This window comes from Musa acuminata, chromosome BXJ3-7, assembly GCF_036884655.1.
Source record: "Musa acuminata AAA Group cultivar baxijiao chromosome BXJ3-7, Cavendish_Baxijiao_AAA, whole genome shotgun sequence".
In the NCBI taxonomy this organism is placed as follows: Eukaryota; Viridiplantae; Streptophyta; class Magnoliopsida; order Zingiberales; family Musaceae; genus Musa; species Musa acuminata.
The window spans coordinates 16211071-16283159 of NC_088355.1; the positions used below are offsets into that span (position 1 = coordinate 16211071).

The following is a 72089-nucleotide window of genomic DNA, read 5'->3' on the forward strand; positions in this document are numbered from 1 at the left end:
GAGAGGGACATTCTGTTAGGACTCTAGCTAGGAGGGTCCTAATTGTGAGGGGCATTCATGTATGAGGTTTTTTCTTAGAGAAGAATTAGGAGTTGTAAGGGAATAGGAGTCTTGAGTAGGAATTCTATTAGGAGTTGGTTAGAAGTAAGAGTCTTAAGTAGGAGTCCTATTAGGAGTTAGGGTTTAGAAGCCCTATAAATAGCCATGTATTCCTTCTCTTTTCTTAAGCAATAGATGAATCTTTTCTGCAGCCTTTGAGCAGCAACTTGGAGGGAGGAACCCCTATAGAGTTCCAAGGAGGCCGATCCCCTAAAGAGATCAACCCCAAGTTTAGAATCTGCAAGGGTTCTATCACCTGGTATCAGAGCAACGTTCTTGGCGTCTCGCTGCCCTTCCACAGCCATCCATCAACCCTCTACAACCATCAAAAGCAATTCCCACAATTGCTTAAAAGATCGTCACCGAATTTCGCCATCATCTCCACCACCGCGGATCATCCTTTGATCTCCCCGTGAATTGCAACAGGTTCTAGTTTCCTACCTTACTGCTGCTGCAATTTAGTTATCCTTATTCGAAAATCCAAAAAAAAAAAAAAAAATTGTTCCTATATTGCTGCATAAACTTTTCGTCACAAAGTTTTCATCTCTACGACGAAAGATACATTGCAGAATTCCAGCCGCATAGCACCATCTGTTTGATCTTGCTACTGTGCTTTTTCTATCCAAATTTCTATGAAATTTTTATGACATCTTTGACACTTCTTAATAGTGGATTTTCCTTTGGTTTCATCAAAAAATTCTCAATATAAACTACTGATCTTTTATGTCCAATCTGCTGCACTTGAATTGCAGAATTCAAGCCGCATAGCACCATCTGTTTGATCTTGCTACTGTGCTTTTTCTATACAAATTTCTACGAAATTTTTATGACATCTTTGAAACTTCCTAACAGTAGATTTCCCTTTGGTTTCATCGAAAAATTCTCAATATAAACTACTGATCTTTTATGTCCAATCTGCTGCACTTGAAAATCTATGCTGCAGAAAATTTCAGCTGCATATCGTTGCCTTAACCCATCTATTTGCAATCTTTTTGAATAAAATTTCTTATACACTTCATAGATCATCTTGGCTTCCATCTAAGATTTATCTATTAAGAAATTCATCTCTAAAAACGATTTTATGTTGCTGCAAATTTTCATCGTAACCCGCTGAAATTTTTCGACGATAATTCTGTAATTGCAACTTGCACCAATTTCCTTGCTATTATACTGCCGAAATTTTCTTGATTAAATTAGATATCCTTGCTGTCATATAAACTGTAATTTTTCTATCAATTCCCTCCTCAATTCTCTCAAGTTTTTGGTGGAAATTACGTCGAGAAACCGTTGTTTCTTCGACGACAATTCTACTCTTACAAGACAGCACATACTTGCTGCAACTTCCACGGATTTCTGTCAAACCTTTGCTACCATCTACCACAGATCCAAAACTTTCATCCACAGCCCTAAAACTCTACCAAACCACACCCTCAAACTGCACCCAAAACAGCCACAAAACAAGCCTAAACCGCAGCCTACATCCACCAATCCACCAACACTTTCGACCATCACTTCAATCAATCTATACATGCCTTTAACCCAACAGCAAAAGAGAGATCTTAACATCATTGATTTGGGGCCATATACTATGGTATCTAAGGAGGCAATCAATGCTAAATTCGAAGCTTTGGAGGCGCGAATGGAGGATAAGATTCTGATGCTCTTTACCGAACTCAGATTGGGCCGACCACTAAGCCCGAAGAAATCATATCAAGGAGAGAGCTTTGCCCAATCACACCAAGCCCGAAGAGATGACTTCCAAGGGAGAGTAGGCTCTATGACCGACCCCAACTATCCATGCATGAGAGTGGACTTCCCTAGATGGGAAGAAGGAGACCCGATTGGTTGGATCTCGCGCGCGGAGCGATATTTTCGGTACCACAAAACTGCGGATGTATCTATGATGAAAATTGCAGCTATACATCTTGAAGGGATGCTATACAGTGGTTTGACTGGTTTGAACATACTTATGGAGTCCTTTCATGGCGACAATTCAAAGAAGGACTATTGATTCGCTTCAGACCAACCGATTACGAGAATATTGACGAACAACTAGCAAAGATCCAACAAACCTCCACCATTCAGGAGTACCAAACCAGGTTTGAAAGGTTATCTAATCAAACTCATGATTGGTCTCAAAAACAGCTATTGTGGACCTTCATTGAGGGCTTGAAGCCAGAGATCCGAGGAGAAGTTAAAGCGCGACAACCGTATACGCTTATGGCAGCTATCTCTTTCGCACGACATCAAGAGGAGCAATTGAACCATGAAGCTCGGAGGACTAGGGTCTCTCCTCAACCAGTAATATTGAAGCCCTTAGCCCCCCCTATTGTCGACCAAGTCCCTACACTAAAGAGGTTAACAAGAGAAGAGCTTCGGGAGCGATATGCGAAGGGGTTTTGTTGGCATTGTGACGAGCCGTGGAGCCGTGAGCATCGCTGTAGTAAAGGGGGACTTCTTATGATTGAACCGATAGAAGAAGAGGTCATTGAACTGTTGAATCTCGTATTTGGATGATGAAACCACTTGATATATGTTTATGATTTAATCTGCGTTTTGAGTGACGCAGGATGCTTCGATCAGGATGAGACAATTAAAGCAGGATAATCATGTTGTGCCGAAGGAACATGTCAGAAGATTGGACGTCGGGCCGGTGGATCGGTCGACGTATCGACAGAAGGCTTCGGGCCGTGAACTCGGGCATTCGGCCAAGAAGAGCGGGTATTGTGCCAAGGATATCGGAGTTGCGGAGTCAACTGGCCGATTGGGCAATAGGCTGCAGGAGAGGACGATGCGCCGAAGAATCGGACGAAGCGTCGAGAGACCAATGACATGTCGGACAACTTGGTTAATTGCTTAGGATTAATTGTCTCGATCGAAGTTTTGATTTGTTGTGCAGGATTAACTACGATAAGAGTAAGACAAGCAGCAGGTGTTGCGCCGGAGTCAAGATCATGATCACGTTGGGAGTTCGAGAGTTCGACGGAAGTTCGGACGGTCGTCGGAGGTTCAGCGAGAACAGATCCGAGAAGTCCAGAAGCTTGCCAAGCGAAGCTCATCGGAACTCGCCAGGTGGATCGTCGCAAAGTCCAGGAGTATGCCGGATGTCCGCAGAAGGATCACCGAGGGTTTATCGGATGATCGACGGAAGTTGGCTGGAAACTCGCCGGAAGAAGCGATTGACGCATCGGAGCAAAGCTGCAGAAGGTGTCTTAGAGTTAATCGTAGTTAGCATGATGATTAAGCATGAAAATGGGAGGTGATCCCATTAGCTTAATCTTGGGGCAATTGGGCCCCTGAAAAGATTCAAATTGGGCCGAATGGAGCGAACCATTCGGACCCTGATTGCACCAGGAGGTGCAACCGCCCCAGCCAGGAGGTGCAACCGCCAGGGCTGTGAGGTTGGGAGGTGCAACCGCCCCAGCCAGGAGGTGCAACCGCCAGGGCTGCGAGGCTGGGAGGTGCAACCGCCCCAGCCAAGAGGTGCAACCGCCCAGAGCACAGTCTTCGAGCTAGACTGGGCGGTGCAACCTCCTCTGTCAAGAGGTTGCACCGCCAGAGCTCAAGTTTCGAGCTCTACCAGGCGATGCAACCACCGAGCTCAGTCTTCGAGCTCTGGCAGAGAGGTGCATCAGCCTGAGCTCAGTCTCGAGCTCTGCCAGGTGATGCAATCACCGAGCTCAGTCTTCGAGCTCTGGCAGAGAGGTGCATCAGCCAGTTTCGAGCTCTGCCAGGTGATGCAACCACCGAGCTCAGACTTCGAGCTCTGCCAGGCGGTGCAACCACCGAGCTCAGTCTTCGAGCTCTGCCAGGTGATGCAACCATCGAGCTCAGTCTTCGAGCTCTGGCAGAGAGGAGCAATCGCCTGAGCTCAGTCTTCGAGCTCTGCCAGGCGGTGCCACCTCTCCAGTCAAGAGGTGCAACCGCCTGATCCCAGAATTCTGGGATTTGATCGATTTGATCGTTTTGAGCTCAAATTTTGAATTGGGTTGGGGCCTATAAATACCCCACCCATTCAGCACTGAAAAGATACAGATCCACACCGAATTCTTGATCTTTTCAGTGATTCTAAGAGCTCAAATTTGTGTAAAGTCCTAAAGTTCTCCTCCTTCTGTTCTTCAAGTCTTGAGTTGTAAAGAGAGGAGAGAAAGGATCTGTAAAGGTTGTCTCCTAAGCCTGTCAAAAGGAGAGAAACTGTAAAAGGGCAGTTAGCCTTCGCCCATTGAAGGAAGGCAGCTAGTTGACGTCGGTGACCTCGTCGGAGGAGGAAGCCAAAAGTGGAGTAGGTCAAGACTGACCGAACCACTCTAAATCTCTGGTTTGCTTTTACCTTGAGCACTTTATCATTACTGCAAACCTCCTACATTGCTACTGCCCTCTGCGCCTTTACGAACGGGTTTCTAAGCTCTGATCTTTCAGAATCTGCATTCAAACGTAAATCGTGTTTTCGTACGATCTTCACACTGCAGTTTACGCTTACATTCGGATTCCATTTATAACTGCAAACTGCTTTCTACGTAAAACGCTTTTCAAGGTTCAAAACTGCTTTTAGACGCAAAACTACATTTAGACGTAAAGTTACGTTTAGACGTAAAACTGCGTTTAGACGCAAAACTGTGTTTAGACGTAAAACTGCGTTTAGACGTAAAACTGCGTTTAGACGTAAAATTGCGTTTAGACGTAAAACTGCGTTTAGACGTAAAACTACGTTTAGACGCAAAACTGCGTTTAGACGTAAAACTGCGTTTAGACGTAAAACTACGTTTGGACGTAAAACTGAGTTTAGACGCAAACTACGCTTAGACGCAAACTGCGCTTAGACGCAAACTGTGCGTAGACACAAACTGTGCTTAGACGCAAACTGTGCTTAGACGCAAAACTGCGCTTAGACGCAAACTGCACTGTGATTCTGCTTTTATATCGAAATCGTTTTTTTATCGGACGAACGCAGCTTGTGTTTTTAAATTACTGTAAGATTTCCGCTGCACTAATTCACCTCCCCCCCCTCTTAGTGCTCTCGATCCTAACATGAACATCCAAAAGAGAGCCTTGAACATGAAGAAGAAGATGCAGAAGAAGAGCCACAATCGACCGAAGTTACGGTACATACACTAGCTAGCTACTCAAACCCGCAAACGATGAAAATTGGAGGCCTTCTCAAACAACAACCAATCACTGTTCTCATCGACACGGGCAGTACTACTAACTTCCTAAATAGTAAGCTTGCTGTTCGGATATCATTACCTATCGAGAATCGCTGCAGGTTTGATGTTAAGGTCACCGACGGACGGATTTTGAATTGTGATCATAGGCACTTGCAGGAGAAACTATTGCTGCAGGACCAAGAGATAATTGCAGATTTCTTCCTTCTCCCTCTTAACAATCATGAGGCCATGCTTAGAATTAAATGGTTGACGACATTAGGTGATATTTCTTGGAATTTTATGAAACTAATTATGAAATTTTACAGTAAGGAGAAACAGGTGACATTGCACGGGAAACATGGGGGCGACATAACAACGATTTGCACACAACAAATGGAGAATGTTTTGCATAAAGCATGCAGTGACTTTTTGGTACAACTTGAGCAGCAAACTAAGGGAGAGCCAATAGAATTTGAAGATCCAAATCTACTTCCTTTGCTTACTGAATTTTCAAATATATTTGACGAACCGCGCAACCTACCTCTTACCTGTCGGCATGATCATTGTATAATGATTCTTCTAGGCAAATCTTCAGCAAATGCTCAGCCATATCAGTATCCACATCTCCAGAAGGATGAAATAGAAAGGATTATAAAAGAGATGCTCGAAACAGGAGTTATTCGGCCAAGTTGCAACCTCTACTCTTCGCCGGTGCTACTTGTACGCAAGAAGGACGGAACAAGGCGAATATGTGTTGATTACCGAGCTCTCAATGGCATAATCATCAAGGACAAATACTTTATTCCAATAGTAGATGAATTGCTAGATGAAAGGGAGCACAAATCTTTACAAAGCTGGACCTTTGATCCGGGTATCATCAAATACGAGCATGCGAAGAAGACATACGGAAAACCACCTTTTGAACACACAACAACCACGAATTTTTGCTTTCTTCAACAAAAGGTGGAATATCTTGGGCATATCATATCAGAGGAAGGTGTGGCAGTGGACCCCTTCAAAATTGGAGTAATGCAAAACTGGCCGACCTCGAGAAACATAAAATTGCTACATGGCTTTCTGGATTTAACAGGCTACTACCGCAAGTTCGTGAAAATCTATGGAAAGATCAGTACACCACTTACTTCCTTACTAGAAAAAGATGTCTTCCAATGGTTGGACAGAGCCTCCGCTGTCTTCGATAAACTTAAGGTAGCCATGATGACAACGCCGGTGCTAACACTACCAGATTTCAACCGACCCTTCATTATTGAGGCCAACACATCTCGAGTCAGAATTGGAGCCATTCTCATTCAAGATGGTCAACAACTCGCATACACTAACAAGGCATTATCTCCCTCCGATCAAAATATGTCAACATATGATAAGGAGATGCTCGCCATTATGCGCGCAGCAACGAGGTGGAGATTGTACTTGATCAGGCGATACTTTCAAATCAAGACCGACCATAAAAGCCTAAAATATCTCTTGGAGCAGAAGATATCTTCCCCCGAGCAGCAAAAATGGGTAACAAAACTTCTTGGATTTGATTTTGAAATAACTTACAAAAAGGGGAAAGAGAATGTTCTTGCAGATGCGCTTTCGCAGCTACCCGAGCAAGTTGAAGTTTCGACCGTTTCACTTCCGACCAGCGACTTCCTTGAGGATATTAAGATGGAATGGCAGGAAGATTCAGATACTAGTAAGATTATAAAAAAATTGGAGGAAGCACCAAGCCCCATGGCTCATTACAATTGGGACTCAAAAGAATTACACTATAAGGGACGCATTGTGCTTGTGACAAATTCTACTTGCATCTTCAATAGCAGATTTTGGACAAAGTTATTCTATATGCAGGGTACTAAATTGAAAAGGAGTACGACATATCACCCACAAACCAACAGCCAACCGGAAGTTTTAAACAGGTGCTTGGAGACAGCCCAAAGCCACCCACCAAATATGACTACCCAAAGAGAACTCCAAACCCAGCCAAGTGCCATTATTGATCGACAGATCATGACTCGACGACGACGACCCACTAATGAAGTGCTAATACAGTGGGCGAACCTACCAAAAGAAGATGCCACTTGGGAGAACTATGATGACTTGAAGATCAAATTCCCAGAATTCATGAATCATCAGCCTCGAGGACAAGGCTGATTTGAAGAGGGCGGGTCTGTTAGGACTCTAGCTTGGAGAGTCCTAATTGAGAGGGACATTCATGTAAAAATGTTAGGACTCTAGCTAGGAGAGTCCTAATTGAGAGGGACATTCTGTTAGGACTCTAGCTAGGAGGGTCCTAATTGTGAGGGGCATTCATGTAGGAGGTTTTTTCTTAGAGAAGAATTAGGAGTTGTAAGGGAATAGGAGTCTTGAGTAGGAATTCTATTAGGAGTTGGTTAGAAGTAAGAGTCTTAAGTAGGAGTCCTATTAGGAGTTAGGGTTTAGAAGCCCTATAAATAGCCATGTATTCCTTCTCTTTTCTTAAGCAATAGATGAATCTTTTCTGCAGCCTTTGAGCAGCAACTTGGAGGGAGGAACCCCTATAGAGTTCCAAGGAGGCCGATCCCCTAAAGAGATCAACCCCAAGTTTAGAATCTGCAAGGGTTCTAACAAATCTCTCCGTACGTTGAAAATCGATTCTGACGTAAAAGTCGTTTCGTAAAGATAATAACTTTGAAAGTGTATTCGTAAAGATAGCTTGAAGGTAGTAAGCACTTAAAGAGGTTTGCAATAAGGAAATAGCAAGAATAAAATGCAAACTGAGATTTAGAGTGGTTCGGTCAATCTTGACCTACGTCCAATTTCGGCTTCCCCCTCCAACGAGGTCACCGGCATCCACTAGAGGCCTTCCTTCAATGGGCGATGGCCAATCACCTTTTACACCCCTCTTCTCCTTTTACCGGGTTTAGGAGATAACCCATACAAGCACTCACACTCCTCTCTTACAGATTTCTAACACTTAGAGTTGAGGAGAGAAATCTAGAGATTGCAATAGCGTTTCTCTACTTTTAAACTCTCTATGCTTATGTTCTTCAACCAGGGATGGGAGGGGTATTTATAGGCTTCAAGTTGATTCAAACTTGGAGCCTAAATCTTTCCCATCCCGGGTTCCCCGAGTACGGGCGGTACCACCGCCTACGTTGGGCGGTACTATCGCCTAGTGTCAGTTTGACAGACACTGCCCTAGGCAGTACCACCACCCAGGTCTAGCGGTACCACCGCCTAGGGGCCGATGTTGGGTGGTACCACCGCCCAGACTACCGGTACCATCGCCGGCACCCTGCCAGCGGTGGTACAACTGCTTAGACTAGCGGTACCACCGCTTGACATAGTCTCGAAGATTGTGCCACGATGGTGAGTCTTCTTGGGGAACTGTTTGGGCCTCTTATTGGGCCCAACATAGTTCTTACATGGGCCTAGCTGGCTCCTAATTGGGTTGGCCTAAATTCAATCCCAATTACGTGCTATCTACGATTCCTAAGATATATTCTAAGCTAAACATCCCTATGTCAATTCTTCCAGTGGGCTTCCGGCGATCTTCCGACGAACCTCTAACGAACTCTTAGCAATGTTTCGGCGGACCCCTAGCAAACTCCTGGACTTCACGATGATCTTCTTGGTGAGTTTCAATGAGCTTCTCTAGCAAGCTCCGCGACTTCTCGGTTGGTTCCCGCAGAACTTCCAATAAACGTCCGGACTTCTGACGAACTCTTGATCTCCTAACGTGATCTCGATCTTTACTCTAGGACTTCATTTTGCTTCATGTCTTGCTATCGTAGTTAATCCTACATATGTAAAACACACTTCAATCTAGACAATTAATCCTAAGCATCTAATCAAGTTGTCCAGCATGTCATTGGTCCCTTGACGCTTCGTCCGATTCTTCGGCACATCGTCCTCTCTTACGGCCTATTGCCCAATCGGCCAGTTGACTCCACAACTCTGATATCCTTGGCATAATCTCCGCTCTTCTTGGCCTAATGCTCGAATCCACGGCCCAAAGCCTTCTCTCGATACGTCGACTGTTCCTCCGGCCCGACGTCCAATCTTCTGACATGTTTTCCCCCGGCACAACATGATTTTCCTGCTTTAATTGTCACATCCTGATCGAAGCATCCTGTGTCACTCAAAACACAAATTAAAACATAAACACATATCAAGTGGTTTCATCATCAAAATATAAGATTCAACAGGTAGTTGATCTTTGCCCATTGAAAGAAGATCGGTAGTGGAAGTCGGTAGCCTCGAGTGAAGAGGAATCGAGAATGGATGTAGGTCACGATGACTGAACCACTATAAATCTGGTTTGCATTTACTTTAAGCTTTTCATCTTCATATTGCAAACTGATTTACTTGCTTATTGCTTTCACTACGCTTCCGTACACTTTCAAGTTAAACATTGTCGAAACTATTTTATCGTACAAAGATTTTCTACTCGACGTGAATTTTATCGCTGCACTAATTCACCCCCCCTCCCCCCCTCTTAGTGCCGACTCGATCCTAATAGAGATATCATTAAACATCCAACAATAAACTCATTCTCCAATGAGCACCTACACTATATCCCTAGTGTCCCCACATGAGCAGCTATGAGACCAATCGCCTCCATCATATAGACGAGTATACAACACACTAGTCTGTTCGGTTATCTCGATATCCCTCTCGAGTAACCTATGACCGGGATTATTTAGGGATTGTGTTTAAAGGTAAATCAGTCTCATTATCGTGATTTCATCATGATCCGATTCATATTGCACAAATCCATGGATATCACAATATATACAACATGCAATATAAAGTGAGAAAATACCAATAAATAATAATAAGCAAAAGGACTACGTAGTGTGTCACACATGTCATCACTCACGTGATTGGCTTATAGGGCACCTATGACTAGTAATCGCCCACTTGACCAAAAGCCAATTACTTATGTGTCTGATCCCCATTAGACCCCTGTGACGTTCAAAATAATTTGAGGCAATGGCTTCGTTAGTGGATCTGCGATGTTATTTTCGTATGAAACTCTTTCCGCTACTACATTACCACGGGCCATGACATCTCTAATCAAGTGGAACCTCCTTAGAACATGCTTTGACTTTTGATAAGAATTAGGTTCCCTCACTTAAGCAATCACTTTGTTGTTGTCGCAATATACGGAATCAGCTCCTCGTTGCCCAACACGACTCCTAGATCTGTGATAAACTTCTTCCTCTAAACTCTCTCCTTTGCTACTTCTACTGCAGTAATATACTCCACCTTTGTGGTCGAGTCAATAGTAGTATCTTACTTGGAACTCTTGCAGCATACTGATCCTCCATTCAGGATGAACATATACCTTGAGTTATACTTGCTATCATCGACATCAGACTGGAAACTCAAGTTCGTGTAGCCCTCTATCATGAGTCTACTTCCTCCATATACTAGTAAAAAATCCTTAGTCCTTAAATACTTAAGGATACACTTTATTGCCTTCTAGTGTTTTAAACATGGATCTGCTTGATATCTGCTCGTAACACTTAAAGCATGCACTATATTAGGCCTGGTACATAGCACAATATACATGATAGTATAGGGAAACCTAAGGCAGCATCACATGCATAGTGGAAGAACAGAAAATAAAAATCTCATATTTCCTACAAAAAAAGGTTTCTCATTGTCGTGCGAAGATTGGTGTGCAAAATCCCGCAAAACCAAAAAACTACACGTATATAAAAGATGTGTTACTTAGGGAGATCATACATCCTTGTAAACCAACAAATCTGTAGAAGAGGATGAAGGAGGTCAACTGTCCTCCTCTCTAGCGGTGACCCACATGGTAGATGCGACGAAGACACTCCTTAAATCGCTGTACAATCCTTCTTTCCATGCACACCATATGATCAAGAAGGGGCCGACCCTTCTTACTGTCTATATGCCCCAAACTAGGGCTATCAATTAAGGAGGAGAGGGAGAGAGGAGTAGAGGAAGTGGCAGCTAAAAATGGTCTAGCATATGGCCCCTTTAGTTCCCTCCTATTTATAGAGATCCTTATCAACTTAACCGTAATGGATCCTGCCCTATTGGATACTGGATCTCTATCCAACTACCCAAGCCTCTTATGAATTTCTATCCAATAATCTCTCATTGACTCTTATCCACAAGATCCAATAATTCAACGGCTTACTGGATATCCAATAAGATAGAGGCTCTAGAGGATATCTCATATCCGAACCTCTACTCGTCGCAACACCTACTATATGTATATGACCCTCTAGGCCCAATATCGAGCTAGTTGTGAGTCATACCTATAAAACTCCTTCTGACTTAGTGAATTATTATCTCCATAATAATTCACTTGACTCATCGATTATAGACGTACTAGGCTACTACGTCGCAATCTCTAGATAATATAGGCAATTCAATCCATTGGATATGTCTATCCTCAGTTACCATATATCTATAGTCCCTCATCCATCTAATATCCAAGAGACCATATACCGAGCATGGTGTTGTCAAGCACATACGGTTTCTACTCGAGTCTCACTCTAATCGGATTCTTTTGGAGAACTCTTTCTCTTTCAATCTGAATGACCCTGGCTAGAGATTTGCTTAAGCAAGAACACAGAATATTCCTCTCATGACACCGAGAGCGAATGATCCTTTATCGACACTTAATTACCCTCGTAAGTTTGGCTGTCACTCCCAATGACCGGTTGTGCTAGATTTAGAACTTTCTTACACATATGTCTGGTATCAAAGAGTAGAGTACTCATATATGACATATTTAGTGTCTCAAGTCTAAGGACTAGATATAAAATTGGGACGATAGAATCGTTGTATAACAATGAGGTATCATCAACCATCCAGCATTGCGTAAGCGGATCAATCAGTTAACTCATTCTCTAATGAGCACCTGCATTATATCCCTAGTGTCCCCACACGAGCAGCTATGAGACCAGCCACTTCTATCATATGGACGGGCATACAACGTACCAGTCTATCTGGTTATCTCGATGTCCCTCTCGAGTAACCTACAATCGGGATTATTTAGGGTTTGTGTTTAAAGACGAATCAGTCTCATTATTGTGTTCTCATCACGATCTGATTCTCATTATACAGATCCATGTACATCACAATATATGCAACAGCCAACATAAAGTGAGAAAAATACTAATAATAATAAGAAAAAAGAGTGTGTACTGTGTCACACATGTCATCACTCATGTGATTGACTTGCAAGGAACCTATGACTAGCATTGAGGAGGTTCTATTTGATTAAAGATATCATGGCCCATGGTGATATAGTAGTGGAAAGAGTTTCATCCTCTCTAGCGGTGATCCACACGGTAGATGCGATGAAGACGCTCCTCAAATCACTGTACAATCTTCCTTTTCATGCATACCACGTGATCAAGAAGGGGCCGACCCTTCTTGTTATCCACACGCCTCAAACTAGGGCTGTCGGTTAAGAAGGAGAGGGAGGAAGAAGAATATGATGTAGCAACCAAAAAGGGTCTAGCCTATGCTCCTTTGGTTCCCTCTTGTTTATAGAGGTCCCTATCAACTTAACCCTAATGGATCCTACCCTATTAGGTACTAGATCTCTATCCAACTACCCAAGCCTCTTGGATTAATGGATCTCTACCCAATAATCTCTCATTAGCTCTTATTTGGATCTTATCCACAAGATCTAATAATTCAAAGACTTATTTGATATCCGATAAGTTAAGAGCTATAGCGGATATTTAATATTTAAATCTCTACTCGTCGTAACGCTTACCATATATGTGTGCCCCTCTAGGCCCAATATCGAGCTGGCTATGAGTCATACCTATCAGAACTCTTTCTGACTCAGTGAATTATCATCTCTTATAATAATTCACTTAACTCATTGATTACGGATGTACTAGGCCACGATGCAATCTCTAAACGATACAAGGGAATCCAATCTATTGGACATGTTTGTCCTTAATTATTGTGTATATATAGTTCATCATCCATCTAATATCCTAGAGACCATATATCGAGCATGGTGCTATCAGGCCCATACAAAATCTACTCGAGTCTCGCTCTAATCGAATTCTCCCAAAGAATTATTTCTCTCTCAATCTGAATGACTTTGGCCAAGGATTTGCTTGAGCAAGAATACATGTGATATTTCTCTTATGACATCAAGAGCGGATGGTTCTCTATCGACACTCAATTGCCCTCGTAAGATTGACTACCACTCCTAATAATCGATTATGCTAGATTTGGAACCTCTACACCTATAAGTCCGGTATCAAAGAGCGGAGTATTCATACATGACATCCTTAGTGTCTTAAGTCTAAGGACTAGATACACAACTGAGACCATAAAATCATTGTCTTACAATGAGATATTATTAACCATCTAACATTCAGTGAGCGGATTAATCAATAAACTCATTCTCCAATAAGCACCTGCACTGTATCCCTTGTGTCCCCGCATGAGCAGTTATAAGACTAGTCACTTCCATCGTATGGATGGGTATATAACACAGTAGTTTGTCCAATTATCTCGATGTCCCTCTCAAGCAACCTATGACCGGGATTATTTAGGGTCTGTGTTTAAGGGCGAATCTATCTCATTGTCATGATCTCATCACGATTTGATTCTCATTGCACAGATCCATGGATATCACAATATATGCAATATATAATATAAAGTGAAAAAATATCAATAAATAATAATAAGCAAAAAGATTACGTAATATGTCACACGTGTCATCACTCACGTGATTGGCTTGCAGGGCGCCTCTGACTAGCAAAATCCACTACGGTAGAGGTGCAAGGCAAATGCACCCGAGATGTGTGAATCCGAAAAACTTGACCCATGCCAAGATGAATCCACTATGGCAGAAGCGCAAGGCCAAATGCGCTCATGATGCATAAGTCAGCAAAACCTTGCCCGCATAAAGAAAAATCTGCAACGATGATGGCGCAAAGTCAAATATGCCCGAGACACATGAGTCAGGAAAATCCGATTGACGCTAAGATAAATCCGCTACGGTGGAGGCGCAAGGTCAAATGCGCTCGAAATGCGTGAGTCTAGAAAACCTAACCCATGTTAAGAGATCCACTACAGTAGAGGTGCAAGGCCAAATGCGCCCAAGATGTATGAATTGTGAAAACCTAACCCGTGCCAAGAGAACGTGACTCGCAAGACGAGATTTTGAACGTTCCTAAGTCGGACAAACTAAATGATTAGCTTCGAACTCTTCTCACAAGAGACCCAAAGCATGCCTTTGGGGGGGGGGACAAATGATAGGAAATCTATTATCAGCTGACACGTTGTTGTCATGTGAGATCCAAGTCACCCTTCACTCATTTGCCTACATGGATGAAGATTCAAAGCAAGGAAACGCAAGCTTCCTTCTCATCTATTATAATAAAGAAGATAATCACAAACTTATTTCTCATCCATTATGACAAGGAAAGTAATTTCAAACTTCCTTCTTGACAAGAAAGACAACCATATGCTTTCTTCTTATCCATTATGATAAGGCAGATAATAATAAATTTTCTTCTCATCCTCTAAGATATAAAAAGACGTCTTAAACCTAACAAAAGAGATTTTTTTTTAACTACTCGAATCCACATTTGTGGATCTCAAATTAGTAACTTGAGCATCAAAGGGATTAGGTTGGGAAACCTCTTTCGATTTTAGTCTTCATACAAGTGGCACCTTAGGAGCACAATGTTCCACCTCAGGAGCACGTCATTCCACCTTGGGAGCACAATGCTTTTACCTTGAGAGCACAATACTTCTACCTCAAGAGCACAATACTTTCACCTCGGAAATACCTCGAACATTCTTCTATACACAAGTCTGGATCACGTTGGACTGACTATTTACATTTGGGACTTTTAGTGGTTTTTTATTCTTAATAATCTTAAAAGATTTAGGATTTTCATTTTTTTTGAAATCCTGATAATCAACGGAGCAGCCTTTTGAAATCTTTATATTTAGACAATTTTTATTTTTTTCCTAATAATCAACCATCTAGTAGAATAATTCAAATTTTCCTTTTTCTGTTCATGCATTGGTTTGGACGGATCAGTCCATGCTTCACTGATATGAATCAAGGGAGCAGCCTCTTGAAATCTTTGCATTTTAAGCGATTCAAGAGTCCTCGCATATTTCCATTTCCATTTGAATTAATATTCATCTAATCACAATCTTATAACGCATTACCACCGGGTGGTAGTTGATTCGTTGCTGCAGATCTGTTTTTTAGTTGGGCTATTAAAACTTAAGTAAAAGACTAAGCTCAGAGTGTTCTTAAGTTGTTTTGATTCAGAAATGAAGTAGACTTAAATAATGATCGGCTTAAACAATCAAACATGTAGCCAGAACATGACAATTTTGTTTCACACACTTCAGCTTCTAAATGTATATTAATTATCTCCCTTGTCGAGAGTAAGGAATTTTGGGCCAAAGATAGTAAGCATTATTCCTTGTTCAATTTATCAATGCATTCCATATCAATGATGTTAGGTATCCGACAAAATGTTTGCTCCTTGCATATCAGTTATACAGCTGAAAATTAGAGGAAAAAAAGGGTGCCTAGACTTAGAGTTTCCATCCAAATTTAGGTTCAGCTAATTCTAATCTTTGACAACCAAAAGTTCAACATTATGGTAGGAGTCAGGTCTTTTCATAATTTTCCAATTTCTCTTTTCTTCTTCCTAGAAGTATAATAAATCTTTACATTTGTTTCCATAACATCAGTATATGCTTACATAATCTTTTGACAGTCAACAAAAATTTTCCACAAGTTCTATCTTGATAAGATAATTCTGTATTATACAAACAACCATAAACACATTTTATTTATTCTTGCAAAGCAGAAGAGTGCTAAGTTTCAAATTTAGAACATTTTCAATCTCACTGATCATCTATAGGACCAAATATTCACACCTTCAAAATTCCCTTAATCACAAAACCATTTTTCATACCAGAGATACAGCATGGTGTTGAATCAATTCAAAATGGCAAACTCTTGTTGCTTGCATAATGCCTCGTGCTTTAACTGTTGAGAAGGTCTAAATTGCCCGTAGCAATTAGGCAGCAAAGTGAAAAGTGATGTGAAGCAATGGCTACCTTCCATCACCAATAACTTCTAGCATCGGTAGTGTGGGTGAAGCTGAGCTTCCTATGTTATGCACCATGCTTGTGCTTGATACTGTGCTGAACCTCTCATTCTGAGATCCTGAGATGACGGGTTCAGAAAGTCCACAACTGGCGAAGTTGCTGCTCAAGTCGTTGTATTGCCAATCCGTCAGGTAACCAGGTCTTGACTTCACTTCACTTACCTCAATATCCCCTGTTAACATGGCCACAATTCTCGACATCGATGGGCGTAACATTGGTGAGGCTTGGGTGCACAACAAAGCTACATTGATAACGCGGATTGCTTGTGCTTCATCAAATGTTAATAATTTTGGGTCCACCAATTCCAGTTCACACTGTTTCTCGCGTAGATTCCAGGCCTACAGAAAATGAACACCAAAACGAATCAGAATATGTAACATTATAGTGCCAATTGATAATGGGAATGTTTTACCTTTTTATTTGACAAAGAAAGATGGATTCAATGATTGTCCTAATCTTTCCATTGAACAGTGGATCCACATCCACTTTGTCAAGTTCCAGTACATTCAACAAAAAATGTGGTCATAGAGTGATATATTTTTTCAGACATAATTGATGGGATTGTGATGGGAATACAATATAATCACATCAAAGGGAATGAATTGAAATAGAGAGTGTATTCAATCACACAAATGATAGGCATTTGACTAGGTGTTTGACAAAGTGAGTGTGAAAGGCAATTTCTCATGGTCTTGTAAATTATTTCATGGATGCATACAGAGTTAATCGACATATCATCAACTTACCATTATCTGATATATTCATCAGCGTGTCATGGTATTTACATTGTGAAAGAGCCAAGCAAGAAATTGCCTTCAAATGGATGTTATTAAACCCTACAAAACTGACATGTTTTCTAAGCCAATATCTGATAAACTGGAGAACCTACCCATTCAAGAAGATAAACTTTCTCATTTTTAAGGGTCTGATCTGCATTGGACCTTCCAGAAAGAACCTCCAGAGCTACAACTCCAAATGCAAAAACATCAGCTTTTTCTGTGAGATGCCCTCTCATGGCATATTCCGGTGCAAGATATCCTCTGGGAAAGTACAGTAAAATTATTGTTATATCCCAATAAAGTACACAAACCAGCAAACCCTAATGGTGCAATTGAAGAAAGAAACAAACTGATATCATGGGTAAAGCCTGATAGAATAAAGAATGCAAGGAAAAATGGTGTTGGCCTTTCTTACATTGTACCAGCAACTCTAGTGCTGATGTGTGTTTTATTATCATCATAAAGCTTCGCCAGCCCGAAATCTGATATTTTAGGGTTTAAATTGGCATCAAGGAGAATGTTGCTAGCTTTGACATCTCTGTGTACGATTCGCACTCTTGATTCCTCATGAAGATACGCTAGAGCTCTTGCAATCCCCAAACATATCTCAAAGCGAATGGGCCAATCAAGGTGCAAATTGTTCTTACCTGCAATGCATTCATTATACATAGTCATATGCACAACTAAGTTTAAAGATGCTGTTCATAAAATTTGCAAAACATGTAGGATACATAATTAAAAAAATGAAAGCTCCTATTGATGTTTTCTTTCTTTTTTGAGATGGTATTAAATGATACCAAAGATTGCCTGATCTAGGCTCTTGTTTTCCAGGTACTCGTAGACCACAAGTCGCTTGCCTCCCTCAACACAACAACCATATAGTTTCACCAGATTTCTATGCTGAACAGCAGATATAATTGCAATTTCTGTCATGAACTGACGCTTTCCCTGATTGGATGCTGCTGAAAGTTGCTTCACGGCCACAGTCCTTCCATCAAAAAGTTTACCCTATGTATAAAAATAACAAAACACAAAATTGATGTTAATATTAATATACACCTTACATAACAAAGTATAATATGTCCACTGGGAACCTAGAAAAAGCTTCATTGCATTATTGCATCCTTTGCAGGTTAATGTGACTAATAAGATCAGTGGATTTTGATTAGTTCTTAGTTTGGCACTGTGGCTAGCTTCAGTATTCATATGCTTTGTTTGAGTTTGACATGTGTTCCAAGCGAGGATGGGTGGTAAGCACTGGTCATTCTGGGATACTTTGGTAGGTGGGTTTGCAATGTCAGTATGTTTCTCTCTGGATATTTATTATTTTCTAGGTCATTATTCAGTTGGTTTTGTTTGCAAACTTATAACCAGTTTCTTAATGATTTCTTCTTGTTTTTAGTTTACATGATGGAATAGGTGAATTTTCTTCTTGTTTTCTTTGTAAACTCTTCCCAATATGCATATTTATTTTGTCATATGATTGCCTATTTTTCTTTTTCCAAAAACTGAAAGACAATAAGTGAAACAAGATGCATCAATTCTTCCAGCAAAGGCAAAACAAACTGATGGCAAGCAAGTTGTAAAATTAAGAAAAGAACAGAAAATTCTTATTAGCTTAGTCCAACGAAGAATTGTATTTAAAAAATAAATAGATTTAATTAATTAAAATAGAAGAGGATGAGGCCTGGTACATCGGTAAAGTTGCTCATTTATGATTTGGATCACTAAGGTTCAAGATATGGAAATAATTTCTCTATTTGTAGGGTAAGAGTACGTAAAATATTCTTTCCAGATTCTGCATTGGCAGGAGAGCGAGTTTGTCAAACCATTTTTATGTACAGCACTTTATTTTATTTGAATAAAATGTTGCTTTCTTTGCACAAAAACGTAAAAAATGCATGAGGAGCATGCATCAATACTCTATATTCAATGAACTGTCTATGCCACATGGATTAATAGATTGGGGATTGAATTTACTATCATTACAAAGAACCCACTAGAAGATAATTAAAGAACAAATAAAAGACACATCTATCGAGGAAAATATTTTTATCATGATAATCCATAGAGTACCAATAATTAATGGCTACAAAACAAACATTTCAAACTGATGGATTTTGATCCTAACAAACCAGATAATGAAAGATGAACAGCAGATTAATTGACACAAACTCTGTCTTTAAGGTAGCTAATATGCAAATTGGCACCAGGTAAAACATATTTAAGTAGTCTGCAAGCATTGTAGACAAACTTATATGGTAAGTCACATGATAATTCTGTTTACATACATCTAGGAACTTGCACAGATTCTCACCATATATACAGGACCAAATCCTCCCTCTCCTAGCTTATTGGCAGAGTTAAAGTCTTCAGTCGCAGTTTTCAGTTCAGAGTACGTGAAAGTGTCTGGCCTAGCAATCATTTCTATCAATTCTGCATTAAATGATTTGAACATGTAAAAAAAGAACAGAAACACTTGTTAACTTCTGATGGACTGTAGATTTTTAAAGATGTTTAGTGGAAAGGTGTACCATCATCCTCCTCCTTGTTGAGTCTTTTCTTGTGCCAATATATCAAAATCCCAAATATTAAGAGTAGACCTAAAGCTACAACACCAGCTGTTGTGCCTGCAATAATACTTGTCTTCTTCTTACTTGTTGACGTAGTAGATGGTGGCTTATTACTAACAGTTGGAGTGAAATCTGAAGAATAGAAAAGAAAATAAGATGCTGGTACAATAACATGCTAAACAAAAAGCAAGATATTCACTTAGTGTTGCTTTACCATAAGGATATACACTAATGGCTGAAACGGATCCTCCATAATAACCTTGAGTAGGCACACAGCAAGTACCCTTTCCAGCCCAAAAGAAATGAATTTCAAGGAAGTTGTCTGTTACTGGAGCTACATACTCCTTGATGACAGCTGCAAGGGATTTCTCTCCGGCTTCCTTTCTTATATCAAAATCCTTCTCTCTAAGATTTCCCTGAAAAAAAATAGATAAGCTTGGCAAATTTCGACAAAGTCAAAATAATTCAGAAAGAATAAGAGGTGAAGATACCAAATATTGATTTGTACCTTTGCTCAGCTTAAACACTTCTAGATTTATTCTTATTTTAGAATAGATATTCATAAATATTAAAATATTGGTGTTTACCATTGATAGTAAGGTTATTTCTGTTACAAATATCTAACTTATTATTCAAAGTAATAATTTTTCTCTTTCCAACAATGTTTCAGCTTGACTAAAAATTCTTTTGTACAATCAGTCACGCTTCAAAGAAAAGAAACAAGAGATAAAAGTTATGGTCATTTTTTCCACAAAAGTTAACCACAATAGTTCATTAATTCAGAAAGAATCAGAGGTGAAGATACCATATATTGATTTGTGCCATTTCTCAGCTGAAACACTTCTAGATTTATTCTTATTTTAGAATAGATATTCATAAATATTAAAATATTGGTGTTTACCGTTGTTAGTTGAGCTATTTCTGTTACAAATATCTAACTTATTATTCAAAGTAATAATTTTGCTCTTTCCAACAATGTTTCAGCTAGACTAAAAATTCTCTTGTACTATCAGTCACACTTCAAAGAAAAGAACCAAGAGATAAAAAGTTATGGTCATTTTTCCACAATAGTTCATTAAAGATGTAAGTTAAAAAAATCGAAAGAGATATATTTATGATTCTCTTTTAGAAAATGATTGTTGTTCCTATGAATTATCGAAGTCAATGATTCATTTTGCATTTTTACCACGTTAACTAAAAGCATATATCATATTTTACGTTTCCTACATATATTAAAGCCTACTTGTCAGGACTCGAGCTTGATGGGCTGCCTTATCAACTTCGTTAGGCCCAGATCACTGGCAAAAATACATAGATTGAAATTAATAATAGTACACTCATCAAACCCTTATAAGTCAATCATAATCTTGCTCACTTTCGATGTGGGACTAATTTGGGTGTTCCACTACTTATTTGATTTTTCTCTACTACAATACTCTTAGCAAACATTCCAAAACACATCCCGCTTTTTTTTTGCTGATAAAACCAAAACACACATCTTCATTAACTTACCTGAATATAAATATCAAAAATTCTTCTTCCATTACTTTTCCAAGTAGGTGGATCAAGTATCTGTGTCTCAGCAAAATGCAACTTAACAGTATAATTTCCATTCTGAAGCCCGAGCCCATAGTATCTCAGTGATGAGGGAGATATCCTTGCAGTCTGATATAACTCTGATTCTAGAGTATTTGTGAATTGGGATAAACTGTATAGAATATAGTCAGCATTTGAGGCATCTGAAAAGCTTCCAACAGTACTAACTGCCCACTTGTTTGTCTCAGTCACATAATAAGAAGCAGTAGTTAGAATCTGGTTGTCAATTTCATACAAAGTTCCATCGGAAGCTGTTATAGTTTTATTACTACCACACTTTATTGCAAATGAAGAATCTGCAAGCATCAAAAACTAAATCATTCATATATTAACATTGGAAAGACTAATAATGAATAACCAAAATTACGACATACAAATTGGTGCCCCACGATTGCACGGTATATCTCGTTGGAGACAATTCAATCCTGAAGGCAAAACACTGTACATAACACTTTAATTATGTCACCCCAGATGAAAAAAATATTAAGGATGTAAAATCATTGTTATAGGTCAGAAGCACCTGCTGTTAGAACTTCCAATTATGAAGTTGTTGGCCACCAAGTTCCTGTAATAATTACAGCAATGAGTGTCAAAATTGGTAGTTCTTAATTCTTATGGTCTACCAAATATGAATCACTGGAGAACGGAAGGCAAGGGGTCCCAAGTACTACATAGTGTATAAACAATACAAGGGAACAAAACTTTATGAACTTCCAATTATGAAGTTGTTGGCCACCAAGTTCCTGTAATTATTATAGCAATGAGTGTCACAATTGGTAGTTCTTAATTCTTATGGTCTACCAAATATGAATCACTGGAGAATGGAAGGCAAGGGGTCCCAAGTACTACATAGTGTATAAACAATACAAGGGAACAAAACTTTATGAACTTCCAATTATGAAGTTGTTGGTCACCAAGTTCCTGTAATTATTACTGCAATGAGTGTCACAATTGGTAGTTCTTAATTCTTATGGTCTACCAAATATGAATGAGAATGGAAGGCAAAGGGGCCTAAGTACTACATAGTGTATAAACAATATAAGGGAACAAAACTTTAGTTGTAATTCCATAAAAATTACATGTGTTATCACAAAGTTACGAATCAGCTTGGTGTGTCCTGTTTAATCACCATAGGCCATCTCTTGTTCATGGAGCAAAATAAGGTTCCTGTTTTCTCTAAATGAAGTAAAATTGACTTAATGGGGAAGTCGACCAATATTTATGCAAGATGGTTCCAAAATGCAACCATATGCTTTTGAAGGAATTCATTAGATATAGTAATAAGTTATACTACAGAATGTTCCCATGTCTTCTAAATATCTGCTTTAATGATGTAGTTAAAGAGTGATGAGAAACATTTGAACTACCAAGTATTTGACATGGCTAATATAGTACAATGAAGAATCTCTTTTTAAATAAACATACAGTTTCAGATTTTGTTGGCTAGCCCAAGAAGGAAAACTTCCTGCCAGTTGATTATAAGATAGATCTCTGCAGGAAAGACATAAACCAGAATCAAACACTCAAATATTGTATAAACAAGAAGCAGGTTCATCAGACCAGTATTAGAGAATAGCTATAAAAAAAAATGACACAATAATTATCACTTGCTGGGAAGATTTTAGTAATGTTTGTTGATCAAAACACAAGCAACAGTGTAAGTGTTAAAACCCTGAATGAGATAGACAGATAAAGTTCTCCTAATTCTAAATATAAAGCAGTTACCCAAAGAATTGAAAGACTACATCGCAAATTAGCTTCCAAGAAACTGAATCTGAAGAACATACATGTTAAGAAGTGTCACGCTCTTGTTAGCGGGCAAGCTACCAGATAGATTATTATTTCCAAGGAATCTGCAATAGGAGGAAAATAAAATTCAAAATAAGTACAATAGTAACCAAATTTAACTAGCATCCTATTAGGATGATTATAAAATGAATTCACACCACAAACTTATCTTACAAATAACTCTTTTATAGGGATTTTTCTTACAAGTGACTAAGCAAGTTCAAATTGAAGAGAGACTGAGGAAGTTGTCCTGTAAGATTGTTGAAGCTCAAATCCCTGTGAGACAATAATATCTCTCACTAAATTAGAATACCAATTTCTTACAGATTAAAGGGAGGTAAAAAACAAAATAGTGGAGCCAGAAAATTGTCATTCATGACAAGCAACATCATCAATAACATTCATCTGAATCAGGCTTACAGTTTCTGAAAACTGGTGTATTGTGAAAAGTTTGAGGGAATAATATCTGATATCTTGCAATTCCTTAAGATCCTGTAAGGAATAGATGATACATGACTTATTTAATTGTTACTGCAGGATAAGTGGCATGAGACAAAATAGATTGTTGAGTCTTTTTCTCACAAGGTGCTTAATGATGTCAGATTACTAATAAAAGCTAACGATGAGCTCTCCTTTTGTATGTCACTTATCCTTCTGCATGACAACAAAAAAGCAAAAAGAGAAAACTGTAATGAATAAAGGCATTCATTATGCATATAATGATATTAAGAAAATGGTATATGGTGATGCCTTGGTAAGTATAAATCAAAACAATGACTACAGTAGTGTATTACAAAGACAGTAGACCAACAGATACACCGTGAGACAATTAAATAGTGTGCAACACATATACAATTAAGATAACTAGGAATAGATGAGCCTTACAAGTCTATGATATTGGTCATCCTGGAAAGACCTGATGGGATTGGCCCTTCGAAAGAGTTTCCTTGCATTCTCCTGGTGAAGCAATCTTAAAATTAGTATAACTAAAAGAAGATCACTATTCTTATATGGGCATGTTTAAAAGCAAAAGTTGATACAGCTTCAAGAGGCTGGAGCTTGGAACAATGACAAAGTATGAATAGAAAAAGAATACCTCTGCAGAAAACTTTTCATTGATTTCAAGTCATTTCAACAATCTTGACTCAACAATATAAGTTCAATTGTGCATGACAAGCTAGTAGCAGAAATAATTATTTTGAACATAGGACTGACAATGTGAGATTTAGTTTTTAAGGAAGCAACCTTGCACAAATATGCCCACCTATAGATTCTTTTGTCATGGACAACTATTGAGCCTTTTGGTGACATCCGTACATCTGCACCATGGTGGTCATTAGCCTAGTTGATAGTCATGATAAGACATAAAACTCCTAGTATTCAGCAATCAGCTAGCTGAGCAACCGCTTCAGGAGGCAATTAAGATAATTTTCAAATAGATAACAGAAGCTAGAGGCACCTATGAAGTGCTGATTGCACAAACTATTAAACTGAGAATTAAAGTGAACAGAACTGCCTTATCCGTAAGATGATACCTTGTATTTAAATACTTTAAAGAAGCACATGACATGTCATCAACTGCATTTAACCATAGAGTTCTATAACCATAATGGCATAGTACTAAGATACAAATTCTAGTTCAGAATGTATTGTGTGATGTCCATTACCAAAAGCAGATTAAGGATATTGTTGTTAGTGTTTCTAACAAAGACTATTGCTTTAATGTGAGTCATACCACACTCTATTAAAAATATCCTTCCAAAAAATTACACAACAGAAATCTCTGTGCATCAAAACCATAAGGATGGCCTAGATCTCTTTGTATTTGCTACTGCACTTAATTTTCTAATAGTATTTATAATGTAAAAAAAATGTGTAAGAATTGGCTATTGGAAACTAAAATCATATGGATGGCAAAAAAGAGATTCAAAAAACTCCAGTTGCTCATGAACATATGAAATTGTGGATAATATAACCTTGTAAATTAACAAAATAAAGCATGTGCCTATGTTTCATAAAGGCTACGTTACAAAATAAAGAAACTCTTGGCCCAGATTTGATGGAAAGTTGACCAGAAATCTGCTAGATATCCTTTTGTTTTAACACATAAACAAATTTAACTGCTGCTCGAACATTTTGCTGTGATAGATACACAGATTGCAGGAAAATATGATGCATAACTAAAATAAAATTCTAGATATCAGATATTACATAAAAGTTATTCCTCTCAATACTTACAATACGGTTATATTAGTCCTGCTGAAGTCTGGTATTTTTCCAGTGAAATTATTGTTACTTAGCCACCTGATACAGACAAAAAAAGTGGTGAACAACATCTATGTCTGCGCAATTGATATGCAAAAATAAATAAATAAATGAAAAAGATGACTTACAAGGTCTTCAAATTTTGGAGTCCTGATATGGTTGATGGGAACTCACCACTTGCCCCACAGCTACTCACATACCTACCCAATAATTACTGTATGTAAGCACAAAATACCAACTAAAAAACTTCTAGTGTTTAGAAGCACTAAAACACAAATAAGGCTGTCAAAGCTATCTAACAATTGCTGCAATTTAGTCAGGTTGCCAAGCTCAAGAGGGAGCGGGCCACTGAAGTTATTTGTAGCAATACTCCTGCAAAATAAAACCAATCGAATTATTCATATTTCTTTCACATCATCTGAAGAAAATTATGCCATGGGATTGCAACACATGTCAATAAGGAAGGAATTGCAGTACATGTGAATCAACAAAATGTAAGTGTTCATTATACATAAAACAAAGATCGGTCACAAACTTTTTTCCCCTTGTTCTTTTCTTTACCAAAGACAGCATAATAACAACAAAAAATCCACTTCAAGAAATCAAGTTCATCATTAAGAAGCAAGAATTTTCTACCTCAAATTAAATGTAAGACTGATAAGCCAAAGAATTTTGCATATTATGTAATACTTTTGATTTTGATTGAATCGACGACCTTCAAAGGTTGTGGGGGGGGGGGGGGGGGGGGGGGGGAGGTCGGGCGCCAATTTGAAGGAGGTCGGGGTGTAATGTATCTTCACAGCAGTCTTTTGACTCGAAAGGATGCACGAAATGCATACCCATCGCTTTGGCATCTTTTGGTTGATGCCATTAGGAAACTATGGACACAGCAGTGCACCAGATTGGTCGACTACCCCGGCCGACCAACCATTGCCCATGCGAAAAAGCAGAGTCTTGTAAAGATCTTATCAGGCGATCATTCGCCTCCACCTCTCGCTCCCTCCTCGGGGGTTGTCTTCCGGCAGATGCGTGGCCGTGAGTAAGGAGAACACATGGCAGAACGCGACAGTCAGACTGCCTGTTGATGGCCGTCGTTGGCGGGGGAAGTGAAAGAAAAGGAGTCGGTTCATCAAGAAATATCCGAATCCGATATGACATAATTACCATTTCAGATCATATTTATATATCATCCCAAATCCTTTTAGCAACATAATTTTTTTTTTAAATATTGATATATATATATATATATATATATATTCTCTAAATTTACAATTAGAAGGACAAATACAAAAGTAATAGTTATATGTGTTTCAATTTGATGGCATTGAGTCAAATCCAAATCCACATTGGCTTGAGGCTGATCTCTATCTTCCACAACCCTGATCTGATAGCTATCAATAAAATTCATGATACTTTTATAATTACTTCTTGCAGTTCATGAAATCATGTGGAGGATTTTTGGCTGAGAAATGGGGCATCAAAAAGAATGATATCTTACAGGGAGAGAAGGTTGGTGAGCTTGCCGAGTTCCTTTGGTATGCCTCCTGAAAGTGCATTAGTACCCACTGACCTGCAAAGTTGCATCCAATCAAGAACAAACTTGTTGACATCATAGGTTTGGTTAGAATGTAAGTGGACTTACAAGTATTGAAGGCCGGTCAAGGTCCCAATGAATGCAGGCAAGGGACCCGTCAAATAGTTTCGAACCAAATGCCTGTTGATGTAAAGCTTGCTTGACATAATAATTTCAATTGCTCACAATGATGTTGATAGGAAATTAAGTCACTAATATATTGTAAAATGATGTAAGTATTGTGCATATTAGGGACCATAGATTGATAATTAGTGCTCTTACTTATTTGGTTGTCTATATGTTCGTTATCTGCATTTGGAGGTGCTTTTTGATATGATGAGTTCTTATCTCATGCTTGTCTTGCATGCATGCTTTAGAAGTAGTAGGATGCAGAAGGAGGTAGATATGAGACGGAGATGGAAGAGGACATACAAGTTGGTAAGGTACGTCAAATTTTGCAGCTCGTCCGGGATTCTGCCCACCACATCTAGTGCGTCCACTTTCCTGCATATATATAGCAAGCCAAAAATTTTATATATATATATATATATATATATATATATATATATATATATAACATGATCCTCAAGAAAAAGATGATGACTAAGGAGAAGAACCCAACTACGTAGCATTGAGAGTGAGTGTGTGCATTTGAGAGAAAGTATGTATTCTAAATGATTTATGAACTCGAAGAAAGTAAGAAAATGATGACGGAGGTGTTGGGCAAATAGCCCGTTGGTTTAGCTTACAGTGCACTTTAACAGCTCATTGTCTATTTTCCTTTCTAACCTAAACCTAGATCGGGTTACGGTGGCTACAAAGAAGAGACAGAAAACTATAGCAACAAGGGCAGAAAACTATATTAGCAACGTGATTCGAAAAAAAAGAAAAAGATAAAAAAATAAGAAGAGACAATGACAACGACCGGTCTCGATCATTCAAGTAATGTTCTCATGTTATATTAAATTTATAGTAGATTCTTGCTATAATTATTTGGAGAGATTTTGGATATTGTACATAATGACGTAATCCTTGTATCTCAATTATTCTCTTGTGGTTGTTGTTTGGGTTTTGGGTAAAAGATATTTATATGTTCATTATTCTTATAGTGGATTTTCTTTTATTTGTCTCATGGTTTTTACCCTTCACGTTGGATGGATTTTTCACGTAAATTTTGGTGTTTTGTTTGATTGTGATTTTCATTTAATTTCGCTGCGTATTATGGCCTGCTTGTATTTATTCATATACAAAGTTCGTTCATCTATTTATCCCATCAACTAGTATCATAGTAAGATTTTGGTGATTTAATTTTTGTGTTTGAATATAGAGGCCGGTAGTGTTTCTCATATGATTAGCTTGAATGAAAATAATTGGATGATACAGAAACCAAGAATGAAAAATCTCTTATATTACAAGGATTTGTATAGACCTTTGCAAGGGGATAGTGCAAAGCCCGTAACTATGACAGATGATAAATGGAAGAGGTTACACCGAAAAACGGTCGAGTTTATTCGACAATGGCTCGATGATAGTGTCTTTCACCATGTTTCTACTAAAAGTCCTGCATACTCTCTTTGGAAAAAGTTGGAATGTCTCTATGAAAGAAAAACGGTTAGCAACTAAGATTTCTTGATTAGAAAACTTGTAAACCAGAAATATAAAGAGGGTGTTTCTATTGCTAAGCATTTGAATGAAATGTAGAGTATCACTAACTAGTTATCCTCTATAAAAATATCTCTTGATGATGAGTTGCAGGCATTGTTACTTCTTAGTTCACTACTAGAAAGTTGTGAGACATTAGTGGTTTCCCTCAGTAATTCTACGCTAGATGGTGTTGTCACTATGAGTCAAATAACAAGTTGTTTGTTAAATGAGGAGTTTGAGAAAAAAAAATTCAACAACATCTCAGATTGATTCACAGGCACTTATCTCAAAGAACAAAGGAATGTCAAAATCCAAGAATAGAAGCAGTTTACGCATAGGTAGAAACAAGTCAAGATCAAAAATAAATATTGTTTGCTACAACTATAGTGAGAAATGACATTATAAGAATCCATAAAATCAACCTAAGAAGAGCAAGAAAAAGGAAAAAGAAGTGGAGTTTATAGAATCAAAATATAATACCACAACTAAAGTGCAAGGTAGTGACTATTTGATTTTGTCTCCTTTTGATGATATTTTTTCTTATGTGTGTCATGATCTTGAGTGGGTGATTGACACATGTGCTTCTTATTATGCTACACCATAGAGGGAGTTTTTTGCTACCTATAGGTTTGGAAATTTTGGTGTTATCAAGATGGACAACTATGACACAACATACATCATTGGCACGGGTGATATCAACATAAAGACCAACCTTGGCTATAATTTGGTGTTTAAGGATGTGAGGCATATGATTGACTTGAGGCTGAATTTAATTTTAGTTGGAAAACTAGATAATAAAGACTATGATAGTAGATTTCATAGAGGGTAATGAAAGCTCAGTAAAGGTTCTCTTGTTATAGCTAGTGGAAAGAAATATCACACCTTATATAGGTTGCAGGCTAAAGATTGTGGTTAGCAGTTGAATGCTACAGAGAAAGACTTCAGTATGGAGTTGCGGCATAGGCGACTAGAACACATGAGCGAGAAGGGACTGCAAGTTCTTTCCAAGAGAGATGTATTGCTAGACCTTAGAGGTACACATTTGAACTCTTGTATTGATTATTTGGCTAGTAAACAATGTAGAGTTTCCTTTACTAGTCCTACTTTGTCTAGAAAAATACATACCTTAGATCATGTTTATATAGATATATGGGTCCTTTGAGGACAAAAACTCATGGTGGATCTATTAATGTTCTTGGTATCAGTAGTGCACTTTATTTTATCACTTTTATAGATGACATTTCTAGGAAAGTTTGGGCCTATGTTATGAAGACCAAAGATTAGGTTATTAATGTTTTCAAAAGTTGCATGCTAGAGTTGAAAGGGAGACAGAAAGGTAATTAAAATACATAAGATCAAGTGGTGAGTACACATGCTTGTTTAATAATTATTATAGGCCACATGACATCCAACATGAGATGACAGTTCCTAGTACACCTTCGCGTAATGCAATTGTAGAGATGATGAATTGCACCATCATGGAAAAGATCATATGTATGCTTTCACAGGCCAAGCTACCTAAAAAGTTTTGGGATGAGACTTTGAGGACTGTAATTGATGTGATTAACTTGTCACCCTGTACAGCCCTAGATGGTGATGTTGCAGAGCATGTATGGACAGGGAAATATGTTTCCTACAAGCATTTGAGAGTGTTTAGTTATTATGCATTTGCACATGCTCCAAACAATGAGAGGTCAAAGTTGGATGGTAAGACAAAAGAATATATTTTTCTTGGTTACTCACATGATAAGTTTGGTTACAAGCTTTGGGATCCAGAAAAGCAGAAGGTGTTTAGAAGCAAATATGTGGTCTTCTTTGAGGATCAAATCCTTGAGGATTTGAAGGAGGCACTAGCCAAGACTTCTGTAAAAGGATTAGCAGATTGTGACCAAGTTACTCCTCCAATATATCATGGTGATGGGTGAGATGTGTAGGAAGATAGTGTAGAGCTCGATATTGATCTATCTATAGGACATGTTAAGCAAGAAGAAGTTAGAAAGTAACTTCCCGCAAAACCTTAGTTGAGAAGATCTTCTAGACAACGTCTGCTAGTCATAGGTGCCCAACAAGCCAATCACATGAGTGATGACACGTGTGACTTGATACAGAATCTTTTTGCTTATTATATTTTGGCATATATCCACTTTATAACTATTGCATATATGCATATATATATTGTGATGTCCTTGGATTTATGCAATGGGAATCAGATTGTGATAAGATCACTATAATGAGATCGATTCACCTCTAAACACAGATCCTAAATAATCCCGGTCATAGGTTACTCGAGAGGGACATTGTGATAACCGGATAGATTGGTGTGCTGTATACCCGTCCATATGATGGATGCAGTTGGTCTCATAGTTGCTCATGTAGGGACACTAGGGATATAGTAGAAGTGCTCATTGGAGAATGAGTTCACTGATTGATCCGCTTATGGAATGCTGGATGGTTAATGATGCCTTATTGTCAAACAACGATTCCGTAGTCCTAGTGGTGTATCTGGTCCTTAGACTTGAGACACCAAGGATGTCCTGTATGAGTGCTCCACTCTTTGATACTAGACTAATATGTTTGGTTGTCCCATATCTAGTACAGCTGATCATTGGGAGTGGTAGTCGACCTTACGAAGGCTATTGAGTGTCGATAGAGGATCATCCACTCTCGACGTCATGAGAGGAACATCCCATGTGTTCTTGCTCAAATAAATCCCTAGCTAGGGTCATTCGGGTTGAGAGAGAAAGAGTTCTCCGGGAGAATCCGATTAGAGCGAGACTCGAGTAGAAACCGTATGGGTCTGACAGCACCATGCTCGATATACGGTCTCTGGGATATTAGATGGATGAGGGACTATAGGTACACGATAACTGAGGACAAACAGGTCCAATTGATTGGATTCCCCTGTATCGTCTGGGGACTACGGCGTAGTGGCTTAGTACGTCCGTAGTCGATGAGTCGAGTGAATTATTACAGAGATAATAATTCACTAAGTTAGAAGGAGTTCTGACATGTATGACTCACGACCAGCTCGATATTGGGCCTAGATGGTCACACACATATGGTAGTCATTGCGATAAGTAGAGGTTCAGATATGAGATATCCGACGGAGCCATTGTCTTATTAGATGCAGATCCAATACCCATTAGAGGAGGATTCATTAGGGTTTGACAGGGGACCTCTATAAATAGGAGGGATTTAGAGCCTCATAGGCTCTAACGCTTGACCTCCTTCACCTTCTCCTAAAAATCTGCAAGGAAACAGAGATATACGATCTCCCTAAGTAACATAATAAGAGTCATGTTGTTCGTGCGAATGATTGGGTTTGAACTGTGTGTGTTGTGTTTAGGAAGAATTTTGACGTCAAAATCGTTTACGCAAAAACAAAGAAGGGCAGCAACAGTTGATTGGATTCCCCTGTATCGTCTGGGGACTACGGCGTAGTGGCTTAGTACGTCCGTAGTCGATGAGTCGAGTGAATTATTACAGAGATAATAATTCACTAAGTTAGAAGGAGTTCTGACATGTATGACTCACGACCAGCTCGATATTGGGCCTAGATGGTCACACACATATGGTAGTCATTGCGATAAGTAGAGGTTCAGATATGAGATATCCGACGGAGCCATTGTCTTATTAGATGCAGATCCAATACCCATTAGAGGAGGATTCATTAGGGTTTGACAGGGGACCTCTATAAATAGGAGGGATTTAGAGCCTCATAGGCTCTAACGCTTGACCTCCTTCACCTTCTCCTAAAAATCTGCAAGGAAACAGAGATATACGATCTCCCTAAGTAACATAATAAGAGTCATGTTGTTCGTGCGAATGATTGGGTTTGAACTGTGTGTGTTGTGTTTAGGAAGAATTTTGACGTCAAAATCGTTTACGCAAAAACAAAGAAGGGCAGCAACAGTTGCTGCCCTCGATCTGCGTGCCTGCAGCCACCTGCAACGGCAGCCGCAGCCCGGCAGCACAGCGCTGGCGCATGCGCAAGCGCTGTGCCTGCAGCAGACGGCCGGCGGCCTGCTTGCAGCAGGCTTGCGGCCGGCGCGGCTGGCAGCCCGCGGGCAGAGGCGCCGCGGGGCAGCGGCGCCTGAGGCCGCTTCTCCCGCGGGGTGAGGCGCCGCAGGGCAGCGGCGCCTGCGGCCGCTGCTTCCGCGGGCAAAACCCCCTCACAGGGGTGGCCGCCCGGCGAGGCAGCACCGCCTGCGGGCGTTGCCTCGCGGGCAGAACCGCCCGCGGAGGGGGCGGCGCCCACAGGGACGCCCGCCCGGGGGGGCAGCGCTACCCACGGGGGCGCCCACCTGCAGGGGCGGCGCCACCCGCGGGCGAGTCGCCCGCAAGGGTGGCGGTGACAGCAGGGGCGCCCGCCTGCGGGTGCGACCAACTGCAGTGGCGGTGCCGCCCGCGGGCACGCCGCCTGTAGGCGAGGGCAGCGTCCCGCCCTCCGCCGCACAGCCTGCCGCCGGCAGGGTGGCGGCGGCGGCAACAGCAGCAGGGGTGAGGGGGTTAGGGTTTTGGGCAAAAAGACAGTTTGGCCCCTGTGAATTTCAGAAATTCTATTTTCTATCTTTTATCCAAATTACGAAAATACCCCTAGGAATTTAGAAATTCTCTACATATCCCTGATTTTAGAAAATATTAATTAATAAAAAGGTTTAGTTGATTATTATTTTTATTATTATCTAATAGTCCTACATGATGATGATTATTTATACATATGATGTTTGATGTGTAGACGAATGGTCATGGACCGTGTGATGTGTGTACTTGTGATTATTATTATTTGGGTCTACGAGCCTCCATTATATTTCTCGTTTATTGTCGGGCCTGCATGTCTATGATTAAGTTGTAATCACATGAGGAGGCGCAGCGGAAGCGTGGATGCGATAGCGGGACCCACGAGACGGACGATCGCGATGCATGAAGATGCATCGAGATGTCGACGGAACCGACGATGACAAGATGGACGATCACAGTGCATGGAGATGCACCTATATCGAGACTCACCTATATCGTGATTCACTATCTTGATTACGACATAGAGATGTCACGACTTAACCGAGCATCATGGTTGGTCGAGTCCCTCGAGACTATGGTGATTCGGAGGCCGAACAGGACGGGAATCACAAGGAGTTGTGATCGGCAAGAGTTGCCTACCTTTTAGGCTTAGTGTGATTGGTCGAGTCCCTCGAGGTTACACTAAGACGCTGATTAGATCCTGATCCCCATTAGAAGTCTGCCAGAGACTTCCGTATCACGTGCTGAAGGTGTCGCGTGACTCGCTAGTAAAATAGTGAGAGCATATTAAGATAGAAGTCCATATCTTGATAGTTTATTTATTGCAAAATCTGCATGTTATTCATTTCTGCTGCATCTTTATTTTAGAAAATGTCGCTTTCAAATCCCTTACGTGGCATACTTGATGTCAACTACCTCACTGGTCCAAATTATACTGATTGGCTCCGTAACTTGAGAATTGTTCTCACGGCGGAGAAAATTGTGTACGTCCTTGATACAATGATGCATACGCCCGAAGAAGGGGCAAGCGAGAATGAGATCACTAGTTATGTGAAGTACATTGATGACTCCACTCTTGCTCAGTGCTATATGTTGGGCTCTATGACTCCCGAGTTACAAAGACAACATGAAAAGATGGATGTCATATCCATTCTCTTACATGTCCGTAAATTGTTTAAGGAACAGAGAAGGACTCAACGATATGAGATATCCAAGAGCCCCTTCCGCGCTAGGATGACTAAGAGGACACCGGTTTAGAACCATGTCCTAAAGATGATTGAGTGGATAGAGAAACTCACAGGTCTAGGAATGATCGTAGAGGATAACTTGTGTGTGGACATTGTGCTTTAGTCCCTACCAGATTCCTTTTCACAGTTCATAATGAATTTTAATATGAACAAGCTTGAGGTGACTCTTCTAGAGCTCCTCAATATGTTGAGGGAGGCAGAGAGTACTATTAAGAAAGAGAAGCCGGTTCTCTACACTGGTAAGACCAGAAAGAAAAGGAAAGCAGAAAGGTCCCTTAAGAAGGGAAAGGGCAAGGGCAGACCAAGTAAAGCAAATGTTGCTAAGAAAGACCCAACAAAGGACAAAGGCCAGTGCTTCCACTGTGGCAAAGATGGGCAATGGAAGAGGAACTGTAAAGAGTACCTTGCAGAAAGGGCGAAACAAAAGCTTGGTGAAGCTTCATGTACATTCATGATCAGTCTCCATTTGTCAGACTCTTATGATAACACACGGGTATTGGATACCGGTAGTGCTTATCATATATGCAATTCGTTGTAGGTTCTAGCAAAGCCTAGGAGACTAGAAAGAGGCGAGATGGACCTCAAGATGGGTAATGGAGCAAAAGTTGCTGTAGTAGCTGTTGGCGAGGTCGCCCTACATTTGCCTGGTGGAGCTTTTATTGCATTAGATGCATGTTATTTTGTTCCTTCTATTATCAAAAACATTATCTTAATTTCATGTTTGACAGTTAGTGGATATAAATTAGTTTTTTGAGAACAATGGTTGTTCGATATTATTAGATGATAAGATCATCACGAAAGGAATATTGCATAATGATTTATTTATGTTAGACACTACTCTACAAATCATAAATATAAGTGTGTTCAAGAGGAAACGAGATGAGATGAACAGTGCATACTTGTGGCATTGTAGGCTAGGTCACATCCATGAAAGAAGGATTCAAAAGTTGCTAAATGATGGATATCTAGATCCATTCGACTATGTGTCATATGCAACTTGCGAGTCTTGCCTTCGTGGAAAACTAACCAACTCTCCATTTAGTGGAACAAGAGAGAGAGCCACTGAGCTGTTGGAACTCATACATAATGATGTATGTGGACCCATGTCAACTCATGTCATTTGTGGTTACTCTTACTTCATTGCCTTTACTGATGATTTCTTAAGGTATGGATATGTGTACTTAATGAAATATAAGTCCAAGGCCTTTGAGAAATTCAAAGAGTATAAGAATGAGGTGGAGAACCATACTGGAAAGAGTATCAAAACTCTTCGATCAGATCAGATCAGGGAGGTGAGTACTTAAGTACAGAGTTTACTCAATTCCTCAAGGACCATGAGATATTATCCCAATGGACACCTCCTTATACACCTCAGCTCAATGGTGTCTCTGAAAGGAGAAATCGTACGCTATTAGACATGGTACGGTCCATAATGAGTTTCGCTGACCTACCCATCTCATTCTGGTGATATGCCCTAGAAACCGTAGCTTACCTTCTGAATAGAGTTCCAACTAAGTCGGTAGTGACTACACCATATGAGATATGGAAAGGGAAGAAGCATGATCTTAAGGTTGTTAAGATTTGAGGCTGCCCTACCTACGTTAAAAGACACAACCCCGGTAAGTTAGAATCGAGGACAAAGCGATGCAAATTTATGGGATACCCCAAGGAAACTTGTGGGTATTATTTCTATCATCTCGAAGACCAAAAGGTCTTTGTAGCTAAGAGAGCAGTGTTCCTTGAGAAGAAACATATTCTTGGCGGAGATAGTGGGAGCATGATAGAGTTGAGCGAGGTTGGAGAACCAAGCTCAAGCACCACTCTACAGCCCGAGTCTGTTCAGGTACCTAATACACAAGTTTCAACTTTACGTAGGTCTGACAGAGTATCTCATCCTCCTGAGAGATATGTAGGACATATTAGAGGAGAGGATATTGAGGATATTGATCCTCAGACCTACGAGGAGGCTATTATGAGTATAAACTTCGGGAAGTGGCAAGAAGCCATGAATTCTGAGATGGATTCTATGTACTCCAACAAGGTTTAGAATCTAGTTGATGCGCCCGAAGGTATTGTACCCATCGGTTGCAAATGGATCTTTAAGAAAAAGATTGGAGTAGATGGAAAAGTAGAGACCTATAAAGTAAGGCTAATGGCAAAGAGGTATCGTCAAAGGCAAGGTGTTGACTATGACGAAACCTTCTCACCCGTAGCAATGCTAAAATCCATCAGAATTCTATTGGCTATTGCAGCACACTATGATTATGAGATCTAGCAGATGGATGTGAAAACTACATTCCTCAATGGGAACCTCGAGGAGAAGATGTATATGATACAACCTGAGGGATTCGTGTCCAAGAACTGCCTAGATAAGATATGCAGGTTGCTTAGATCCATTTATGGTCTAAAGCAAACTTCCCGAAGTTGGAACATAAGATTTGATAAGGCAATCAGATCTTATGACTTCGTTAAGAACGAAGATGAGCCTTATGTGTACAGGAAGGTACGTGGGAGCGCTATCACCTTTTTGGTGTTATATGTGGATGACATCTTGATCATCGGGAATGACGTAGGAATGCTATCCACAGTAAAGACTTGGTTATCTAGACACTTCTCCATGAATGACTTAGGGGAAGCATCCTATATCATGGGGATTCGGATCTATAGAGATAGATCCAAGAGGATGCTTGGCTTGTCCTAGTTCATGTACATAGAAACCATTGTTAAAAGGTTTGGCATGGAAAATTCCAAGAGAGGTCTCATACCAATGAGACATGGGATATCGCCTTCTACGAGTAAGTCCCCAAAGACTCTAGAATAAAGGGCAAACATGGATATGATACCTTATGCCTTAGTAATAGGGTCTATCATGTATGCCATGCTATGTACTAGGCCTGATATAGCGCATGCTTTGAGTGTCATGAGTAGGTATCAAGCAGATCCAGGCTTGGAGCACTAGAAAGCAGTAAAGTGTATCCTTAAGTACTTGAGAAGGACTAAGGATCTTTTACTAGTATATGGAGGTAGTAGCCTTAAGGTTGAAGGCTACACAAACTCATGTTTTCAGTCTGATGTCGATGATAGCAAGTCGAATTCAGGGTACATGTACACCTTGAATATAGGAGTAGTGTGTTGGAAGAGTTCCAAGCAAGATACTACTACTGACTTGACCACAGAGGCGGAGTACATTGCTGCATCAGATGGAGCAAAGGAGGGAGTCTGGGTGAAGAAGTTCATCACAGATTTGGGAGTCGTGCTGAGTAGCGAGAAGCCGACTTCCTTATATTACGACAACTATGGGGCGATTACTCAAATAAGGGAATCCGGGTCTCATTAGAAGTGTTCTAAGGAGGTTCTAGCTTATCAGAGAGATCGTAACCCGAGGAGATGTAGTAGTGGAAAGAGTTCAATCCGAAGATAACATTATAGATCCACTAACAAAGCCATTGTTTCAGATTGTCTTTGAGCGTCACAGGGGTCTGATAGGGATCAGACACATAGGTGATTGACTTTAGGTCAAGTGGAAGATTGCTAGTCATAGGTGCCCAGCAAGCCAATCACGTGAGTGATGACACGTGTGACTTGATACGGAATCTTTTTGCTTATTATATTTTGACATATATCACTTTATAACTATTGCATATATGCATATATATATATATTATGATGTCCTTGGATTTGTGCAATGGGAATCGGATCGTGATGAGATCACGATAATGAGATCGATTCACCTTTAAACACAAATCCTTAATAATCCCGGCCATAGATTACTCGAGAGGGACATCGTGATAACTGGACAGACTGATGTGCTGTATACTCGTCCATATGATGGATGCAGCTGGTCTCATAGCTGCTCGTGTAGGGACACTAGGGATACAATACAGGTGCTCATTGGAGAATGAGTTCACTGATTGATCCGCTTACGAAATGCTGGATGGTTGATGATGCCTTATTGTCAAACAGCGATTCCGTAGTCCTAGTGGTGTATATGGCCCTTAGACTTGAGACACCAAGGATGTCCTATATGAGTGCTCCACTCTTTGATACTAGACTAATAGGTTTGGCTGTCCCAAATCTAGTATAGCTGGTCATTGGGAGTGGTAGTCGACCTTACGAGGGCTATTGAGTGTCGATAGAGGATCATCCACTCTTGGCGTCATGAGAGGAATATCCCATGTGTTCTTGCTCAAACAAATCCCTGGCCAGGGTTATTCGGGTTGAGAGAAAAAGAGTTCTGCGGGAGAATCCGATTAGAGCGAGACTCGAGTAGAAACCATATGGGTCTGATAGCACCATGCTCGATATATGGTCTCTGGGATATTAGATGAATGAGGGACTATAGGTACACGGTAACTGAGGACAGATAGGTCCAATGGATTGGATTCCCCTATATCATCTAGGGACTACGACATAGTAGCCTAGTACGTCCGTAGTCGATGAGTTGAGTGAATTATTACATAGATAATAATTCACTAAGTTGGAAGGAGTTCTGACATGTATGACTCACGGCCAGCTCGATATTGGGCCTAGAGGATCACACACATATGGTAGGCATTGCGATGAGTAGAGGTTCGGATATGAGATATCCGACGGAGCCCTTATCTTATTGGATGCAGATCCAATACCCATTGGGGGAGGATCTATTAGGGTTTGACAGGGGACCTCTATAAATAGGAGGGATTCAGAGCCTCATAGGCTAGAGCCTTTGCTTGCCTCTCCTATTCTCCTCCCCTTCTCCACCTCAGAGTAGGCCTAGAGTTTTTGAGGAGCATCGTCACAGCCCTACTATGTGGATCACCGCTAGAGAGGAGGACGCTTGACCTCCTTCAGCCTCTCCTAAAGATCTGCAAGGAAACAGGGATATAAGATCTCCTTAGGTAACACAATCTACTATATACGCAGTTTTAAGTTTTGCGGATTTTGCGCATCAATCTTCGCACGACGATGAACATCTCTTTAGGAATAGGGGATTTTGTTTTCTTGTTCTTCCGCTGCACATGTGATGTCGCCTCCAAGATTTCCCAACAACGTCAACCTTCCAAAAGATACTCTATAGATGAGTATGTGATGTTTACTGATACAAGTGAACCTGAGAGTTACTAGAATGTAGTTGAAATTGAGCAGAAAAAGAAATGGTTAGTTGTTATACAGGAAGAGATGAATGCTCTACAGAAGAACCACACATATAATTTAGTACAACTACCAAAGGGAATGAAGATTTTGAAAAACAAGTGGGTTTTCAAGTTGAAGACTCAAGAATATTGTTCTCAACCAAAGTATAAAGCTTGATTGGTTGTGAAAGGCTTTGGTTAAAGGAAAGGTATTGACTTTAAAGAGATTTTTTCTCTTGTTGTTAAAATATCTTCTATTTATGTTGCTCTTGGTATTGTTGCTAGCTTGGACTTGGAGGTTGAGTAGTCAGATGTGAAGACATCTTTCCTTCATAGTGATTTGGAGGAGGAAATTTATATGGAGCAACTAGAAGACTTTAAAGTTAAAGGTAAAGAAAATTTTTCCTACAAGTTGAAAAAGAGCTTATATTGGCTTAAGCAAGCTCCAAGACAATGACATAGAAAGTTTGATTAATTTATGACTGAAAATGAATACAAAAGAATGACTTCAAATCATTGTGTGTACATCAAATAGTTTGGTGAGGATTTTATTATTCTCTTACTTTACGTTGATGACATGTTTATCCTTGGGAAAGATATTTCTACAATTGACAGATTGAAGAAGGAACTGAGTGAATCCTTTGCAATAAAGGACATGGAGCTAGCAAAGCAAATACTAAGCATGTAGATTTCCCGTGATAGAAAAAACAAGAAGATTTGGTTATTATATGAGAAATACATCGAGAATGTATTAGAAAGGTTCATTATGAGCAATGCAAAGCCAATTGGTTCTCCTTTTCATGTCATTTCAAGTTGTGCTCAGAACAAAGTTCTTCAAATGATGAGGAGAAGGAGAAAATATAAAAGGTTCCTCATGCTTCAGTAATTAAAAATTTAATGTATGCAATGGTATGTACGAGGTTGGACATTGCATATGCAGTGGGTATAACTAACAGATTTCTTGCAAGTCGAGGCAAAGAGCTCTAGGCAGCAGTGAAGTGGATCTTTAGATATCTCATAGTGAAGTTCTAAAGTTTGTTTAAGTTTTGGAGGTGGACCACCTATGTTGACAGGTTACACAGATGCAGATATAGCAAGAGATATAGATACAAGGAAATTCATATCATGTTTTGTACTTACTTTTATAAGGAGAGCTATGTCATGGTAATCCAGATTCCAAAGATGTATTGCTCTCTCTACCACAAAGGCAGAATATATTACTACTATAGAGGTTTGCAAAGAAATGTTATGGATGAAAGAATTTTTACAAAAATTGAGGCTTAAACAAGAAAACTATGGTTTATTATGATAGCTAGTGCGCCATCCATTTGTGTAAGAACTCAATTTTTCATTCCAAGTTAAAGTATATAGATGTCAGATACCACTAGATTCGAAATGTGCTTAAAGAGAAGTAGTTGCAACTTCATAAAATTCATACAGATATAATGAAGTAGACATGTTGACAAAAATCTTACCGAAAGAAATGTAGGAGATGTGTCAATAGTTGGTCGGCATGGCTTCACATTGAGGAGTCATGAGACAACCTCCCTTATGGGCTGAAGGGGGAGGTTATTGGGTAGACAACCCATTGGTTTAGCCCATAGTGAGCTTTAACAACCCATAGCCCACTTCCCTTTTTAACCTAAACTTGGATCTAATAAGGGGGGTGTGGTGGCTATAAAGAAGAGAGAAAACTACAGCAACATGGGCAGAAAGCAACATCAACGTGATTCAAAAAGAGGAGAAATGGGTAGAAAAATAAGAGAAAAAGAAAATGGAAGAAGACAAGAATAACGCAAAAACTGTTCTCAATAATCCAAGTAGTGTTCTCATCTTAAGTTAGATCAAATCTACAGTAGATTCTTGCTGTGATTACTTGAGGAGATTTTGGATATTGTATATAGTAACGTAATCCTTGTATCTCAGTTATTCTCTTGTGATTGTTGCTTGGGTTTTGGACAAAAGACTTTGAGATTTGTATATTTATTATTCTTATAGTGGATTTTCTTTGGTTCGTCCCGTTGTTTTTACCTTTCACGTTGGAAGAGTTTTCTATGTAAATCTTGATGTTATATTTTATTATAATTTTCGTTTAATTTTGTTGCATATTACGATCTACTCGTATTTTTTCTATACAAAGTTCGTTTCTTTGTTTATCAAGAGAGAGAGAGTCTGTGTGTTCTAAATTATATATGAACTCCAAGAAAAATAAGAAAAAAAAATGATGATGCAGGAGAAGAACCCAACTGGAGAGAGAGAGAGAGAGAGAGCGCGTACAATTGAGTGATGTGGCAGGTTGTGGCGTTGTCGTAGGAGCAATCGCATTTGATGGCAGGATTGAAGGCGGGGCTGTCGAAATTGGTGGAGTCGGTGGCGGCGCCGCTGCAGGGCTCGCCACTGATGTTCCACGCCGGCGACGACGTCGCCGAAGCCGTCCTCCCCCACCGCCCCAGGATCGCGTTCAGTGCCGCCACTGCAACGCCGGAAACAGCACACGGTGTTCACGTCAACAACGAACTCCTCGATCAAATGCTACCATGTTATCACCATCATCATATCACACGCTACCAACCTAATGCATGCATGTATGAATGAGTTCGTGTGGTTTGACCGTGAGAAACCGGCAAGTCAGCATCTTTAAACGACTTGACAAAATTGTATGTCCTATAAGATTAGTCGTATCCCTTACAAAATTCAATAACACACATATATCATCGTCGTTAATCTCTATACCATCGATCGTCGGCAAGTATAGCAATAGTGAAACTTCGACTAGCATTAATATCCTTAAAAAATATTATTTATATATATATATATAAATATATATATATATATATAATTAGTAATTCAAATAATTGATAAGGTATAATTTAGATATTAAAAAAAAGTCTCTTTTTAGTTTTACCAAAAGATATTTCTATTTGATTTTTAATGTGAAAAAAATTAAAATTTCCCATCGAAAGAGAAAAAAGGATCTCGAAAATTGTTTAAGATTAACATGTTGTTCGAAATTAAAAAGAAAGGCAAACATAGAACGGATGTATTGGGAAAATGACATAAATAAGAAAATAAAAGATTGAAATAATCCATAGCTGATTTGATGAGTAAAAATGATGAAGAATAGATTCACGGATTGCCACAAACAAATTAGGAAAATTGTGGCCTAAGATGCAATCCTATATCATCTAAACTTGTATGAATTCAAAACCTCTTTGATAACTATGAAAAGTCAAGTAATAAGAAATATTTCTACAATAATTAAATAAAAATGAGTCTCAAATAGCAGAAAATCTTCTTCTTTTTTTTTTTTTTGGTACCTACGTCAAAACAGTGTAACCAGTATACGATATGAGGACCTCAAATCACCATCATATCTATATGAGCTCTTTCTAACTATTTTGTAGGTTGTGTTGGTGTTTTTTCTTATGGTTTTAAGTGGATTTTATGGACTTTGATGGCTTCAGTGAACTGTTTGAGTGCTTTATTATCAAATAAATAAAAGAAGTTGCAAAAAGCTCGGGAGAAGAAACAAATATGGAAAGAAACAAAAGACAAAAATGTTTCAGTGAACTTTTTGAGTACTTTATCGAAGAAGAAAAAGGAAAACCCGAAAGAAATAAAGCATGTAAACAATCATAAGATAAAAAAGGTTATACTGAATTGCGTGTGTTTGTCGAAGAAAGATATGAATTATAGGAGGAGAAGAAGAACAAAAACCATGGAAACTTACAGAAGATAAAAAATAAGGTTCGAGTGCTTTATCAGAGAAAAAGAGGAGAAGACATGGAGCAAGCAGAAGATAAAAAGATTATAGTGAGACAACGACATGCCTTCAGATAGAGGAGTAGTAGCTTGAGCTCCGGATCTTCCGAAAGCGAGGAACAGGCATGGTAGGAAGCAGATCACAAGAGCTACCGAATCAAACTTGGATGGATTCTTTGGCTGCAGCATCTCTGACATGGCGGCAGGGATTCAAGATTTCTGAAGCTGAAGAGTGGTCTGTAACAATGGCGGTGGCTTTCCCCACAATTTAAAGGTGTGGCTCTGTTCACAATTGGCTGCTCCACGTAGTGTAGAGATTGTTTATGCTCCTAAACTTCATGCGAGCTCTTCTTCCTCTCATAAAAATCCTTTTATTGCAAATTAAGTGTTTGCTGAGATAATATACCAGTCAGAATCATTCAAATTAAGTCTGATGCTTAAGCTCCAAGGTTGATCCTTTTTCATTTTCAGTCCACTTTGAATAATTTTGTCATTGCAGGTAACACATCAAATCATATAAACATGGACGTTTCCTACCAGGACTATATATGATGTGAAAATAAAAGTGATCAGCTTAGAAAAATTTCTGTGGTGAAGAAGCTTGTTTGACTTTTCTCTCTGGTCCTACTTCAAGAGGGTTGTATTGTTTTATAGACATTTGTGTCTGCGACTCCTGGTGAAGTAAAAAAAATTAATTTAAATGGTGATTCATTAGTTCTTGGACTGTGGAATTTGGTGTAGATCAATGCTTCAACAACTATCTCTGATGCAGACAATGACAGCAACTGGACTCAAAGAAACAAATTGACATTAGTGCCTATGTATATTCCTAGTACCTACTACCTTTATCTTATACAAGAGTCAAGATTATGAAGTGACATATATGATTCACAGTATTAAGAATATTTATAAATTAACCTAGAAACACATACACACACACACAAAAAGATAATCCAATTCACAATAATCAATATTCACAGCCTTATCTCTACAAATAGGAAGATATTGAGAATTACAAGGGTCTATCAAAAACCAGGTAGCAGGTCTGATGATGTAGGTGGCAGGTACCTGCCCATCTTTAATTCTAAACATACTTTGACATTCGGAGATCTAAAGCATCACCAAGCATGCTTTAACAGCAATGGATCTTGCACCATCATTCATGGAAGCTGCATCAATTCCTTGGAAAGCAATCTGCTTGACTACCCAGCAACATGCTTGGAATTGTTAATTGCTTGTGGATGTGCTAAAATATTATCCGAGATTTGCATGAAAGAAGCAATCTTTTGCCTGTTGAAGATGCAGTTCATCTTCCTGTATTGCTCAGACCAAATGCGTAGCACTTTCCTAAATAAATACTTTTGGATGATTTTTAGCAGAGTATGAAGTGGAAATCTGGTGGGCATGAGTTCTCAAAGGTGATGGTGAGTAACAGTGATGAAACCTTTTTTTTTTTTCAAGATGCCATGATGAAGAACACCAATTGCAGATAAAAAATTGTATACATAAATTGGAAATTTGCACATTCATTTATCTAATAATATATCAATTAATATAATTTCTAAATATTTTGCCTCCATTATCGATTTGAAGCCAATCTGAGTGAATCCTCAAACTTTGACTTTCTTTTATTGTGGCAAAAGTATTTATTTGTTTAAGTAACATGCAACATTTAATTATTTGGCACTCCATTAGGCTAAAAGAATTTTATTTTGGATTAGCATGCTGAAAGAACATATCTTTTAGTTTCCTTTCGAGGGATTACGGAATTATAATGCTGAAGATGATGAAATAAACTCTGTGCTGCATGAGTGAGGAACACTGTCTACATTCCAAATAACTTGTTAACCAAGTTTCTTAAGAGAAAAATAAAAATAAGAACACTGTCTACATTCATCAAGTTTCTAATCTCCAACATGGTTGAGAAAGGAAAGAACAATTCGGATCTGTGTAATCCGTACGTGTAGTTGAATGGTCAAAGTGTCTGACGATTTGATAGCCTTCATTTTCTCATTTATTGTGAAATGAAGTCAAGTCAATCCATTATATATATACATATATATATGTATATATATATATATATAATGGATTGACTTGACTCCATTTCACGATATGTGAGAAAACAAAGGCTATCTGTGTGTGTAATTTTTGTTGTTCAGTTTAATTCATTTTTTCGAATTTTGACGGATGTTTGTGATTAAAATATGATGTGTGTGGATTTGGAAGTCCGATCAGGATGCTTGATTTGGGTTGAAAATTTGGAGGTCACAAAAATTATAGTGGTGAATATTACAATATGATTATGGCCATTTAACAATCTTGGCTAGTGTAGGCTTGAATCTTTTGAACATTTCCTTCCAGAGCAGTGGACCTTTCATTGATAGCTCTATCCACCAACTGATCTTGAAAGCCAGAAGAAGACTGCAATGATTAAAGATCAAGATGAGCCATAGGCCAATCACAGATGTGGTGTTCGATCTCGAAGAAGTATTTTTTAGGAAAGCAGATACCTTGGTTGCTTCTATTAATATTAAGGCCAATGAGATTGAAACAAAGATCAAGGATTTAAATAAAGGAAGCATGAGATTTCGGATTAACCCTCATGATGATCAAAGACATGGCAGGCAGCTGATCCAGAGGCACATCAATTTGATGAAACACTAGTAGTTGATCAAAGATTTGGTGAGGAGGAATATGATAGTGATCTGGCTCTCTTGCGCTCTATATTGATAAGGCATATTTTGGATACCGATCACGTCACAATTCAGGTCACGTTATGCCCCTACTAAGTCAGCATGAGGATTGACTCCCCACATCGAACCGAAGCCCACTCGGGAAGGCGCCCCCTCGGTAAGTCCCGTCCCAGAAAGCCCGAGATGGCACCGTATGGCGTTGTTCCATGCTCGTCGGGTGACACCTCTACAAAGGTACCATCTGGTCACTCGGGGGTCGGCCGTCGCGCCAAATCCACGTACGACCGATCCTCAGGCAACAATATAAAAACCCTTGGCCGGCACTTGGCTAGGGGAAAGGACAAAAAAAAGGAGAAGACCACTAACTTAATCTACGAGGGACCCAACTCAGGAACACCCCGACCAGGGTCTATGTGCAGGAGTTCGGCCACCCCGGAGGAGAGACCGACCTCATCGACAACTCAGCTCATCCCCAGCTCATCCACCATTCGACCAAGAAAAGCATCGGCAACCACCTCGGGAGCTCCGGACATTGGCTCGTGGACCAAGCCGTGCTGACTCCTCGGCCACGGCGCGAAAGTTCCATAATATTTTTGGCGCTAGAAGGAGGGCCGATGTCGTAGGAGCGCCCCGCAGGAGCTCACCCCGAGGGAGAACCACCAAACACTCACATCCCTTTCGGACTTAGAGATTAGCCCCTCCCCAGGGATGGGGGCATCCCGACGCCAGACCGCTATTGATGCCTATTCAATTATCCAAGACTCCCCCCCTAGATATACCACGAGACCCTCGGTCATTTCGCTTGAGGCATTTCTCGGCCTGGCCAAACAAGTACAGGCCTTGGTAGTAATGATGCAAACAATCGTCCCCCTCATCCTACAAATCGTGTAGTTAACGACACCACCGACCGACTCAGCACCGCAGAGGCCAAACGGGGAGCAGGTCGGGACTGGAGAAGCCCGAGAGCAAACCACAACCCTAGGAAACCTACCCCATCAAAGCACACCAACACCTCGTCGACATGCACTGTCTCCCCTCGAGCCCGACACATTATCGTTAGACTCGGCAGATGATTCTTTCAGGGTCCAGCTATCTGTGGTCAACTGACGCCTAGACGAGTTCCAACATGAATTTCAAAAGTTGCGCGGCGAGATCGAGGAAAGTAGTTCGGGTGGATCCCCTTTTGCTCAGGAAATCCTAGACAAGGTTGTGCCACTCAATTTCAGACTACCGGCATTAGAGACGTACGACAACGACTCTGACCCTACGGAGCATGTCGTCGCATTTCGGGCTCAAATGGCCCTCTACGGCACATTCAATGCACTAATGTGTCAGGCATTCCTGACTACCTTCAGAGGACTGGCGGGGGCATGGTTTAGTCGGCTACAACCAGGCACAATCTCTTCGTTCGATCAGCTCATAAGAGAGTTCGAGCAAAACTTCCTGGCCAGCGTGCAACCCAGGCCTTCCATGGCCATGCTTCTTGTGTTGTCCCAGGGCGAGGGCGAATTACTTTCCCAATTCATCACATGCTTCGCCATCGAAATCCAAGGGTTCCTAGATGCTCATCCCTCCCTAATTATGCAAGCTTTCTTGATGGGTTTACGACCCTCGAGGTTCTTCTGGTCACTGATCGAGAAGCCACCCTCAGCCATCCCCGAGATGCTCCTGCACGTCAATTAGTACGTCGCTGCGAAAACCTCGATGGTGGGATGATGCAAGGATAGCAAGAGGCCGAGGGTGGAATAGGCTCAAGGGGCAATCTCGGGGTCATCAGCAGCGTAACCCCGCAGGAAGTTCGCCCCCGACCGACCCGAGCAACTGCTCTCGAGACCCCCGCCTCTGCCCCTGAACACTTATCACACCGAGATCTTTCTCCATATTAGGGAGAAAGGACTTTTACGACAACCCAACCCCTTGAAAGCTACTCACAAGGACTGATCTAAATATTACAGGTTCCATCGTGACTATGGCCACGACGCAAAGGACTGCCATGACCTCCAGAATCAAATCGAAGAATTGATCCAAAGAGGCCACCTCGGGCGCTACCTTAGAGAACCAAGAGAAGCATCGCCATGACCCAGGGGCCCCGTCGAGAAGCAAATCGACATCATCACAACCGGACTAGCTTTTGACGGTAGTAGCACCACGGCGAGGAAGGCCTATGCGCGTAGCGTAGTGGAGAAGCACCCCATACCCGAGTTTGAACCCGAAATCACTTTCGGGATCGAAGAAGTCAAACGCCTCCACCATAACGACGCTTTGGTGATCTCCATCTAGATTGCCAACGCTCAGGTGAAGAGGGTGATGATCGACATTGGGAGCTCTGCCGACGTACTGTACCTTGACGCCTTCAAGAAGCTTGGCCTAACTAACGAGGATCTCAACCCCATGACGTCGGCGCTCACCGGATTTACGGGGGATTCCATCTCCCCGCTTGGGACTATTGTCCTCCCTATTACCATTGGGGAAGAACCAAGAACCAAGACGATGATGACCACCTTCATGGTAGTCGACCTGCTCTCCGCCTATAACGCCATCTTCAACCGCCTGACGCTCAACAAGTTGAAAGCGGTGGTCTTCACCTACCACCAAGCCATTAAGTTTCCGACGCCAGTAGGAGTCGGGGTATATCGAAGTGATCCCAAGGAATCAAGGCAGTGCTATCTAACGGTGGTCACCCTCCCGATGAAGCCACGACCTCAGCAAGCCCCGGATCCCCGTGAAGAAATCAAAATATCGACGCTCCAAGAATCACCCGAACAGATTGTTGAAGTGCACTTGAAAAGGGATCGACCCAACATGACCGTGAAGGTTAGAACAACGCTCCCCAAAGAAAACTAGCTCTAGCTTATCGATTTTCTAAAGAAAAACATTGATGTGTTCGCATGGTCCCCACGAGACATGCCTGGAATCAACTTAGACGTAGCCCGGCACCACCTCAACATCCACCCGGAAGCACGACCTGTGAAATAGAGGTTGAGGAAGTTCACCCCCAAATGGCAAAGGGCGATCAGTAATGAAATAGACCGCCTTAGGGAGGCTGAGTTCATAACCGAGATGAAATACCCTCGGTGGCTGTAAAATATAGCCCTTGTTAAGAAATACAATGGAAGCTAGAGGATGTGTGTCGACTACACCGATCTCAACCGAGCATGCCCCAAATATTGCTATCCACCCCCAAGGATAGATTGGCTGGTAGATACTATGGTAGGTTTTGAACTTCTCACATTTATGGATGCATTTTCAGGTTATAACTAGATTCGGATGGCACCGCAAGATCAAGAGCACATTGTTTTCATTACCGACATGGGGGTGTACTACTACAAAGTGATGCTTTTCAGTCTGAAAAATGCCGGGGCAACATACCAAAGGATGGTCAATGAAATGTTCAGACAACAGCTCGGCAAGAACATGGAGGTATACATCGATGACATGATCATAAAAAGCAAGTCGACAAGTACGCATATGACCGACCTAGCTAAGACTTTCCAGACCCTCAAGCGGTTCAACATGCACCTAAATCCTTTAAAGTGCGTCTTTGGGGTCCGCTCCGGCAAGTTCCTCGGATTCATCATCCACCAAAGGGGAATAGATGCCAACCCGAAAAAGGTTCGGGCCATAATAGAGATGTAGCCTCCACGCTCGATCAAGGAAGTGCAACGTCTCACCGGGAAACTGGCAGCGCTCAGTAGGTTTGTGTCGTGCCTCGGGGACAAGAGTCTCCCTTTCTTCCACGCTCTCCGACAGGCCGATGGCTTCACATGGACCTCGGAATAAGAGGAAGCCTTCAGAAAGCTGAGGGCGTACCTCGCTCAATTGCCCCGACTCGTGTCGCTTGAGCCGGGCGAGGTCCTTAGTCTTTACATGGCAGCCACTTCACGAGCGGTCAGCTCGATGGTAACCCGAGAGGCATCATCGGCATAGCAACCTATCTACTATGTCAGCCACATTCTCGTTGGTCCCTAGGTACGGTACCTCCCGATCGAGAAATTGATTCGCGCACTGATAAAGATGGCCCGAAAGCTGTGACCATACTTTCAAGCCCATACAATCAAGGTGATAACCGACCATCCCCTATGGCAAATCCTCTCAAAGTTCAACACTTCAGGGCGGATGCTGCGATGGTCGATCGAGCTCGACGAATTTGACATCCAATACGTCCCCAGGACGACCATAAAGGCCCAAGTATTGGCCAACTTCATCTTCGAACTAACCCCCAAGGACCATGCTATTAAACAGGGACATAACAAGTGCGCATGGACCTTGTATGTGGACAGCTCGGCAATCGCTGAGGGAGCAGGGGCCGGACTCATCCTAAAGAGCCCAACTGGGGAAACCTATGAACGGGCACTTCAGCTATGATTCAAGGCCACCAACAACGAGGCCGAATACGAAGTGTTACTCCATGGGTTGTGCCTCACCTTGGAAATCCAGGTGGGAGACCTCGAGGCCTTTAGCGACTCTCAACTGGTGGTGGGACATATCAACGGGAGCTATGAAGCTCGAGACCCGACAATGGCGCTATACTTGCCAAAAGTAAGATGGATCGCTTGCCGCTTCGACCATCTCTTGGTCATGAGGATACCTCATGTGTAGAACGTGCAAGCCGATGCCTTAGCCAGGCTAGCCTCCACTCATAACTCGGGAGGGACACCTGTTGAATCTCGTATTTTGATGATGAAACCAATTGATAAGTGTTTATGTTTTAATCTACGTTTTGAGTGACACAGGATGCTTCGATCAGGATGAGACAATTAAAGCAGGAAGAATCATGTTGTGCCGGGGGAAAACATGTCAGAAGATAAGACGTCGGGCTAGAGGAACGGTCGACGTATCGATAGAAGGCTTCGGGCTGTGGATTCGGGCATCGGGCTAAGAAGAGCGGATATTATGCCAAGGATATTAGAGTTGCGGAGTCAACTAGCCGATTGGGAAATAGGCCGCAAGAGAGGACGATGCGTCGAAGAATCGAAGGAAGCGTCGAGGGACTAATAACATGCCGAACAACTTAATTAATTCTTAGTATTAATTATCTAGATCAAAGTATGTTTCTAAATGTGCAGGATTAACTACGATAGCAAGCCCAATGAAGTCCCGGAGTCAAGGATGTGATTACGTTGGGAGTTCGAGAGTTCGTCGGAAGTCCGAATGTTCATCGGAAGTTCTAGCGGAACTAGTCGAGAAGTCTCGAAGCTTGCTAGAGAAGCTCATCGAAACTTTCCAAGAAGATCATCGTGAAGTCCAGGAGCTTGCTTGGAGTATGTCGGAACATTGTCGAGAGATCATCGGAAGTTCGTTGGAAGATCGCCGGAAGCTCACTAGAAGAAACCTAGACTTACGGACTTTGTTTAGCTTAGTAAATGTCTTAAAATTCGTAGTTAGCACATAATAGGGATTAGAATTGGGCCAACCTAATTAGGGGGACAGTTGGGCCAAGTTTGGGCTGTGTTGGGCCAAGAGAAAGGCCCAAATAGTGACCAAACAAGTGAAACCGTCGTGGCACAGTCTCCGAGACTATGTCAGGCGGTGGTACCACCCAGACTCAGTCTCCAAGACTGTCTGGGTGGTGGTACTGTCCAATGTCAGACTGCAGGCGGTGGTACCGCCTAGAATAGGTGATGGTATCGCTCGTACTCTGAAATTTCGGGGGTTTGAATTTTGGGCTCCAAATTTGAATCCATTTGGGGCCTATAAATACCCCAGCTATTCCTGCATGGATTAACAAGAAATATTAAGCAAAACCCTATGATTCTAAAGTTGTAAACCTTAGAAAGTTGAGTTCCCTCCTCCCAAAGCTTAGAGAGATTTCTAAGGGAGGTGTGAGAGGGATACCTTGTAAAAGAGGGTTGTAAAAGGTTGTCTCCTAAACCTGTGAAAAGAAAAAGTGGGGTGTAAAAGGGTAGTTAGTCTTCGCCCATTGAAAGAAGACTGATAGTGGATATCGGTGGCCTCGACGGAAGAGGAATCGACGAAGTGGATGTAGGTCACGATGACCGAACCACTCTAAAATCTGGTTTGCTTTTCCTTTGAAAAATTTACTTTAAACTACAAACCATTTTACTTGCTTACTGCTTTCAATACATTTACAAACTCACTTTCAAGTCAAGCATATTTTCAAGATCGGTTTTCAACAAACGAGAACATTTTAGAACCGACGTGATTTTTACCGCTGCACTAATTCACCCCCCCCCTCTTAGTGCCGACCCCATTCCTAACAATTGGTATCAAAGCCTTGTTTTCTAATTTGGTTTAACACCTAAATAGAAATGGCTCTTTTCGGATTTCAAGAGGATCACTCTCTCATTCGTCCTCCCTTTTTCAATGGGACGGACTACACTTATTGGAAAACTCGAATGAGAGTTTTCTTGCTTTCATTGAATCTCGATTTATGGCACATAGTTGAATTTGGTTTTCAAAGGTCTTTTCTTCCAATGAACCATTGGAATGATTTAGAGAAGAAGACTTTTTCTCTAAATGCAAAGGCTATGAATGCCTTGTTTTGCTCCTTAGACAAAAACGAATTCAATCGGGTTTCTTTGGCAAAGGCTATAAATGCAAAGGCTGCGAAACAACTTTTGATATTTGGCACATTCTTGAAACCATACACGAAGGTACTAGTAGATTAAAAGTTTCAAAGATTAATCTTTTAATGCATGATTTCGAATTATTTCATATGAAACCAAGCAAAACCATTGTTGATATGTACACCTGTTTTACGGATGTCGTCAATGGTTTAAAAGCTCTTTGTAAAAGCTTTTCTAATTTTGAACTCGTTAACAATATTTTACAATTGCTTCATGAGAATTAAGATTTGAAAATAATGGCTATACAAGAATAAAAAAATTTGAATACTTTTTTGATCGAAGAACTTATTGGGTCTCTAATAACCTATGAAATGATGTGCAATGCACGTAAACAACTTGAGAACCACCTTCCAAAGAATAGGAAGGATTTCGGACTTGGAACACATGAAGACCACTCGAGCATAAGCTCAAGTGATGGTGAACTTGAACTCATCACAATGAAATTTAAAAGGTTCATTAAACATAAATTAAAGAACAAAAAGAACGAAACTACTTGCTATAAACGCAAGAAGAAGTTGGCAAAAGATGAATCGAGCTTCTCTAAAGACGAGAAGAAAATCAACAAAGGCGAGGTGGCAAACTACGCCTTAACGACTTTTGATGATGAGGTAAACGAAACTCCCTTAATTTATTTCGAAATTACATGATGCTTTTCATGATGTATTTTTTTTATAGTTTAGAATAATTATTTTCTTGAAAATTACATGTTTAAAAATGTAATAAAAATATAAAAAAATAGGAATCATGCTTATCCTTCTAGTAATTTTTTGAAAATGATTATGAAAATTGCATGATAAAGGAACAAAATGTTAGACTTAAATCTAATGCTTAAGATAAATCCTATGAATGTTTTTAAGAAGCATTAATGTGTATCATGTTGATTTCCATATTATTTCTCGATTTTGATTGAAGATGCTTCATGTTTAATGAAATCATACTTAATGATTTAATGATGCATAATGATGAAAACATTAAAAGTTTCGATACCATGATTGACGATTTTATTCTATGTATGAGATTTTAAAGTTATATATTGATCTGGATGATTTTTGTGATTTATTGATCTGGATGATTTTTATGATAAATCTTGCACTTTCATTTTAAATGATGATGTATATTTTTGTTTGGCATAAAAAGACAAAGAACATGCATGTATGAAATCAATCATATGAATTGAAACACTAAAAAGAGGACAGCTTTCTCCTTAAAAATTTTTCTTTATCTTATCGATTTTTCACTAAGAGATTGATAAAGTTGTTTAAGTCATTTTGAATCTCTCGAAAAGTGATTTTGATTTGAATGAAAATTTTTCAACCAAATCATGAGCTTTCTTTTTTATTTCTCTACTTAAGCTATCTTTTATGAGAATCAAAATATTTACTATCTTCGATGATCTTGAAAATAGTTTGAAATTATGCATGTTATATGTTAAACATTTGAAACCATGTTTTGGTATCATACATATCTAAGAAATGTTGATTTGACAAATTGAAAGAGTTGAAATTGAATGACGATTTTTCTCTTGAATATAAATCGTGATATTTCTTATATGAATCATCATTTTGATTTCTTGACATTTGATACATGAGATTTTTCTATGAATCAAGATTTTTCATACTATGATTCTTCTTGGTATTCACTAAAAAGGATGTATTCAAATTAACCATTATATGCTACTTGACATCTTTTAAGGTTTATGACTTAAATTTTATTATGTAAAATTCCTTGTATTCTTGAAGTATATCTCATCACCTAATTCTTCTTGTCATTCTTCATGTGATGATATGAATACATGAAATACTCATGATATTGTTTTGATGCTCTAAAATGATATAAATTTGCTAGCTTATGAGTATCATGTATGATATGATGATTGATTTATTTTTAGTATCATGCATTGAGTAAGGATGATATGTAAAGTTTTGGAATTGTGCATATTTTAATTTAAAACTAGGATGATGCACAAGTATAATGAAAAAGGATTAATATTTTACCCTTGTCATAATCTGAAAATTGGTATAAAGGGTCTTCCCTTCTTTTTGACATTGACAAAGGGGGAGATAAAAGATGCTAGCTCGTACAATTCAAGAAGAAAGCAAAAATTGCACTTCTCAAAAGAGAAGAAAGAACTTGCTTCTTGAACATCTCAAATTGTTAGCTTCCATGTTGTAAAATAATGTAACATTTTGTTAGCTTGCGTTTTTGCAAAGGAAGCAAAAATAATCTCACTTCTCAAAAGAGAAAAAATTGCTATCTTGAACATCACCAAGAATTGCTAGCTCGAAATCTCAAGAAGTTGAAAAAATATGCTATCTTGAACATCGCAAAGAAAAGTAAATTTACAAACTTGCACAACTCTAAATTATTACTAGCTTGTATGTTGCAAAACTTGTTTTCTTTTTCAAACACTTGCTAGCTCGAACATTGCAAAACAAACATGCTGAACTTGCACATCTAGAAAAATTTACAAACTTGCATAACTCAAAATTTTTGCTAGCTTGCATGATGATAAAACTTGATATTATGTTTTTATTTATGAAATGATTTGAACTTGTATATCCCAAACACTTGATAGTTGGAACTTCTCCTTTTTCTTGATGACAAAGGGGGAGAAGTATGATCATGTTATGCATGATGACGTATTGTAAATATTCATGATAAAATTTGTAATGACTTGAATTCAGCTTGAATTCAAGGTTCTATCAATATGCCATATTGATAGGGGGAGTTTGATTAAACTCCGGGAGTTTGCTTTAACTCCGTCATCAATTGGTTATCATCATCAAAAAGGGGGAGATTGTTGAATCTCATATTTTGATGATGAAACCAATTGATAAGTATTTATGTTTTAATCTGTATTTTGAGTGATGCAGGATGCTTCGATCAGGATGAGACAATTAAAGCAGAAAGAATCATGTTATGCCGGGGGAAAACATGTTAGAAGATTGGATTTCGGGCTAGAGGAATAGTCGACGTATCAATAGAAGGCTTCGGGCTATGGATTCGGGCATTGGGCCAAGAAGAGTAGATATTGCTCCAAGGATATCAGAGTTGCAGAGTCAACTGGCCGATTGGGAAATATGCTGCAAGAGAGGATGATGCGCCGAAGAATCGGACGAAGCGTCGAGGGACCAATGACATGCCGGACAACTTGATTAATGCTTAGTATTAATTGTCTAGATCGAAGTATGTTTTCACATGTGCAGGATTAACTACGATAGCAAGCCAAATGAAGTCCCGGAGTCAAGGACGCGATTACGTTAGGAGTTCAAGAGTTCGTTGGAAGTTTGGATGTTCGTCGGAAGTTCTGGCAGAACTAGCTGAGAAGTCTCAGAGCTTGCCCAAGAAGCTCATCAGAACTCGCCAAGAAGATCATCGTGAAGTCCAGGAGCTTATCGGGAGTCCACCGGAACATTGCCGAGAGATCATCGAAAGTTCGCCGGAAGATCGCGGGAAGCTCGCCAGAAGAAACCTAGACTTATGGACTTTGTTTAGCTTAGTAAATGTCTTAAAATTTGTAGTTAGGACATAATAGGGATTAGAATTGGGCCAACCCAATTAGGGGACAGTTGGGCCAAGTTTGGGTTCTGTTTGTTAGGATCGAGAGCACTAAGAGGGGGGGGGGGGTGAATTAGTGCAGCGGAAAACTTTCTGCGATTAAAACGAAACTGCGTTCGAATGATAAAAACAATTTCTGTGTAAAATCTGATTCTAAGCAAGATGATATTAAAGTTAATCTATGCAGGCATGTTGCAGCTATGATGAAAACCAGAATATAGGCGCAAACTGAAATCCGACGTTCGTACGAAGATGCTGATTTACGTTTAAATGCTGATTCCTAAATCACTTGATTAGGCAAGATGCAGTTTAAGCAAGAGTATGAAGGCAGTTTGCAGTTATGGTAAAGCTCAAAACGTAAACGTAATCTGAAATATGATGATCGTACGAAAAAGCAGATTTACGTCTAAATGGTGATTCAGAAAGTAAAAGGATTGAAACCCGATCGTAAAAGCGCAGAAGGCAGTAAGCTTCAGAGGAGGTTTGCAGTAAAGATAATATGCTCAAAGTAAATGCAAATTGAGATTTAGAGTGGTTCGGTCAATCTTGACCTACTCCACTTTTGGCTTCCTCCACCGACGAGGTCACCGACATCAACTAGAGGCTTTCCTTCAATAGGCGAAGGCCAACCACCCTTTTACAGTTTCACTCCTTTTGATAGGCTTAGGAGACAACCCTTACAAAAATTTTCTCTCCTCTCTTTACAACTTTGAACTTGGAAGAATAGAGGGAGAAGAACTTTGGGCTTTACAACAATTTTGAGCTCTAAGAATCACATAAAAGGATCAAGATTTCGGTATTGAATTGCTACCTTTCAGTGCTGAATGGGTGGGGTATTTATAAGCCCCAACCTAGTTCAAATTTGGAGCTCAAAACTGTCAATTCCTGGAATTCCGGGATCAGGCGGTTGCACCTCCTGACTGGAGCGGTTGCACCGCCTGGTAGAGCTCGAAGATTGAGCCTCTGGGCGGTGCCACCTCCTATCAGGGGCGGTTGCACCTCCTGCCAGAGCTCGAAGACTGAGCTCAGGCGGTTGCACCTCCTGACTGAGGCGGTTGCACCGCCTGGCAGAGCTCGAAGACTGAGCTCAAGCGGTGCCACCTCCTGTCAGGGGAGGTTGCACCGCCCAGTCTCGCTCGGAGACTGAGCCCCAGGCGGTGCCATCGCCTGGCTGGGGTGGTTACACCTCCCAGTCTCGCTCGGAGACTGAGCCTAGGCGGTGCAACCTCCTACCTTGGGCGGTTCAACCGCCTAGCAAAAATCAGGGTCCGAATGGGTTGATCCATTCGACCCGATTTGGGTTTTTCAGGGGCCTAATTGCCCCAAGATTAAGTTAATGGGATCACCTCCCATTTCCAACTTAATCAATGTGCTAACTATGATTATTCCTTAGACATTTACTGCAGCTTGCTCCGGTGCGTCAATCGCTTCTTCCGGCGAGCTTCCGGCGAACTTCCGTCGATCATCCGATGAACCCTCGGTGATGCTCCTGCGGACTTCCGGCAAAATCCTGGACTTGCGATGATACACTTGGCGAGTTCCAACGAGCTTCTTTGGCAAGCTTATGGACTTCTCGGATTTGTTCCCGTAGAACCTCCGACGACTGTCTGAACTTCCGTCGAGCTCTCGAACTCCCAACGTGATCATTGTCATGACTCCGGCGCAACTCCTGCTGCATGTCTTACTTTCATCATAGTTAATCCTACACACTTATCTCAACATATAGGTTAGACAACAAATGACAATTGACTTCATCATCAAAATCTGAGATTCAACAATCTCCCCCTTTTTGATGATGACAATAAATTGATAATGGAGTTAACCTTAACTCCCCCTATCTACATGCCATACTTGAGATAAGTCATTCTTGAATTCAAGACTTAAGAATTCAAGTGACATCTCTGAAGATGATGTCAAGGCTTGACATTCGATGTCAAGGCTTGACATTTATTTTCAAATCTTACATAACAATTTTGAATGATGGTAATTGAAGCAATTCATCATATTGTAAGATATCAACATGTAAAGCTGTGAAGAAAGATTTTGATATCATTACATGATGTACACATTTCAAATATTTTAGCAAGTGTTGCATTTCTGTTCATATATGGCATCTGTTCATATATCTCTTGATGATGCAGGCATGGCATAATCATAGCATCAGTGTTTATAACATCAATTCATATATTTCTCCCCCTTTGTCATCAACAAAAAGCATGGTAGATGTGATACCAGGAGAACAATATAAGCAAGTTATCAAGCATATAAAGGAAGGCATGATACGTATAATGCTTTGAATACTTCTTCTCCTTTTTTGTTATAATCCTTTGTGCATGAAGGAGGAAAGTCATTTTATTAAATCCATTTCGGAAAAAATATTTTTCATAAGAGTGTATTTGATTTTTGTCATTCCAACTGTTAAGCGAATCCGAAAATGAAATGAATTCTTTCATGCATTCGGACAAGATTATGCTACAATTTTTCAAATACAATCATGAAGATAAAACATTTCAACACATGTTATCAAGTGATTTGATCATTCAATAAAGTCTGAAAAATAATTTTAACTAGTTTATGTATTCGGACACATCAACATTACTAATTCTCTTCTTATGAAATCAAATTGTTCTTCACTTAGAGGTTTTGTAAAAATGTCAGCTAGTTGATGTTTAGTATCAATGAACTCTATGGTTACATCATGATTAGTAACATGATCTCGTATAAAGTGATGTCTAATATCAATGTGTTTTGTTCTTGAGTGTTGTATAAGATTCTTAGTCAAGCATATTGCACTTGTGTTATCACATTTAATGAGAATATTTTTAAGATTAACTTTGTAATCTTCTAACGTGTTTTTCATCCATACAACTTGTGCACAGCATGCACTTGCTGTAATACATTCAGCTTCGGTTGTTGATAGTGTTGAATCTCGTATTTTGATGATGAAACTACTTGATATATGTTTATGATTTAATCTGCGTTTTGAGTGACGCAGAATGCTTCGATCAGGATGAGACAATTAAAGCAGGAAAATCATGTTGTGCCGAAGGAACATGTCAGAAGATTGGACGTCGGGCCGGTGGATCGGTCGACGTATCGATAGAAGGCTTCGGGCCGTGGACTCGGGCATCGGGCCAAGAAGAGCGGGTATTGTACCAAGGATATCGGAGTTGCGGAGTCAACTGGCCGATTGGGCAGTAGATCGTCGCAAAGTCCAGGAGTTTGCCGGAAGTCCGCAGAAGAATTACCGAGGGTTCATCGGATGATCGACGGAAGTTCGCCGGAAACTCGCCGGAAGAAGCGATTGACACATCGGAGCAAAGCTGCAGAAATTATCTTAGATTTAATCATAGTTAGCACGTTGATTAAGTTGGAAAATGGGAGGTGATCCCATTAGCTTAATCTTGGGGCAATTGGGCCCCTGAAAAGATTGAAATTGGGCCGAATGGAGCTAACCATTCGGACCCTGATTGCACCAAGAGGTGCAACCGCCTAGGCCAGGAGGTGGCACCGCCTGGGCTAAGTCTCCCAGCGAGACTGGGCGGTGCAACTGCCCCAGCCAGGAGGTGCAACCGCCTCAGCTCAGTCTTCGAGCTAGATTGGGCGGTGCAACCTCCCTGATAGAGAGGTAGCACCGCCTGAGCTCGGTCTTCGAGCTCTGGCAGAGAGGTGCAACCCCCTCAGTCAAGAGGTGGCACCGCTTGGGGCTCAGTCTCCGAGCCAGACTCAGGCGGTGCAACCGCCCCTGATAGAGAGGTGCAACCGCTTGGGCTCAGTCTCCGAGCTCTGCCAGGCGGTGCAACCTCTCCAGTCAGGAGGTGCAACCGCCTGATCCCGGAATTCCGGGATTTGATCGTTTTGAGCTCCAAATTTGAACTGGGTTGGGGCCTATAAATACCCCACCCATTCAGCACAGAAAGAGCAAGAGACCTACACCGAAATCTTGATCTTCTCTGTGATTCTTGAGCTCAAAATTGTTGTAAAGCCTTTAAGTCTCCTCCTTCTGTTCTTTAAGCTTCTGAATTGTAAAAGTGAGGAGAGAAAGGTTCTGTAAGGGTTGTCTCCTGAGCCCATCAAAAGGAGTGAAACTATAAAAGGGCAGTTGGCCTTCGCCCATTGAAGGAAGGCAGCTAGTTGACGTCGGTGACCTCGTCGGAGGAGGAAGCCAAAAGTGGAGTAGGTCAAGACTGACCGAACAACTCTAAATCTCTGGTTTGCTTTTATTTCAAGTACCTTATCATTACTGCAAACCTCCTACATAACTACTGCTCTCTGCGCCTTTACGAACAAGTTCTAAGTGCTGATCTTTTCGAATCTGCATTCAGACGTAAATCTGTGTTTTTCGTACGATCAGCTTACGTTTGTGTTTTGATTCTGCAAAACTGTCTTCTGCGCTTTTTATGAACTAGCTTCTAAGTTTAGATCTCTTTGAAACTGTTTTAGATGCAAACTACGTTTAGACATAAAACTGCGTTTAGACGCAAACTGCGTTTAAACGTAAAACTGCGTTTAAACGTAAACTGCGCAAACTGTGTTTAAACATAAAACTGTGTTTTAGACGTAAACTTCTTTTAAACGTAAAACTACGTTTAGACGTAAAACTGCGTTTAGACGCAAACTGCGTTTAGACGTAAAACTACGTTTAGACATAAACTGAGTTTAGATGCAAAACTGTGTTTAGACGCAAACTGCGCAAACTGTGTTTAGACATAAAACTGTGTTTTAGACGTAAACTACTTTTAGATGCAAACTGCGTTTAGACGTAAAACTGCATTTAGACGTAAACTGAGTTTAGACGTAAAACTGCGTTTAGACGTAAAACTGTGTTTAGACGCAAAACTATGTTTAGACGCAAATTGTATTTAGACGCAAACTCAGTTTAGACGTAAACTGCACTTAATCTTAAGTAATCTTAGAATCGGCTTTTACATCGAAATCGTTTTTATCGGACGAACGCAGCTTTCGTTTTTAAATCGCTGAAAGATTTCCGCTACACTAATTCCCCCCCCCCTCTTAGTGCTCTCGATCCTAATAGATAGTGCAACCGAGTTTTGTTTCTTAGATGACCAGGAAACAAGGGCATGTCCTAAAAATTGACATGATCCTGATGTGCTTTTTCTACCTAGTTTACAGCCATCAAAGTCCGCATCAGCATAAGCAATTAACTCAAAATTCTCTGATTTTGGGTACCATAATCCTAGATTTGTGGTACCATTAAGATATCTAAGTATTCTTTTAACAGCTTTGAGATGAGATATCTTTGGGTTTGATTGAAATCTAGCACAAAGTCCTACACTGAACATGATGTCTGGTCTGGTTGCAGTGAGGTAAAGTAAACTTCCTATCATACCCCTATAAGTTTTTTGATCGAAGCTTTCTCCACTTTCATCAATTTCTAATTTAGTGGAGGTGCTCATAGGAGTGTTAATAGCCTTTGAGTTATTCATATTAAACTTTTTTAATAAATTCATAGCATATTTAGTTTGACTAATAAAGATGTCATTGCTTAGTTGTTTGATCTGTAAGCCTAAGAAGAATATTAATTCTCCCATTAAGCTCATTTCGAATTCAAGACTCATAGTTTTAGCAAAAGATTCACAAAGAGATTCATTCGTAGAACCAAAGATGATATCATCAACATAAATATGAACAATGAGAAAATTATTTTCAAAATTCTTGATGAATAATGTAGTATCAACCTTGCCTTTTGTGAAATTATTTTCGATAAGAAAAGAACTAAGTCTCTCATACCAAGCCCTTGGGGCTTGTTTTAAACCATAGAGAGCTTTAGTTAATCTAAACACATGATTAGGGAGGCTATTATTTTCAAATCCAGGAGGTTGTTCAACATAAACTTCTTCGGAGATAAAGCCATTTAGAAAAGTGCTTTTAACATCCATTTGAAATAGCTTAAAATTATTACTACTAGCGTAGGCAAGGAGCATCCTTATGGCTTCCAATCGAGCCACAAGAGCGAAGGTTTCTTCGTAATCGATATCTTCTTCTTGGTTGAAACCTTTGGCCACTAATCTAGCATTGTTTCTAACCACGATACCATTTTCATCTTGCTTGTTTCTGAAGACCCATTTAGTACCAATAACTAAATGGTCATTTGGCCTAGGAACAAGCTTCCACACTTCATTTCTCTCAAATTGATTCAATTCATCTTGCATTGCGATAATCCATGAATCATCTTTCATGGCTTCATCAACACATTTGGGTTCAATTTGGGAGAGAAAGGCGGTGTTCGCACAAAAATTTTTAAGAGAAGATCGTGTTTGAACCCCCTTTGACGTGTCTCCTAAGATTAGCTCCTTGGGATGAGCATCTACATACTTCCAATCCTTGGGTAAGGATGTTTCGGAAGTGGATGCATCCAAGTTGTTAGTTGGAGAAGGGGTTTCATTTAAATTCAAGGAATCAAAATTAACATCATCGTCAAAATCATTTTTCCTGATTTCGGAAATCTCATTGAAAACAATATGAATGGATTCTTCGATAATTAAAGTTCTTTTATTGAAGATACGAAAGGCTTTAGAAACCGAAGAATAACCAAGAAAGATTCCTTCATCGGATTTAGCATCAAATTTTCCTAAGTTATCCTTTTCATTCAAGATAAAACACTTACACCCAAAGACTTTAAAATATGAAACATTGGGTTTTTTGTTGGTCCATAACTCATAGGGAGTTTTGGTTAGTAGGGGTCTTACTAGAACTCTATTCAAAATATAGCATGCAGTATTTATGGCTTTGGCCCAAAAGTATTTGGGTAGGTGGTGTTCATTCAACATGGTTCTTGCCATTTCTTGTAAATTTTGATTTTTTCTTTCTACTACTCCATTTTGTTGAGGATTTCTAGGAGTAGAGAAATTATGGTTGTATCCATTGAGTTCACAAAATTCCTGGAAATCATGGTTTTGAAATTCACCACCATGATCACTTCTAATTGACGAAATCATAGAACCTTTCTCATTTTGAACAAGTTTGTAAAACTTGGTAAAATATCTAAGGCATTCACTTTTCTGTTTTAAGAAGTAAGTCCATGTGTATCTACTATAGTCATCCACAATGACGAAGGCGTATTTGCTACCTCCTAGGCTTGATGTGGAGATTGGTCCGAACAAGTCCATATGGATCAATTGTAAGGGCCTAGAGGTGCTTACTTGATTCTTAAATTTGAAACTACCCTTAATTTGTTTACCTAATTGGCAAGCATCACATACATTATCTTTGATGAAGTTGATATGAGGAATTCCTCTTACAAGTTCTTTAGATGATATTTGAGTGATTAGTTTCATGCTAGTATGACCTAATCTTCTATGCCATATCCAAGCATCCTCATTCAAAATAGAAAAACACATTTCATTACACAAATCATTGATGTCAATAGTGTATACGTTATTTTGTTTCAATGCAATCATAGATATGTTTTTGTGTGGTTTTTTAATGATGCAAGCATTAGATTCAAATCTGACAATATATCCTTTATCATATAATTGACTAATGCTCAAGAGGTTATGTTTTAAACCATCGACTAACAAAACATCTTCAATAAAGAAGTTGGATTTGTTACCTATGGTTCCTTTGCCAATGATTTTACTCTTGTTGTTGTCTCCGAAGGTGACATAGCCTTCGTCTATGCTAGTGAGCTTAGAGAATTGAGATGGATCTCCGGTCATATGCCTTGAGCATCCACTATCAAGGTACCATCTCTTGCTCCTAGCTTACGATGATTTAGTTTTCTACAAGAAAGGATGATTTTTAGGTACCCATTTGCTTTTGGGTGCCTCACAAATAGGTCTACATTGTCTATCATGTTGCATAGAATTTATCATGGCTCCTTTTGGATCCCAAATCAATTTATTTGGACTAATTTTCTTGAATGGACAATAATGCATCTTGTGTCCAAATTTGTAACAAAATTTGCATTTGTTTTGGTGTCGAACATGTAAGATTGTGCCTTTTATGAAGGTGATTGGATTTTGGTGAGAACTTCTCACAAATCCAATTCCACTTCTTTTGGGAACGTGACCCTTGTTTGCAAGGATCATGTTCAATGACTTGCTACCAACCTCGAATTTCTTCAAGGTGTCCTTAAGTAGCAAGTTTTCTTTTTGGAGAGTTTCTAGATCATGGCATTTGATGCATAAATTTAAACTATCATGATATTTAGTTTTTAACTTATCAAAATTACAAGTAAGACTATCATGCTCGTTTTTTAGCAATTTGTATTTTCTATTGATAATCTTGCATTCATCAAATAAGTCATGGAAGGCATTTAACAATTCATCAAATGATAAATCTGGATCTATTAAATTTGTTACCTCATCTCCGATGGCCATTAAGGCGTAATGAGCAACATGCTCGGTGTTGGACTCCTCTTCTTCGGATGCGCTCGAGTCATCCCATGTTGCTTTGAGCGCCGTCTTCTTTAATGTTCTCTTTTTGACTTGGGGACAATCATTCTTGTAGTGTCCCGGCTTTTTGCATTCATAGCAAATAACTTGGTCCTTTTTGGGTTCAAGTTTATTTTTTGCGTCATTCTTAAACTTGTTTGTTTTAAAGAATTTTTTAAATTTTCTTGTTAGAAGTGCCAAGTCATCATCACAGTCCTCATCACTTGAGTTTTCTCTCAAGTGGCCTTCTGAAGTTTTAAGTGTCATATCCTTCCTGTTCTTTGGAAGGATGTCTTCTTGCTCTTCATGAGCTTTACAAGTCATCTCGTAGGTCATTAATGACCCGATTAGTTCTTCAAGAGGAAAGTTGCGCAGATCTTTTGCCTCTTGAATAGCAGTGACTTTACAAGTGACTTTTGGATTCCAACTTTTAGGAAGGGATCTTAGAATCTTATTTACGAGCTCAAAATCCAAATAACTTTTTTCGAGTCCTTTTAGACCGTTGATGACATCCGTGAAACGGGTAAACATGTCGCCAATGGTTTCACTTGGTTTCATCCGGAAAAGTTCGAAAGAATGTAACAGAAGATTGATTTTTGACTCTTTCACTCTACTTGTGCCTTCGTGAGTCACTTCGAGTGTGTGCCAAATATCAAATGCAGTTTCACAAGTTGAAACACGGTTAAACTCGTTTTTATCAAGTGCATAAAATAAGATATTCATAGCCTTTGCATTAAGAGCGAAAGCCTTCTTCTCCAATTCATTCCAATCGATCATTGGAAGAGAAGACTTCGAAAATCCGTTTTCAACAAGATTCCAAAGTTCAAAATCCATAGAAATATGAAAGATCCTCATTCGGGTCTTCCAATAGGTGTAGTCCGTCCCACTGAACATGGGTGGATGTGTAATAGAATGGCCCTCTTGGTTTCCGGCGTATGCCATCTCTCTTGGGTTTTAATCTGTTAGAGAGTTAACCCCACTCTGATACCAATTGTTAGGATCGAGAGCACTAAGAGGGGGGGGGGGTGAATTAGTGCAGCGAAAAACTTTCTGCGATTAAAACGAAACTACGTTCGAATGATTAAAACAATTTCTGTGCAAAATCCGATTCTAAGAAAGATGATATTAAAGTTAATCTATACAGGCAGGTTGCAGCTATGATGAAAACCAGAATATAGGCGCAAACTGAAATCCGACGTTCGTACGAAGATGCTGATTTACGTTTAAATGCTGATTCCTAAATCACTTGATTAGGCAAGATGCAGTTTAAGCAAGAGTATGAAGGCAGTTTGCAGTTATGGTAAAGCTCAAAACGTAAACGCAATCTGAAATATGATGATCGTACGAAAAAGCAGATTTACGTCTAAACGCTGATTCGGAAAGTAAAAGGATTGAAACCCGATCGTAAAAGCGCAGAAGGAAGTAAGCTTCAAAGGAGGTTTGCAGTAAAGATAATATGCTCAAAGTAAATGCAAACTGAGATTTAGAGTGGTTCGGTCAATCTTGACCTACTCCACTTTTGGCTTCCTCCACCGACGAGGTCACCGACGTCAACTAGAGGCCTTCCTTCAATAGGCGAAGGACAACCACCCTTTTACAGTTTCACTCCTTTTGACGGGCTTAGGAGACAACCCTTATAGAAATTTTCTCTCCTCTCTTTACAACTTTGAACTTGGAAGAACAGAGGGAGAAGAACTTTGGGCTTTACAACAATTTTGAGCTCTAAGAATCACAGAAAAGGATCAAGATTTCGGTGTTGAATTGCTACCTTTCGGTGCTAAATGGGTGGGGTATTTATAAGCCCCAACCTAGTTTAAATTTGGAGCTCAAAACTGTAATTCCCGAAATTCCGAGATCAGGCGGTTGCACCTCCTGACTGGAGCGGTTGCACCGCCTGGCAGAGCTCGAAGATTGAGCCTCTGGGCGGTGCCACCTCCTGTCAAGGGCAGTTGCACCTCCTGCCAGAGCTCGAAGACTGAGCTTAGGCGGTTGCACCGCCTGGTAGAGCTCGAAGACTGAGCTCAGGCGGTGCTACCTCCTATTAGGGGAGGTTGCACCGCCTAGTCTCGCTAGGAGACTGAGCCCCAGGCGGTGCCACCGCCTGGCTGGGGCGGTTGCACCTCCCAGTCTCGCTCGGAGACTGAGCCCAGGCGGTGCAACCTCCTGCCTTGGGCGGTTCAACCGCCTGGTAGAAATCAGGGTCCGAATGGGTTGATCCATTCAACCCGATTTGGGTTTTTCAGGGGCCCAATTGCCCCAAGATTAAGTTAATGGGATCACCTCCCATTTCCAACTTAATCAATGTGCTAACTACGATTATTCCTTAGACATTTACTGCAGCTTGCTCCGGTGCGTCGATCGCTTCTTCCCGCGAACTTCCGTCGATCATCCGGTGAACCCTCGGTGATGCTCCTACGGACTTCCGCAAACTCCTGGACTTGCGACGATACACTTGGCGAGTTCCGACGAGCTTCTTTGGCAAGCGTATGGACTTCTCGGATTTGTTCCCGCAGAACCTCCGACGATTGTCCGAATTTCCGTCGAGCTCTCGAACTCCCAACGTGATCATTGTCATGACTCCAACGCAACTCCTGCTGCATGTCTTACTTTCATCATAGTTAATCCTGCATACTTATCTCAACATATAGGTTAGACAACAAATGACAATTGACTTCATCATCAAAATCCGAGATTCAACAGTGTTGGGCTAAGAGAAATGCCCAAATAGTGACAAAACAAGTGAAACCGTCGTGGCATAGTCTCCGAGACTGTGTCAGGCGGTGGTACCGCCCAGACTCAGTCTCCGAAACTATTTGGGCAGTGGTACTGCCCAGTGTTAGACTGCAGGTGGTGGTACCACCTAGAACAGGTGGTGGTACCGCCCGTACCCTAAAATTTCGGGGGTTTAAATTTTGGGCTCCAAATTTGAATTCATTTGGGGCCTATAAATACCCTAGCGATTCCTGCATAGATTAGCAAGAAATATTGAGCAAAACCCTGTGATTCTAGAGTTGTAAACCTTAGAAAGTTGAGTTCCCTCCTCCCAAAGCTTAGAGAGAGTTCTAAGGGAGGTGTGAGAGGGATACCTTATAAAAGAGGGTTGTAAAAGGTTGTCTCCTAAACCTGTGAAAAGGAGAAGAGGGGTGTAAAAGGGTAGTTAGTCTTCACCTATTGAAAGAAGACCGATAGTAGATGTTGGTGGCCTTGACGGAAGAGGAATTGACGAAGTGAATGTAGGTCACGACGATCGAACCACTCTAAAATCTGGTTTGCTTTTCCTTTGAGCAATTTACTTTAAACTGTAAACCATTTTACTTGCTTACTGTTTTCAATACTTTTACGAACTCGCTTTCAAGTCAAGCATATTTTCGAGATCGATTTTCAATGAACGAGAAAATTTCAGAACCGACGTGATTTTTACCACTGCACAAATTCACCCCCCCCTCTTAGTGCCGACCCTGTTCCTAACAGCACCGACAATCGAATCCCTCACGGCCTTGACAATGCCGACCCAGGATGTCACAGGAACCTAGGTCTCGCCGAATTAGTCGGAAGATATCCTCCGCTTCAAAAGGAATGGATTGCAACCTAATGAATCGATGGCCACGCGACGACTGAGACGAGCCCAAGCCTAGTACTGTGAGATTGGCGAAAAGTTGTATCGAAAAGCTTTCACTCAACCCCTCCTACACTGCCTCGCACCACCCGAGGCTGAGACAGTCCTCGTCGAGCTCCATGAGGGCATCTATGGGGAACACATCGGTGGCCGAACACTAGCCTTTAAGATCCTCAAATAGGGATACTATTGGTCAACCATGCACCAAGATGCCCTATCATATGTGCAACGATGCCAGCAATGTCAAAGGCACGCCCGATTACATCACTAGCCTGCGATCCCCCTCACTCCGATGGATGCAGCTTGGCCTTTCGCACAATGGGGGCTCAACCTTCTCGGACCTTTCCCCCCAACGTCAGGGCAACGACGCTTCCTCATGGTCGAGGTCAAATACTTCACGAAGTGGGTCAAAGATGAACCCCTAGCATCTATCACGGAGAAACAGGTCCAAGGCTTCACATGGAGGAACATCATCACCCGGTTCGAGATCTCGAAGGCTATCATCACTGACAATGGAACCCAGTTTAACAACACCAAGTTTAAAGCCTACTATTAGTCCTATAGGATACAATTAAAATTCAACTCGGTCGCACACCCCTAGACCAATGGCCAGGTCGAAGTCATGAACCGAGCAATTCTAGAAGGCCTCAAAAGAAGGGTGACCGGGGAACATGGAGCTTGGGTAGATGAACTCCCTAGTGTCCTGTGGGTGCTACAAACAACCCCTAAGGCCGCTTCGGGAGAATCCCCGTTCAGCCTAGCATTAAGAACCAAAGTGGTCCTCCCACCCGAGATGACATTCCTGACTTGGCAAACCAACACCTTCGAAGAAAATGACTCCGAGGAAGGCCTCAGGGCTAACCTCGACCTGTTCGAAGAAAGAAGGGCCGAGGCACACCTACGCACCTTGGCGTACAAAAAGGGCGCAGCCCGACTTTATAACCGTAAGGTCTACCCATGACCGATCAAGACCAGAGTGCTAGTCATAGGTTCCTAGTAAGCCAATCACGTGAGTGATGACATATATGACTTGACACAATCATTTTGCTTATTATATTTTGGCATATATCACTTTATATTGACTATTGCATATATGCATGTTGCTAGTCATAAGTGCCCAGCAAGTCAATCACGTGAGTGATGACATATGTGACTTGACACGCCGTCATTTTACTTATTATATTTTGGCATTTATCACTTTATATTGACTATTGCATATATGCATGTATATATTGTGGTGTTCTTGGATCTATGTAATGGGAATCAGATCGTGATGAGATCATGATAATGAGACCGATTCACCTTTAAACACAAATCCTAAATAATCATGATCATAGGTTACTCAAGAGGGACATTGAGATAATCGGATAGACTAGTGTGCTATATACCCATCCATATGATGGATACAGCTAGTCTCATAGCTGCTCGTGTGGGGACACTAAGGATACAGTACAAGTGCTCATTGGAGAATGAGTTCACTGATTGATCCACTTACGAAATGCTGGATGGTTGATAATACCTTATTGTCAGATAGCGATTGCGTAGTCCTAGTGGTGTATTTGGTCCTTAGACTTGAGACACCAAGGATATCCTGTATGAGTGCTCCATTCTTTGATACCAGACTTATAGATTTGGATGTCCCAGATCTAGTACAGCCAGTCATCGGGAGTGGTAGTCAACCTTACGAGGGCTATTGAGTGTCGATAGAGGATCATCCACTCTCGGTGTCATGAGAGGAATATCCCATGTGTTCTTGCTCAGACAAATCCCTAGTCAGGGTCATTCGGATTAAGAGAAAGAGAGTTCTCTGGGAGAATCTGTTTAGTCTAAGACTCGAGAAGAAACCGTATGGGTTTGACAGTGTTAGGAATAGGGTCGGCACTAAGAGGGGGGGTGAATTAATGTAGTGGTAAAATAATGTCGGATTAGAAACTTTCGTACGACAAAAATCATTTTCGACGAAAAGCCATTTCGTAAAGATAATAACTTTGAAAATGTATTCATAAAGATAGCTTGAAGGCAGTAAGCACTTAAAGATGTTTGCAATAAGGTAATGGCAAGAATAAAATGCAAACCAGAGAACACGACAGTTTTAGAGTGGTTCGGTCAACGTGACCTACATCCACTTTCGGCTTCCTCCTTCGACGAGGTCACTGGCATCCACAAGAGGCCTTCCTTCAATAGATGAAGGCCAACCACCCTTTTACAACTTTTCTCCTTTTGACGGGCTTAGGAGACAACCCTTATAAGTTTTCACTCCTCTCTTGAATGATCTCTTAGAAAGAAAAGAGGAGAGCTCTAGCTTTTACAACACTTTAAGGCCTCAAATGGCTCAAGATTATATCAAGATTTCGATGTCCTTTCATGCAAGAAATGGTGGGGTTTATATAGGTCCCAATGGGTTTGAAAATGGAGCCTAAAAGTGTCATTCCCAAATTTTCGAGGTCCTGGCAGTACCACCGCCATTACTGGGTGGTACTACCGCCTGTCATCTGTCACTGGGCAGTACCATTGCTCAGTCTGGGTGGTACCACTGCTTGATAGCGCTCGAAGATCGAGCTCTAGCAGTACCACCGCTGGCAGTAATAACTACCGGCAGTACTACCGCCTGACAGGGATGGTACCACTACCCAGAATCCCTAGGAGACCGAGTCTCTTGGGTGGTGCCACCGTCGGCCAAGAATTTTAAGTCCGAATGGGCTGTCCCATTCGGCCCAATTTGGGTCTGTTAAGAGCCCAATTGGCCCCTAATCAAGTTAGTGGGATTACCTTCCAATCCTAACTTAATCTATACTCTAACTATGACAATTACGACATGACTACTGCAATTATGTATTCTGATGCGTCAATCGCTCTTCCAACGAGCTTCAGGTGAACATCCGACGAACTCTCGGCGATGCTCCGACGGACTCCCAATAGGCTCCTAGACTTTACGACGATCTCCTTGGTGAGTTCCGACGAGCTTCTATGGCAAGCTCCTGGACTTCTTGGATGAATCATGCAGAACTTCCGACAAACTTGTTAGGACCCTTTTTCTAAGCTTTTGAATAATGTTTATCGAGTCTGTTTAGTTTAGTTGTTTATTAAGTCGGTTTGGTTCAGTTAAAGTCAAGTAGAGGTCTATTTAATATTTATTTATTATTAAGAGTCCAAGTCCTATGGACTCTAGATGGAACTCTATAAATAGTGATGTAACCCTTTTTTTTTAGAATGAATCAATCAAATGTTATTCCACTCTGTGAACAAACTCTAGGAGGCCGATCCCCTCGAAGCGATAAAGGAGGCCGATCCCCTCGAAGCAATCATTATCATCCCTTTTTCCTATTTCTCCTATTTCTTCCCTTTTCCCCATTTTTCTTGTTTCTTTTACGATAAGACCTTAGGGTCTTATCATTTGATATCAGAGCATCCCTATTTTCTTCCATTTCTTTCATTTATTTTACGATAAGACTTTAGGGCCTTATTATTTGGTATCCAAGTAGTGATCCTCGGCATTCTCGCTGTAGTTCGTCATCTAAACAAAATAAAAAAGAGAGAGAGAGAAGAGGTCGGCAGCTGTCAATCGCACCCCTTCATCCCTTCTCCACCACCGTCGCCGCTACAAGGCATCACTGCTTCCTAGCTAGCGGACCACCCATCACTGCTTCTACCGTCGGTGACGCTGCCCTAGCCGCACCGCCATCGCTGCCTTCCCTTGGTTGCAGCTTTGGCTGCGTGATCTATCAGCATCGCTGTTTCTATGGTGCGATAGAAACAGAGCAGCCGCCGGTCCCTCTACTACCGCAGGCGTCGCCTCTACCGCCGTTGCTGCTTCCAAGCCACTTCAACGCCACCCCTCTCCTTTGTTGCTGAGCCACCACCACTGCCAGCCACTATGCGATGACTGCCGCACGCTTCCCAGCCGCCGATCCCCCTTGCTCTGCATCCATAGTGACAGAAACAAGGCAACTCACCAGTTGCCCTTGTTCCCAACCGTGACACCA

At 40.5% G+C, this 72089-nt stretch overlaps 2 protein-coding genes across 2 annotated transcripts; one reads left to right on the forward strand and one right to left on the reverse strand.

Moving 5' to 3' along the window:
* Positions 1 to 16047: 16047 nt before the first annotated feature.
* LOC135643418 (probable LRR receptor-like serine/threonine-protein kinase At1g56140) lies at positions 16048 to 43629 on the reverse strand. The gene is made up of 24 exons (XM_065160322.1): positions 43325 to 43629; positions 41772 to 41967; positions 27404 to 27475; positions 27041 to 27112; positions 26897 to 26968; positions 25699 to 25770; positions 25527 to 25598; positions 25372 to 25437; positions 24019 to 24090; positions 23716 to 23787; positions 23554 to 23625; positions 23338 to 23409; positions 23133 to 23198; positions 22771 to 22836; positions 21866 to 21910; positions 21720 to 21784; positions 21262 to 21641; positions 19964 to 20165; positions 19711 to 19881; positions 19494 to 19612; positions 17974 to 18184; positions 17592 to 17823; positions 17287 to 17437; positions 16048 to 16735 (listed from the first exon to the last, which is right to left on the reverse strand). The coding sequence occupies exons 1-24, from the start codon at positions 43452 to 43454 to the stop codon at positions 16343 to 16345; spliced, it is 3141 nt and encodes a 1046-aa protein (XP_065016394.1). The 5' UTR covers positions 43455 to 43629; the 3' UTR covers positions 16048 to 16342.
* A 4627-nt stretch (positions 43630 to 48256) lies between these two features.
* LOC135642875 (uncharacterized) lies at positions 48257 to 48793 on the forward strand. The gene has a single exon (XM_065159359.1). The coding sequence runs from the start codon at positions 48257 to 48259 to the stop codon at positions 48791 to 48793; it is 537 nt and encodes a 178-aa protein (XP_065015431.1).
* The last annotated feature ends 23296 nt before the right edge of the window (positions 48794 to 72089 follow it).

Bases quoted from the DNA above. Each gene is read 5' to 3' on its own strand.
- LOC135643418 (XM_065160322.1), bottom strand. From the start codon at position 43,454: ATGTCAGAGATGCTGCAGCCAAAGAATCCATCCAAGTTTGATTCGGTA. The intron at 41,968-43,324 runs GCATGTCGTTGT...CCGGCGTTGCAG, and splicing joins TACTACTCCTCTATCTGAAG to TGGCGGCACTGAACGCGATC. The intron at 25,438-25,526 runs GTAAGTCATCTT...TGTCTGTATCAG, and splicing joins CTCCAAAATTTGAAGACCTT to GTGGCTAAGTAACAATAATT.
- LOC135642875 (XM_065159359.1), top strand. From the start codon at position 48,257: ATGATCGACATTGGGAGCTCTGCCGACGTACTGTACCTTGACGCCTTC.